The sequence below is a fragment of the Atractosteus spatula genome, unplaced genomic scaffold (genome assembly GCF_055471065.1).
Source record: "Atractosteus spatula isolate fAtrSpa1 unplaced genomic scaffold, fAtrSpa1.hap1 Scaffold_24, whole genome shotgun sequence".
Lineage (NCBI taxonomy): Eukaryota > Metazoa > Chordata > Actinopteri > Semionotiformes > Lepisosteidae > Atractosteus > Atractosteus spatula.
The window spans coordinates 171,238-243,326 of NW_028296808.1; the positions used below are offsets into that span (position 1 = coordinate 171,238).

Sequence of the window (72,089 nt, forward strand, 5' to 3'; positions counted from 1 at the left end):
GTTTGCCCATTCCTTCAATTCATGTGCATCCAACACACAGTTCAATGCCAGCAACTACACATAATCTAAAATACAATCCTTATTTCAGTATCTATGTAAACATATAGTCTGTTAACTTCATCATCTTCATCAAAAGTATGCCTAACCCCATTAGGAAGTGTTCTTGTTATAAGTGTATTCCTCAGCTTTCCCCAAATTATCTTCTTCTTGCCAACATCTCTAGTCTTTTATCCTGCAATAACTCAGCCAACACTTAAATCTCCAAAAGCTGCTTGTGTTAATTTCTTTAAATCACAAATATCATGTGTAAATACTGGCCATGTAATACTCTGCATTGCGGAATAATAGTTTATTTTAAAGGGAACTAGAGAAATCAAGAAAGGCTTTTTTTCTAGAATTAATAAATGCACATCCTGTTCACTGGGGAAATTAAATCCACACTGAGCAATCTTCAATATGTTCAGAATATGACAGCAAGAATCCTATCAGGGATGCATTACACCTGTTTTCAAGTCCTTGCACTGGTTACCTATCAGATTTCGAGTCAACTTCAAAATCCTTATCCTCCTTATATACTGTCCTACAACTGTTATTATTGATCACCGAATTATTGTACTTGACATGACTTCATTCAGCCTTTCCTGAACATCTATGACAGGCAGAGAGAGTGCTGTTTCTGGTGCGATCTTTTGCAGCTGACATTTCACTGTTTTAAACAAACAAGAAATTAGATTGCTCATAAATCAGTTATTCTATATAAACACAGCGTAATTGCCCTCCTAAAATCCTCTTTTTCTTGTTCGTATTAGAGACCTTGATCGAAACTGATTTTAGATATCAGAAAGGATTTATTTTCTCTGTATTTCCTACATTGCTTTGTCGAGATTTTAACTTTATATCTAACTTTATATCTAGGCTCAGATTTCAACTATAAATCGTACAGTAATTAATAGCAGTAAATACTGATGTTTTGCGCCCTCTTACCACAAAAATATATGTTTTGTAGTTGGGATTAACTTTATTTTGTATGCGTAGCTACTCCGATTCGGACACCGAACAGTTAAAGATGGCGGCAAATCAGACACCCAGAGAGGGGGGGGGGTGGGGGGCGTCTTCTCGCCTCCATAACTAAAATGCCAAATAGGAGTGGCTTAAGCGACATACACAGTCGTGTAACTGACAGTTTGAGGTAGCCTATCGTGTAAATTTCGTTTTGTTGCTGATAGGTTAAGCTTTCGAAACTCTGCCCCAAAGTCATGTGACTGATTTTTCGCCCTGTTTCATTGGTTAAACGCAATGATCACAAGCACCACCGTGGTAACTGGGATGTGTAGTTTTTAATTCCGTTTGAATTATAACTGTACGTACTGTCTTCATATTTGGCCAGGGCTTTAAAGAGAAGGCGCGCCAAAAAAATTCGGTGCCGTCGTCTCCGCTTTAAAGGTACCCCCGTGCTGGAAGAATTTGACCTCGGAACGTTTGCCCAGCGTAGTTATAGTGGACATAAAAACAAGAGTTCGCTGGCATTATATCCTAGAAGACACAGACCGGCACCAGACCGGTAAATGCTTGATGAACTAGGGATTGGACAGTTTCCAAGTGCTTGTACAATCGATGGAAATGTTCAAATAAATGTGCAAAAGAAATAAACAAAATAATCATTTATTTCTTTATCATATTGGCTAGCTAATGTCCTCTCTTTGCTAGTTAGTGGCTGTGTTTCTGCGTTGGGTAGCAACGGGTGACTGTTCTCAGGCGGAAGATGTAAACAGCTTAATTTTCGTCTTAAATAATTTTTAAAAATTAAAATTCATTCTATACAGCAATCACATATTTGGGTACCGTTTCATAAAACTTTCATGCTTAAAATGTTTAGGGAGAATTGGAAGACTGGTGTGTATTTTTTCTTTAAACTATTGTAGTGGCAATGCTTGTTAATAAGACAGAATTAAGCGTTGGTATGCTCCTAAAGGAGGCCCCATCTCACCCTCCATCTCTGTGGTGCAGCCACAGAGAAAGAATTCATGCAAGCTGATTTAAGATGTTTTTCTTTTGATAAGAAGCAAGCTCCCAGACGGGGATGCAATTAGCTAAGCCTGGCTATCATGATCAATGGTCATCCACTGGCGCCTATCTGTCTAGGGAGTGCCGAATGGACATCTGGACTGCATTTCTAAGTGTCAAGAGTAAGTGACTTATATCTCACCTTGACCAACCAATCAGGGACTGGCAGGGCGTGGTAATACCACGTGGGTCTCCAATGCCCGCCAAACTCTCAACCAATCAGCACACATCTGGGTCTTGATCAAAAAGGGAGCGCAAGCTCAGTTCTGGGCTCTCCTTGGCCATTTTCACGCATCCTCAGAGACAATCACGTGACAACTGCTGTTGTCTGCAAAAGGACTTGGACTTTGTTCTAAGCGCGAGGCCGAGGATCCCGTACGTATTCAGAATTCTACCAACGTGAATGCTCCGCTTGATCAACGGCAGCCTACAGTTGGACCCTCGTCGACAACCTGAATAGCTTATTCAGAAGCAGCGCTGGACCGGGAACGAACCAGCTTCTTCCCAGGCAAAAGAGTGACTTGTGAGGACTCGCGGTCACACTCTGTGCATAGAGACTTTCTACTAGCCAGCCGGACTGCTGGTAGATCCCCTCGGAGCAACGACTGCCCTGCGCGCCGCAGTCAGATTCCTCCGCCCGTCCTACTCCGAGCTGCACCTCGACTGGTTGGCCGGTAGCCAGAGGACGCCGACACAACGCCCATTGGACAACCGCTGCAACAGAGCCTGTCAGCTGGTTTGGTGTTCGTGCCGGGAAATTCCAAATCCAAACAGTGGATAAGTAAACCCCATGTTCTACATTGCGTCTCGAGAATTTAATTGTACCTCAACACAAGTTGTTATCAATTTAATTCATGAGTAATGTATTTACTTCCGAGTTTAGAGTAACAGTGGGTAATAACACTGATTAGCGATTTGGTAACCGAACGATATATATTGACATATATTCTCTGTTGTGTATCTCTTTGTGTTTGCATCTCTTCGAGATTATATACCTTGTATATTGATAACCCTCACAGTAAGGTCTGCCGCTCGTATCCAGGCAGACTAGTATATGTTTGGTGCACAGTTTATATTAATAAATGTATCTCGTGTATTGAACCCGTGTGTGTGCGTTGTTAGTTGTTCTGACGATTGATTTTCTAAAAGCCCCAACGAACAACCTCGTGATTACTGCTACAATTGATAATTGTCTCAGTAAACCCATCAAACCACTACATTTAATGGCGTCCCTGGGTGGGCGAGTTTAGAATGAAATGAGAATCAATCGCACAGAATAACTGATATTGCTGTGAGTTCAAGTTCAGCACAGCACCGCGGCTTCTATACGCGGATACCGGGTGTGCTGATAACTGCGTAAAGAAATCCCCCTGTTTTCTAGCGTTTAGTGTAACGTGTACTGATTGGAAATCCATCTGCTCGGGTGTTTAGATTCCATACTGTATTTTGGTAAAAGAAAAAAAAGTAATACTCTTAAAGTTTCTCTGACGTAATGACAATGGCTGCTAAAATGTCTGAAGTGGAGTCGCTTATAAGTACTATTTCTAGCGACGACAATCCTGGTTACTGGAGCGGTATCGAAAAGTTGAACTTTGATGATATTGAGAAGCTGCAAGTAGATTTAGTAGCTAAGGTAGCGAACCAGCTTAACACAGGAGGGTCCGTGAACGCAGTTCAGGTCCTATCGAGTTTCGCCTTAAATCTAGCTAAACAGCTGGAACTGTCTTTGTCCGAGCTGACAAAGTTTCAAAAGCTTCAGGGAAAGCTAGAAAGATATAAGGCGGAGCGAGTTGAGTTGTTGGATATAATCAGAGAAAAGAGAGTGAAAAATGAGGAAAGTGAAGACAGACTCAGGGAAGTTTTAGGTAAATTAGATGACCTGTCTGCTAGAGAAACTGCGGCTGAGGTAGCTAGGAGAGACCTGGAAGCGAGCTTGAAAGAAAAAGAAAAAGAAATTGAGCGTTTAAATGAGCTCAGCCAGGAAAGGCAAAAGGAGTTAGATGCTGCCGTACTGGAAGCAAAACAGGCTAGATCCCACTTGCATGCCAGCCCACCTAGCAGCCCGGAGCGCTCACCCAGCGCGCCGGGAGGAGGTTTCTCCCGGCCAGGGTCTGTGGGAGATCGCCGAGTCCTGCGCGAGACGCAAGGGCGATGCAATTCAGGCATAGACCCCCTGCTCCTGATCACGGCCGTCCCCCTGCCCGCGGAGAAACCGTAAAAATTAACGTCCACTCCCTGAGGCAGTTAGCCAAAGATGTAGAAAGGTTTGACCCGTCAGTGTCAGGGAATAATGTGGAAACCTACATCGATGAGCTGAGACATACTTTGCAGTTTATGCCCGGAGCGTCCGAACAGGAAAAGGCTATGTTAGTAAGGAAAACTACTAGCCGAGCGGTCCACGAGTGGATGTCTAGACAAGGACCGGAGGTCTGTAATAGCTTTGAGGAGCTGTGTCAGGCAATGATCGGAGAATTTTCGGCTTTTATCGATCCCATAGCTGCCGTGGCCGCTGCGCACCATATTAAGCACGAAAAAGCTGAAGCCCCTCGCGACTATTATGAGAGGCTTAGGCGCACTTATTTTGCAGGGCGGAATGAAGAGGGTTGCGAAGAGAACGTGAATTTCAAAGGTTTATTCATTGCTAATCTGCATCCCTCAATCAGGAAAATGATTGTGATGCACACTGATGCAAAAGCGATGAAAATGGCTGACATTAGAATGTTGGCTCAAAAAGCCTGGGGAGCTGAAGTCTCTGCTTCCTCAGAGCGAAAACCTGCTAAAACGGCCGTGTTCGCCACTAAAGCCAGCAGGGTTGACGACTCGCCTCAGCTCGAGGGAGCTGAGGTTCCTGAGCCCGCTAAGCCCCGGCGCAAAATAGGCAGGCAGGACCGCACTAAGCGTCAGAGCCGCCGTGAGCGCTACGGGGAAGGCAAGGGCACAGGCAGAGCCTATCAGAAGGCTGGACGAAGGGAGTCGACTGCAACCCGCCTGGCCAGGCTTGAACAAGCCCTGCTTGAGAGATCAGGACAGGGTAAACCTTCCGCACTGAATGCCGGAAGCGTGAATGAGCTTAGTGGGACCACGCCCCTTCTCACTGGAGGAGGCGGGGATCCATCCCAAACCCCTCCCTCAGTCTATCTGATTGGGTGGGAGGGTTCCTGCCTGGAAGAAGGCTGTGACTCTGAGTTGGGCGCTGACCCCGCCCCTGAAGTCAAAGAAAAGGCAGGCTTCCAACAATTCTTAGGGAATCTCAGCCAGAAAGGCAAAGCAAGGCGTATTTATATCAAGGTTTCTCTTGAAAACGTCTTAGATAGAGAAGCACTGGTTGACACTGGGGCTGAAATTAGTTTGATGTCAGCCGATCTACTCAGCGAGCTCAAACGAGTAGCGAAAGGAAAAGGCATCAGACTTAAGGTAGAACCGTGTAAGATAGATATTTCCAGCTATACCCAGGATCATGCCAGGATCACACACCGAGTGTGGGTGGCACTTAGGTTCGGGCCAATGAACGTGGTGCATCCTGTTGACATCTCTAGGTTTAAAACAGAGCCACTACTCATTGGCCAAGACCTGCTTGACAGGCTGGAGCCTCTGGTGGACTGCCAGCGTGGAAAATTGTGGGCTCAGGTCAAGCACCCTAAGCCTGTCGTACAGCAAAAAGGGGGGTTCAGTGGTTATGCTGTGATCACACAGTGCCCACTGAACACCATAGCTGAGTTGGAGGATTCTCCTGGTTCCTCTGGACGAGAAATAAATGTCTCTTCTTGCTTTCCAAAACTACAGGGAAGTCCTGCCCAGGCCAGCACTCCCACGGTCTCCCAACTACAGGAGCAGTGCTCCGAGCAGCTGCTTGACCCGCCAGGTAAAGCACACCCCTTTTTCATCCCTGAAGAAGAGTGGATCTCCCTGTCCGGTAATGAATGGGAGTCCTTTCTGTGCGCCCTGGTACCTCAGGGGGACAAGGACTACCACCCCATGGTGGTGGGAGGGGTCCAGGTGGCAGAAGTGCAGGTTGATGATGTAATTCTCAGCCTCAGCTCTGAGAAGTCCATAATCAGTGAAGGTCTGTTCGAGGACCTGTCGCGAAGCCGTCAGGTGACCCTGGTGACGCAATCACAGGGTCTGTGGTGGGCACCCCCACCTCATAGGTCCATTTGGAGCAAAGGAAGCTGTGCAGCTTCCATCTCCATCGGAAAAAGGAAGTTTGCTCACTACTTCCAGGTAGCACCTCAGCTGACCCATTCGGTCTGTATTGGTGCAGACCTGTTGGTTCGACTGGGCGCCCAGCTGGACACAGTAAACAGTGTGCTGTGGACACGGGTGAACCCAGATGCCCACTCTCTAAGCGGCGACCCCGAGAACATTCGGTCAGGTCAGACGATTCCTCAGGCCTGCCAGGTAGTAAACGAATCGGACCTGATCGTTCCTGCGTCAACAGCAGGGTTTCCGGTACGCCTTGTCCTAAAGAAGGGACAGAGGATGGATGCTGAGATGGTTTTCTTCCAACCATCAGCTCAGTTTATCAGACTGAACCTAGCAGTCTGTGGTACCCCCAGACTGGAAAGGAATGGCCGAGCCACCTGCCTGTTGGTGCAAAACATAGCAAAACAAGATGTCAAAATCCCTGCTCGCACTGACATGGGACTGGTAATTGACAATGGGTTCTATGATTTCGAACTGGCCATCCCAGTACTGGGGCAGCTCCCTGGTCCCTTGGCCAGGGAGGGGGGGACCGAGCAGGTGTACTACACCTACCCCCGGCGGATGATTGCAATTATGCCAATAGAGGGATTCTGCAACCAGGAGGTGTGCAGAGTGGACCTTAGCGATAAGGATGAGATGGTTGTGTATACAGTACACGCAGGGGTTCCGACGGACCACTCAGCCGAGAGTGCGACCCGGGATACCGCCATGCCGTCAAAAGCGGGGTTCCTAGAGCAGGTACAGGATCAGGTTGGTAAGGCAGATGCCCTGGAAACGGAAAGCCAGCGTCAGCAGCTGCATCAGATCTTCCAGGATTTCCAGGAAGTGTTTGCACGGGACGCCTATGACTGCGGGGTGACGGATTTGCACACAGTGCGCATTCCTACGGCCCCTGGCGCCCGCCCAACCTATGTCAGGCAGTATCGCATTCCCCTCACGGCATACGAGTACATAAAGCAGACGTTGGATGCTCTACTAGAGCGTCAGATCATAAGGGAGTGTAACTCCACTTATAACTCCCCACTGTGGCCGGTGCTGAAACCCAATGGTAAGTGGCGTCTGACCATTAACTACCGGCAGTTGAATAAACAGGTTCCTTTGTCACGATGGCCAATGATCTACCTAGATCGGGAGTTAGCCAAGGTGACAACAGCAAAATATTTCACCACAGTGGATGTGGCCAATGGGTTCTGGACCCTTAAGGTAGAACCGACAGACCAGTACAAACTGGCCTTTTCCTTTGGAAACAGGCAGTTCACCTGGAATCGATGCCCCTTTGGGTATTCCAACTCCCCAGCGGAGTTCAACATATTTCTGCACAAAGCCATGAGTGATGCAGCCGCCAGGGGCAACCTGGTCTATGTGGACGATATTCTGATGCGGAGTCAGACCTGGGAAGAACACATGGCCGAGATCAGGCATGTGTTGACCCAGCTCTCCCGTGCAGGGGCCAAACTGTCTCTGGCTAAGGGACAGTGGTGTAGGACCCAAGTGGAGTACGTGGGACTATTGGTTGGAGCCCAAGGCATACAGCCACAGTCCAGCAGAGTCCAAGCTATCCAGAATATGAAGTCGCCCACTAACCTGTCTGAACTGCGCAGCTTTCTGGGAGTATGTAATTATTCCCGGCAGTTCATTGAGGATTACGCTGAAATAGCAAGGCCCCTCCACAAGCTGCTGCAGAAAGACGTGCCCTTTGAGTGGGGACCTTCCTCAGAACAGGCTGTGATGGAGCTGAAGCGCAGACTCGGTAGTGCGCCGTGCTTGGCCTACCCTGACAAAAATAAGGTCTTCTACCTTGAAGCAGGGTTCTCAGAGCACTGCCTTGGGGCTGCTCTGAGTCAGGAATATGACCAAGAGCGAAGGGTGGTGGCGTATGCCAGTCGAGCCCTGAACCCAGTGGAGCAAAAGTTCTTGGACTGCGAGAAGGCCCTGTTGTCTACGGTCTGGTCGGTAGAACACTTCCGTAGTTATGTAGGGGGACAAAAGATCATCATCGAAACCTGCCACCAACCTGTGACATTCCTGCATAGCCAGAGACTGAAAGCGGGCAGGGTGTCAAATAGCAGGATTGTGGCATGGATGATGGCCCTACAAGGCTATGAGATAGAGGTACGTTATGCACAGAGCAAGAAAATGTACCTGGGACAGGGCCTGGCTTTGGGCCAAGTGTGTCACGGCTGTGACACTGACATGGAAGCTCCAGAAACAATTCCCGCTGCTGAGCTACCGAACAATCACCGGTACTACGATGAAAACGTGGGCCAGGGCTTACCCATGGCCTATGTTGACGGTTGCTCTTTTCGCCACAAACAGCAGGTGCTAGCAGGGGTAGGAGTAGTCTGGCAAGACAATACTCCCTGTGGGCCGACCCGCTATAAGCTAGGACCAAAGACTAGTCAGTATGCGGAAGTAGCTGGGGTGCTGATCACCCTCCAGCAGGCCCTGACAAATGGCCTTAAACAATTTGTCATCTGTAGTGACTCGAACTACGCCCGACATAGCTTCGTGTCCCATCTTCCGTATTGGAAGGGTAACGGCATGAAAAATGCCCGGGGCAAGGAAGTAAAGAACAAAGAGTTGTTCCTGGCCAGTGACAAGCTCACGACCGAGGCTGGAATGATGGTTTACTGGAGGAAGGTGAAGGGACACTCCCAGGTGAAGAGACCCGACAAAGACGGGAATGATGAGGCTGACCGGCTGGCTAAATCTGGCGCCTTAGAGGGTGAACCCTGGCAGTTCCAGCAGGAATGGCTACTCCCAGAAACCGTGGCTGAGGTCAAGGCGGTCACCCGAAGCAGGGCTAGACAGGATGTCGGAGCTGACCCTCAATCTGTAGTGCTTGGGTCACAGGGTTTTAACACCGATCTTGCGGAAATGCAGAAACAGGACCCAGCAATTGGGCTAATGTATCAGCATATCGCTGACCCAGTGCGTCAACCTCTTTCGGAGCAGGTGCTGAGCCAGTCTCCAGAGCTGAAGGAGCTGGCAGAGGTGAAAGACAACCTAAAAATTATAAAGGGGTTGTTGGTTTGTGTACCAGTTGCACAAGGTGTCCCAAAGTGGGTAGTTCCCCGCTGCCATCGGGGGGTCATGATCCAACACGCTCATGACGAGCCCTGTGGGGGTCACCGGGGAATCAAGGCCACGTACGACACTATCCAGCAGGTGGCATTCTGGCCTCACATGGGCCAAGACATCGCCGCGTATGTAAAGGGGTGTCTGACGTGTAGCCAGTTCCAACCATCACGGCCCTTGCACCGTGCACCACTCCAGAAAAAGGGCATGACATTCCCCTGGTCCAATCTACAAATGGATTGGGTGGGGCCGCTGGTGAGGTCATCCAGAGGGAACAAATATTTCCTCACGGTTACGTGTGCATTCACAAAATGGATTGAGTGCCTCCCAGCACCCAACGACACGGCAGAGACAACTGCAGTGCTGTTGGTGAACCATGTGTTCAGTCGATGGGGACTCCCCCTGACCGTGGACTCGGATCGGGGAACCCATTTCACAGCTACAGTAATGGCAACCCTGTGGAATATGCTTGGGGTCAAGGCCCAGTTGCATATCTCCTACCACCCTCAATCCTCGGGCCAGGCAGAAAGGGCAAACCGAACGGTGGTTAGTATGCTCAAAAAGTTTGTCTCCACCAGCAGTAGGGACTGGGACATTAAGCTGCCCCTGGTTCTGATGGCCATCCGAGCCACGCCCCATTGCTCTACGGGGGTCCCACCTTTTGAGATGATGACAGGTCGGAAGATGACTCTTCCCCTACACTGTCTTTATGGGGTGGAGGACCTGAGCACGACGGGGGCTGCTACGGCCCATCAGTATGTGTCAGCGAGCACATCTGCAGGCAACCTTTGCTTTTGCCCAGAACAATCTGGGAAGGAGTGCAGAGGGTAGGAAAGCATACTATGACCGAAAGGCAGTTAACCAGGAACTCCAAGTAGGAGACAAGGTCCTGTACTTCCAATTTGCCAAACCCACAGGGGTGGCCCGGAAATTCTTACCCAGTTGGACAGGACCCCACGAGATTGTCGATAAGGTATCACCGGTAGCTTATCGAATTCGGATTGAAAAAGGAAGGCAATCTCTGGTCTATAAGTGGGTGCATCGCAACCACCTCCGGTTGTATCGCCCACCTCAAATGGCGCCGGAGGACACAGAATAGGGTTAAAAGTCTAAACCCGATCAAGAGGGGGGTGCCCCTTTGTAGCTGCAGGTAGTTAGGTACTGTAGTGTAGGTCCTCCTAGGAAAATATATTCAAAATTATAGTGGAACTGTACCATGTGCCTCATCTGTGTTCCAGAATGGGAATCCTAAAACTGCCACGGCTGGTCCTGACAGTGCTGTGGATCGCTTCGACACAGCCCCTTGAAGTTGTGGAACCCGGTCCTCCTACCGGCATAGTCCTGCAGGACGCTCCCGGATTGTTGTTAACAAATTGCAGAACATATACTCAGCGAGTGTATGTGCGGCTGGACCCAAGTGATGTGTTTCGGAAGCACATCAACATGAACAGTAGGGTGTCCCATCATGGCAGGCAGTGGGCTAAGGATGCTGTATGGCATGCCCAGCTAGACACTATACACATGCTCCGCCAGCTGAGGAAGGCAACAGTCAGCCAGGAGGAGATGACAGGCCTCAGCCGCCCCAAAAGGTTCTTGGGGGGTCTGATTGCTGCGGCCTCCACCGTGGGCTCGCTATTTTCAGCTGGTCTGTTTGCTGCTTACACTGTCACCCTGACCACCCTGAGAAGGCAGGTGTCTGGGTTACTTAAGGAAATGCCAGAAATTCAGGACAGGCTGTATCAACAGCAGCAGCGGCTGGAAAGCCTAGGGAAAACCTTACAGGGCACAATATTAGCAGTAAACCTTCATGCAGCAGTGTTAAATAACACCCTCCACACCGTGGGCAGGATTGTCGACGTGTTACAGTGGGATTATGCTTACGTGCAACAGGTCAGGATGCTGATGCAGGATTTGCTTAGGGAGCTTAGTGCCACGATAACTAGCTTAGCCATGGGACAGATTCCAACTTACTTGGTTCCACTGTCCTTAGTAGAAGAAGTACTTAGGACAACCACTTCTGAGATGGTGCAGCCATTACAGGTACATTTTGCATACAGTCTAGGCAGTGCCATTCCTATACATGTCAATCCCGAAGCCAAGGAAATAGGTTTCCTGTTGAACCTTCCCATCGTGAGTGGCAAGGATATCTATAGACTCAAGTCTATATCGAACGTTGGCTTCTGGAGGGGGGACATGCATGTGAAGTTGACCACCCCACCGCTCGTAGCTTACCAGGAGGATGATCCAAATTTGTATCTTGTTCCAAACCTGGAACTGTGTATATCAACCAAGGATATCCACTGGGTATGCCCAAGTAAGCCATTCCTTAGGGACACAACTCAGAGGTTGTGTGGTATCAGAAAGGGGGCTGCCACTGAAAAGTGTAAAGCCACAGTGACGAGCAAAAGTGAGGTTAACGAACCCCAGGTTGAGCAGGTGGGAAAGAAATGGCTGGTCAGCACACCACAGTTAACGGTTACAATAACATATGACAGGCATGATACAGCTACCGAAGTGCAGCTACCCAACCAAACAGTTTTTCTACAAGTTCCTGAAGGAGCGATAGTGCATCTCAACGATTTAGCACTGTATCACCTGGAGTCAGAACTATACGAAACGGAACTCGAGATTGTGGACGCTTTCAGAGGACACGGCATTGACTTGGATGAGAGAATCCAAGAGACAGTAAGTCTTGAGGGTGTACAGGTAGTCGAATTTGTTCTTAACGACACAAACTTAAAAACTACACTGGTAGGTCCCAAGCACAGTCGTTGTGGATCCTCTGGGGCGCTAGGAACAATAAACGTGGTCATCTTGACACTGCTGCTGGGTAGCTGGATCATGGCTGGGGTAATGTGTTGGATGCTGTTCTCTTGTATCAAAGCCTTGCGGGGTAGTTTGAATGAGACAAAGGGAGCAATGGTTTATCACCGAAATCAGGTAACCACTCCCAAACGTCTGCCTGCTGCAGAGCTATCCGATACTGATAGTGAACTGCCGGAAGTTTAAGGTCTAGAGCTAATGATGATGCCCAATGCCTCATTCCTAGGTACCTTATAACTGAGAGCAGGTATACGCAACGTTCTTTCCAACACTATTTCCTGTACAAATTCTCGAGAGGTAATGTGAATATTGGGTGGTAGAATCCACCGTGGTACAACAAACATCACTTAACTCTGTTTTTGTTTTGAAGGCAACAACGCCTCAGGACCTCGTGACCTTCAAAAAGGGGGGATATGTAGCGGCAATGCTTGTTAATAAGACAGAATTAAGCGTTGGTATGCTCCTAAAGGAGGCCCCATCTCACCCTCCATCTCTGTGGTGCAGCCACAGAGAAAGAATTCATGCAAGCTGATTTAAGATGTTTTTCTTTTGATAAGAAGCAAGCTCCCAGACGGGGATGCAATTAGCTAAGCCTGGCTATCATGATCAATGGTCATCCACTGGCGCCTATCTGTCTAGGGAGTGCCGAATGGACATCTGGACTGCATTTCTAAGTGTCAAGAGTAAGTGACTTATATCTCACCTTGACCAACCAATCAGGGACTGGCAGGGCGTGGTAATACCACGTGGGTCTCCAATGCCCGCCAAACTCTCAACCAATCAGCACACATCTGGGTCTTGATCAAAAAGGGAGCGCAAGCTCAGTTCTGGGCTCTCCTTGGCCATTTTCGCGCATCCTCAGAGACAATCACGTGACAACTGCTGTTGTCTGCAAAAGGACTTGGACTTTGTTCTAAGCGCGAGGCCGAGGATCCCGTACGTATTCAGAATTCTACCAACGTGAATGCTCCGCTTGATCAACGGCAGCCTACAGTTGGACCCTCGTCGACAACCTGAATAGCTTATTCAGAAGCAGCGCTGGACCGGGAACGAACCAGCTTCTTCCCAGGCAAAAGAGTGACTTGTGAGGACTCGCGGTCACACTCTGTGCATAGAGACTTTCTACTAGCCAGCCGGACTGCTGGTAGATCCCCTCGGAGCAACGACTGCCCTGCGCGCCGCAGTCAGATTCCTCCGCCCGTCCTACTCCGAGCTGCACCTCGACTGGTTGGCCGGTAGCCAGAGGACGCCGACACAACGCCCATTGGACAACCGCTGCAACAGAGCCTGTCAGCTGGTTTGGTGTTCGTGCCGGGAAATTCCAAATCCAAACAGTGGATAAGTAAACCCCATGTTCTACATTGCGTCTCGAGAATTTAATTGTACCTCAACACAAGTTGTTATCAATTTAATTCATGAGTAATGTATTTACTTCCGAGTTTAGAGTAACAGTGGGTAATAACACTGATTAGCGATTTGGTAACCGAACGATATATATTGACATATATTCTCTGTTGTGTATCTCTTTGTGTTTGCATCTCTTCGAGATTATATACCTTGTATATTGATAACCCTCACAGTAAGGTCTGCCGCTCGTATCCAGGCAGACTAGTATATGTTTGGTGCACAGTTTATATTAATAAATGTATCTCGTGTATTGAACCCGTGTGTGTGCGTTGTTAGTTGTTCTGACGATTGATTTTCTAAAAGCCCCAACGAACAACCTCGTGATTACTGCTACAATTGATAATTGTCTCAGTAAACCCATCAAACCACTACACTATCAAGACCAGCCATACACAGTACAGTTTATGTACATACAGTAATGTTTTTGTTCCTAAATTAATATCGTTTATGACCTTCAGATGCGTTATGCTCCTCTTCTTTTTATGCTCAGCTACTAAAATTTCCCTTTAGTGGTAAAATTCCATATAAATATTCAAAACTAAGCGGATTGAAATGTGCACAGTAAAGACATTAGATGATTAAATCTTTTCACTACCAACCAATGCACCACGAGTGCCCCTGTCGGTCATTTTGGCCAGCCAATCACTTACCGCGGTGCCCTACGGTGCCCTGCGGGTTGGTTACTGTACCACGGGTTTTTACCGCTCATTTTGAATGGCTGCATCTGTAGGTTGTCTCTCGCAGTGTTCAGGAATTGCATTCCGAAACTGAGTCAGATCAAAAGTTGTAAGAAAAGCACCTATGGTGTCGGTTCTAACAGCTTTATTGATTCGATGTTAAAGGCCGGAAATGGGGCACAAGACACGCGACCGCAAAAAGCGTCGCCATCTGCTTCCAGCTGCAAAATGCCGTTTGCGGACGCTGAAGCATTTGAACTTGAACTTTATTGCCATATGTAACCGGTACTGGTACAATGGAATTCTTACTTACAGAAGGTCTCTCGATTGTAAAACAAGTGTAAAAAACAAGACAAAGTGCAAACAGTGCATCAAGACAATGTACAAACAAACAATAGACAATGTGCAAGTAAACATGTAGACATTTCTTTCCAAGGCAGCGGGTACAAGCGATCTCGCGTTTTAAAACCACCAGGAAAAGCAAAAAGGCACTTTTCCTTGCTTGCGCCGGCACACAACGACGTGAGGAGGACACCGTAGTCGGCAGGATTCGAACTTGCGCGGGGAGACCCCAATGGATTTCTAGTCCATTGCCTTAACCACTCGGACACGACTACAGCGAGTGCCGCCATTGCTGCGTTCTTGCTACAATCTCACATGGATCGCGAGGCGCCGGCGGAAACCTTTTTCAAAGTCGTTCTCCATTAAAAAAAAAACCTTTCCAAAATACAAGCCTTGCAGACAGACACACCTCAGAGGACTTAAGGGTTGCTTCATGTGGGAATGATAAAGTCTCCCCGTCCGGACAGGAAAATGGCACTTTGTTAGACACAAAAAAACAATCAACAACAGACAAATGTCTACAAGCATTTTAGAAGCCGCTCTTGAAATAGCTCTTACATTCGTGTTAGACGCAGGAATCGCCTTTTTATTGACGCTCTTACAAACGCCATGGAAAGCAAAACAAAGCAAAGCAGAGCAGAACAAAACGAACAAAATAAAACCCTCATGTCCTGCACTTGAATATAATGCCGTTACGTGCCGAAGCGGTATTGGACGTCATCCTAGCACTGCAACCCGGGGCGTACGGTATATGGGAACGAGCACACGTCACGAATCGTCTCTAATCACTCCCTGCACTGTAAGGCGCCTTGAAGCGTGCACCCTCAACATTCATCTTTGCGCATCTGTGAAAGGTAAACTCTTGAGCAAACTCTGAACCAGACGCTCAAACTCCAGCTAGCATTAGGGGTAGCATTCCCACGCTACTTGAACACTTTGTTTACGCTCAGTGCTGGATTTTGGGAACTTTAGGACGAGTGGGACTTTTCTCCTATCTGTCAATTCGTTTTGTTTTGGAGACTCTTGGCTGTCTGTGTTGTATAGTGCAGCGTGAAGAAAACGTTTTCGAAAACTGTGCCGGCTCAAAAGTTGTAAGAAATCCTCTCCAGCTCTTTTAAGTCTCTTCAGTTTTGTCATTTAAAGTGAAACTAGATGTATAACTGGAGCCTCACTTATGCAAATGGTGAGGCTCCAGTTCGACATCTAGTTTTACTTTATATGACAGAAGTACGTCAGACTGCGCCGGACTGGGGGATCACTTCCGGTTATTTTTACCATCTTAAACATTTGAAATCCTCCCCTAGGCAATTGTGACACTTCATCTTGGCTCCCCCTAGGACACTCTTCAATCTTCCATCACTTCTCTCTTCTCCCGCAACACTCTCGTCTTTCGGTAGTATGTGGCGTCTTTGCATTACCACCAATCTCACCACAGCAAGAAAGCAACAGGTTTTGGCAAGAGAGGAGGAGACTGCCTGGCCCGAACAGGGATCGAACCAGTGACTTTGGCGTTACTAGCACCACGCTCAAGCCAACTGAGCTAACAGGTCTTGTTCCCACTGTCCTCTCTGTGCTGCAAAAAATGGAATTCAGGGAAGTTTCTTTTGTCCTTCTTTGAATAGAAAGCCCTGCAATTCAGTGTACGGGCTTTCTCGTGCTGTTTAATGGTTCTTCAAAAATTCAAATTCAAATCCTACACTGGCCTGAAGTGCCCCCCCCATTTCACAGCATTTTTCAGCTGATTTCAAATGTACCTAAAGGAGAAGCATTATTGAAGACCATCAATTACCAAGAGCTTTTGTCAAAGGTTTTGGTGGTCACTTTTAATGACCACAGAGAGCTATGACCTCGGTTTTACATCTCATCCAAAAGACAGCGCCTTTTTACCACACAGCGTCTCCGTCACTATACTGGGGCATTGGGACCCGCACAGACCTCAGGGTGAGCGTCCCACCGCTGGCTCCATTAACACCGCTTCCAGCTGTAAGCTTTGCTTTTCCCTGTAGGTCATCCTCATCCGGGTACTGACCTGGCTCACAGCTTCTAAGCTTCAGTGGGTTTTCAGTTGCGAGCTGAAAGGGGATGCAAATGATGGAGCCGCTCGCTGCAAAAGCCACTGCATTGGCCAGGAATCAAACCCGGGCCTCCCGCGTGGCAGGCGAGAATTCTACCACTGAACCACCAATGCACGCTGCAGGGGTCTACAAAAAAGACGCTTTTTTACCACTCTGTGCTGGATGTTGGGTCCCAAGGGAACTTCTGGACGAGTGAGAATTTTCTGCTATCAAAATTTGGTTTCGGAGACTTTTGGCAGCCTACAGATGCAGCCATTCAAAATGCGCGGGCGATACCGCATTATTTTGCGGTACGCTGTACGCAGTCTACCGCAAGCTACCGGTAAATACCGCGAGTTACCGTAAATTCTCCTATAATACGACAAGCAAAATAATAGTATCCGGAATTTCCGCAAGGTGGAGCTAATAAATCTCAACCTCTCATGTTTGAGCTGTGGCCATCAAAGTCTTTAACGAAGATATTACTAATAGTATTAATAATGAATGACCTTGGACAAGCTGTAAGTGTAAACTCAAAGTATTGCCCTGGTCAACATTCTTTTTTTCATTGACCGTCTTTGTAAAAGTAACACCACAGCATTTCGCAATCACGCATTTGTTTCCAATCATGCAAAGTACAGTAATTTTTGAGAATCGATTCACCATGCCTTTCACATGCTCATAAAAGAGATTGATTTAGGAACATAAACATATTACCGTATGAAAACTGTACTGTATACAGTATGTATATGTATATTTAATGTCTTAACTGTGCCCGTTTAAGTATTGAATATTCATATCTGATTTTACCACTGAAGGGAAATCTTAGTAGCTGAGCATAAAAAGAATAGGAGCATACTGCAACGCGTGTGAAGCCATAAACGATATTAATTTTGGAACATAAACATACAGTATATGGCTGGTCTCGGTACTTTAAAGAAAACATACACGAAACATGGTTTCATTATGACCAGAATCGGTCTTGAGATATTTTTAACTTGATTTACAGTATTTGAGAGGTATGTCTTAACACCGATACTACAGTGCTTAAGTACTGCTCACGTATATGTTTCTAGGTTTATATTATGCATTTCATACGGTCAAATTACTTTTGAGCAACTAATAAGAAGCGCGAAACGGTATGCGTTTTAGTTTCGTTTTGTGCTGGGACCCGTGGATTGATTAGAGATATCAAGTACATACAAGTCATTTTTTAAATGTTGTAGTTCGTCTTGAAAAAATGTTACGAGTACATCATCTATCAACAATTACACAGGTTCTGTTTCCATATTGCGGATTTTGGTTACGTAATATTATTTTCTAGATTTCACGTTGTGAATATATGATTTGGGCAAACAGAGCTGCAAAGAAGTACATTATGGGTTGTTGTTGTTTTTTTTGCAGTTTTATCTAGAACAAGCGATGCTTAAACCTTTGTCTGATTCTTGTGAAACTATCCACACGACAGTTACCGTACCTAGGAGTTGACTTCAGTGATGTCACTGATGGGATGTTTCTAAAAATCCATCCTCTGTAAAACGTCTTCTCTAGTTGTCCTGCATATGTATTCGCTAATGAAGCTGTGTGTTCTGAGCCTGGATCTCTACATTTCTGTATGAACCAGCTTAGAGGGCTAAAGACAGCTTGTGTTTAAATTGAGTGTAAGGCAATTTATGCTTCTAAAGTCATGGTCAGCATTTATTATTGTACTGTGCTGTAAACTTGTTCTGTGCCTAGTCACATTATTTTATAGCGTTTTTATAGTGTTATCAAATCCGGTGGCGCTGTGTGTTAGTTTCCTGACTCCCATGTCACATGGTCTGTGATTGAAACCTGTGAAACCGGTTTAATTCGTCACAGCCAGCACTCCGGCAGAGAGGGGGTTGTGCTCGTAAAGTAGAAGCAGGCGAGATTTCCAGCGAAAGACACCTCCCCCCCACCCTCATACGATTCGCATTGTAATTACACATTCTAATTGTATTACACATTGTACACATGCTTAAAAGAGAAGAGAGAAAACGCAAGCCTTCTTCAGGTGTGAGGGTCTTCTGCTCAGAATGAAACGCTAAAATGTAATGTAGGCTCTGAATGGGTTCAATTATGATTTGGGCTTGATTAAGGTCGCTGCCTTTCATCTAAAACCCTACTTGAATCCTTCTAAACTAAAAATCAGTGTTAGTGAGTTCTAAATAAAGAGGTATCCAGGTAACAGTGAAACGGGCGGACAGTCTGGGGAGATCGCCCATTTTCCATGTAAATAGTTCCCTGGTTCCGCACCCCTTGGTGTTTCTCTCGCTCTCTCTCGGGTCACCTGATCATTAGCTCGAAAGATTTCAGTGCTTTGTGTATATTCTAATGGTAGTGGGGGCAGGGTGTGTGGGAACAGGTTTGGTTGAAATTGCATTGGAGATCTATGTTCTTCACACCTGAAACATTTTCTCTGAAAGCATTTTCTTCGCAGTTTAACCGATCTTGTTACAGCATGTTACAGTTTACTATTATTAACCATATTAATTTTAAGTGCTTAATGCCATTTTTTGACCAGGCACGAATATTCTTAAGTCCATATCTTCGCAAGGGAATCAGTGCGAATTGCAATACTAATTAAATTAAAACTACTAACTACTAACTAATACTAATTAAAACAAACCAGAAACGTGTTGTTCTGTCTAATGACATTACAAGTGGAAAGATTACAGATTTTAATCGTCTTTAATTTTGTTACGTTATACATTTTAGAAACGTTTCATCCATACAAACACCACAAAACTATTTTCGATTGTATTTCTGAATAGTATGTTACACTTAGTTCACTGTTTTAAATACATCTAATTAAGAAAGTTAGGTGTTAGCATAAACTATTAGCAATCAATAATATTAAATTTAGCACTGTAATAAGCTGTTGCACTTTCCCCCGCATCTTGTAAAAATATATTTTCATTGTTCAAATATACATTAAGTCTGACTATCATATAATAAGTTAAATACAAAACTAAAGAAAAAATAGGGTTAAATATAATTCAAAATATTTTGCTAACAATGTTAACTGTTTATGAATAATAAAATGTATTAACTAAGGAGTAGGATGGCACAGTTGTTAGTATGTTTTTTGTTTTGTTTCTTTTTCATAAATACAACAGTAGTACCTGATGTCTCAGTGGCTTTCAAAATTAAATCATGCATGCAAACCTGTGAACTAGAAAGATAACTAAGATATTGTCATGGAAATATAACTATCAAGGAAGCCACAAAAGAGAGTTCTCACCTGAGTAAGGTCTTTATTTCAATATTGCAATATTGGGAGCCCTGCTGCCACTTCGCAAAGTGCAACCAGAGACTCAATTTGTTACAAGCAGTACAGGGTTTTTATAAGACGTTGCGCTGTAAAAAAGTTCAGCACTTGGTCCCTTCTAAAACTTCCCCTTTCTCTAAGAGAAAACAGATTACATCATAGAGCGAGAGAAGAAAAACTAGATTTGTTATTCAAAGCTTATCAGTTACTTTCAGCTAATTCTAATGACCCAGACAGCATATATTGTTTTGGTACATTGTCTTCTAAACTAACCTAAACAGTGTACTTTGTTGACGAACTGTTTTCTAAAATTCTGCACGCACTGTAGCACAGCAGTTACATCCTTGAAATATATTATCTAAAAGCACCAATATATTTTTTTCAAAGCTCTCTACATTTTTAAGAATCAATTTACTTATTAGATTTCCACTTCAATATCCATCCATTTATAATGGTGGCGAAGTGGTTAGCATTGCTATCTTGCAGCTGAAGAAAGATGTGAAGACGGGGGTTTGAATTTAATCCTTTCTGTAGGGGGTTTAGACTTCTAAGTCACAAGCTGGGGTTTATGGCAGGAAAGGGGGTTAACTGATAAGGATTGCAGATGCAAGCTAGGAACCCCCCTGGGTGTAATGTTAAACTGACCATTTGCCCAGAACATCGTAAACTGGCCAAATACCATGAACCCCCCTCTTTACCATCAGACCGAGTGACGTCAGAAACGGAGAAGAAAACACTATATAACCCAAAAGTTTGTAACAGTACGTTGAACAATGCTTCGGTTTTGTTGTTTCTTGCGGGAAACAAGACTTCGGCTTTATTGTTCCTTGCATGCAATAAACTCATCTGTTTTACTTCATCTCAGGATCAAGAACCTTATTTCTTCTGTTACAACAAATTTGGCGTAGTCGGCGGATGCTCCAGAAGGCGCAGAACTTCCCATCGGCAGGAGAGACGGTCAGCGCGCACATAACTAAGAGGTAAGGACTCCTCTTTTATTTAAAAGTCCCGACTCTCTCTGACCGATTGGGAAATCTCTGCTCCCTGCGAGAATCGCCCGAGATGACGGAGTAAACGTGAGTTTCTGAATTCCTCTGGCCCGGGGAAGGCACCGGTGTATGTAATGGGTTGGTTGCTGTAAGCCCAGAATTTGGTCTGGCAGGGGTTCCGCGGTATTGTGTACAGGCGTTCGAAGCTGGTGTATGCCTTAATTGCGCGTGGAGTTTTGAACGGGTTTTGGACCCTTACCGTGAAGTTCAGGACTGGTGTGGGTCTTAATTGCACCCGGAGTTCTGAAGGTCAGAACTGGTTTGGGTCTTAATTGCACCCGGAGTTCTGAGGCTCAGAATCGGTGTGGGCCTTAATTGCGCCCGGGGTTCTAGAGCAAGTGGTGCATTAAATGCACGTAGTTCAGGACTGGTGTGGGTCTTAATTGCACCCGGAGTTCTGTGGCTCGGGATCGGTGTGGGCCTTAATTGCGCCCGGGGTTCTGGAGCTGAGTGGTGCATTAAATGCACGTATAATCCAGGATTGGTGTGGGCTTTAATTACGCCCGGGGTCCTGAGATTAGCTACGCCTTGATCGTGCACAGATTGGAGTGGCGTGGTTTCTGGCGTGGCGTGGGTTTTTTTGTTTTAAAGGAAACAGGAGTAGAAGAGATATATGCATGTATGTTTTTGGTGTTTTCCTTGTTTGTGAAATACATATACACACGCACGACACTAACATAAACACACCTCATAATAAAAGAGCAAAGCATTAAGTAGCAGGATTTAAAGGACGTTGAGACCCGAGAATCGCCCTGATTGAGCTCAGTGCGTAAGTCCACCCCGGGGCAAAAGCAGCGATGCTGGCGTTCTGGGGATGGTGAATTACTGATCAAGAAAGGGGGTTTTCGAGGTCTCGTTTCTTACCTGTGAACAGTGCGGTGTAAATCCTCTCTAAAGTCTCTGAGAGGTATTTAGATCCGGAGGTAACAGACGCCCTTGGCTGAATGAGTGCAGGAATGCACAGGTTTTTCAAGTGAAAGCATCCCCCTACTGAATGGCTGTTACCTCACACACGACTTAAAGTAAATCTTTAAGACCGAACATGTGCGCTAACTGATGGTTTGAGAAAGTGGTGGAAGGGTCCGTTTAAATATCGGAAAAGTGTAAGTTGACGGAAAAGAAGGAGAAAAATATGGAAAAAGCTGAGTTTGTCAGAGGGAATTTGGGGCGAAGACGCCTGTAAAGAAAGCATATGAGTATTGATTGGCAAAAGCACAAGCATGTAGCTCCCACCCTGGTGCACGGCCGGCACCAGTAGTGGCAGATACATGACGAAAAAGAAAGAAATTGGGATGTGACTTAAAAGTGTGTTTACGGGGAAAATAAAAACCCGGAAGAAAATATACTTTACTCGCTACGAAAGAGTATAAAAAAAAAAGCTAAAAGAGGCAGTACAGGAGAATGAGAAACTAAAGAAGGAATTAACTTCTGGTCACGCTGCACTGGTTAATGTGCTGCAGCCAGCGACTAAGTTATATCCTGCTCTCCCACAGGGGAACAAACAGGCAGGAAACGAAAATAATTGGGATCAATTCCCTCAGTGGCCATATGGAGAAGGGGGGTCTGATTGGGATAACACTTGGTATGAGTGTGATAAAGACGGATCAGGGTCTCCCCTGTTAGAGGGAGGGCGCCCGCAGATCTGTACTCTCACTCGAAGTGGGAAAGGACTTGATGTAGCAGGGGCTGGCGCCGTTGATGACAGCGCCACTCTAACACTGTCTCGCACCCCGTCGAGGGGGTCTGCAATCGCACCTACCTTCCCTGATTTCCCCCATACGATCAAATCCAAAACCGTAAGATATTGACCGGTGGGCTAAAGTACCGCACCCGAAATTAGAAATGCAGCGAACCTGGAGTGCGCTTCAGGAATTAAAAGGATTCATGTAGAAGTAAAACAAGAATACAGCACATTGTATTACGAAGAGAAAAATATATTCTCGATGTGTATGTGTGTTTTATGAATTTGTGTGCCGGCATGTATGTGTGTAACTGTGAGTTTTGGTATACTAAATGACGGTGTGAGTGTGTTTAGCCAGCGGGACTGGCTAGAGACGTAACTAAAGAGACTTGACGAAAATCAACTTAAGGAGATTGGAAAATATAAGAGCGTCTGAAACGTATAAGTACAGTACAGGTGGACGTAAAAGTAGTTAAACAGTTTTTGTATTATTATAAATTATTATAAATTGTAATTTATACAATTAGTTGCAATAGTGGAAACAATTTGGTTTTATTCGAATGTCTCGAAACCAGACATGCTGAAACGCTGTAGGTTTAGAATCGAGACTGGGGAGAATAACGTCTTGTGAGAAAATCTGTTTACCTAACGATTAGATCCTGTAAATCCCTTGTAGCCTCCCTAAGTCTGTCCCAGTCCAGTGGATAAAAATGTACTGTTAATGGAGTGTTGGTTTCTCTGTTAGGGGATACTGGAGCACTACTGTCCTGCTTGTTTCACTCCTCTGTTCAACAGTGTACTATAGAGCAATGTATAGGGGAAGATGGCAGGAGGCCACAGGAGTATTGGGACAGCAAGTTTTACTTGCCGAGTACCAGATTTTAATGGGTGGTTTTATTCCAGATCTATTGGGTTGGAATATTATGCATTACAAAGAATGACTATGCAGAACAGGGTATCACGTAGCTTCAACTGGCTGTGATCACTCAGTATGTTGATGGTATTCTGAGTGCTTCCCCTGATGAGGAAACCCACAAGTCTGAGTTGCTTCAGCTTTAGAGTGTCTAATAGAAGCAGTTATGATAAGGCCCTTTTGTGTCTAGCATTGTGAAATTTTAACAGGGCCTGGGTGCAATGTTTTTTACAGGGTGAGCACAACTCTTAACAGATCTGCTTAAGGGGGGAGTGCAGTACAAGGACAAGATTGCCTTGGTTCCCGCAGCAAAAGCCGCCTTTAATAATTTGAAACAAGTTCTCTTACAGGTGCTGAGACTGGGGTTTCCTCAGATGGATCAACCATTCCTTTGTATTATTGCAAGTTGCTGACAGAGGCCACCCAAGGAGCCCGCGAGCAGGTCCTGGAGGCGTGGGGACCACCACCTGAAGGAGGGCACAACCTCATCCCAGGAGAGTGGGTGTGGATCAGGAAATTTCCTTCACAGGTTCTCCAGCCCAGGTGGGACGGACCCTACCAGATCCTGTTGACAACCGAGTCTGCGGTTCGAGTGGAAGGAAAAGATCGCTGGATCCACACGCCACACTGCCGACGAGCCTCATCCCCATTTACAGACTCAGAAAGAAATCATTTCTGTTTATAAGAATAATTGTTGCTGTAGGACTATGTTCCGCAGGAATTAATGATCATCTCTCCCACAAAGGAGAACATGGAATTAATTCCTTTTTAGGCCTCTCCTATCTGACAGCTAAGAAAACCAACCAAAGTGCCTGCTGGGTGTGTGCCACATTACCCAAATATGTACAGGGAGGACTTCCTATGGGAGCCATTCCTTGGCGTCTCGAGGAAGTCATAGGCATGATCATTTGGAGGGATAATTTAGGAGATTTTAATATGACAAACTATGGGGGGTTGCCATAACACGACTTTAACCTGCACAACATTACAATATCTACAGGAGCGAGGCTTAGAGCCCACGAGTTTCACAGGCTCTTACGCTCCTAAATATAACAGAAGCCATACACCACCATACCTGACTCTCAATAAGGAACGTGAGGGAAACATATGTTTTCAGCACACTAATTGGTCTGCACTTGGTTGGATGGAGTCGTTGCAACCTTACCATCGCTGCAAATATATCCACCTCTACCTTCCAAATTCCAGGATGGGATCGGCTCACCCCACAATTCAGTATAAGCTTCTTATTTTCAGAGGCATGGGGAGCGCCAAACGGAACATCTTTCATTTGTGGAAAACGAGCCTACCCATGGTTGCCAGCCCAGTGGTCTGGCTCATGTTATTTAGGATATGTGGTTCCTCATATCCGTGTTCAAATCCACAGCCCCTTCGGACCTAACCACAGACCACAAAGAAAATTGGCTGATTGGGAATATTATTTAGGTATAATATTTCCACAAGCCGGCATGAACTTTCTGAGTCGAGAGTTAATTCAAATGGCCTCGACTTTAGAAGAATTAGCAAATTCTACCTCATCTAGTCTGAAGGCTGTTAATGATGAGATGGTAGCCCTCAGAACAGTGGCCATGCAGAACCGACTAGCTTTAGATTATGTACTGGCGGCCCAAGGAGGAACTTGTGCAGTAATTGACACTGAATGCTGCACATATATTCCTGATAATTCTGAGCACGTCTCAGATCTGGCCCAACACATTTACAATGAGGGACAGAAATATCAGGACTATTATACTGAAAATTGGGGAATTGGGTCTTGGGTAAAGTCTGTGTTTGGGGCCTGGGGTGGAACCTTTTTATAGTGTGTATCTGTAGGAGTAGTATTGTTTATATGTATAATTGTAATCATCACATTCACAAAAACATGTATCACATCTTGCTATAACCGTGGAACGTACAATGACATGGCAATACATACCTGTTCGCCAAGAAAGGAAAGATCTGCCCTGACATTGTATGTATAAAAATAGGCTACACTGACGTATGCCATATTTTATAAGGGGGGAATGAAGAAAGATGTGAAGACGGGGGTTTGAATTTAATCCTTTCTGTAGGGGGTTTAGACTTCTAAGTCACAAGCTGGGGTTTATGGCAGGAAAGGGGGTTAACTGATAAGGATTGCAGATGCAAGCTAGGAACCCCCCTGGGTGTAATGTTAAACTGACCATTTGCCCAGAACATCGTAAACTGGCCAAATACCATGAACCCCCCTCTTTACCATCAGACCGAGTGACGTCAGAAACGGAGAAGAAAACACTATATAACCCAAAAGTTTGTAACAGTACGTTGAACAATACTTCGGTTTTGTTGTTTCTTGCGGGAAACAAGACTTCGGCTTTATTGTTCCTTGCATGCAATAAACTCATCTGTTTTACTTCATCTCAGGATCAAGAACCTTATTTCTTCTGTTACAACACAGCACTGGGGTCCTAGGTTCAATTCCTGCCATCCTGTGTGTGAGGGGTTTACATGTTCTCTCTGGGTTAGATGGTTTTTCTCCATATGTGTGATATGACTCCCTCTCGCACTCCAAAACATACTGGTAAGTTAATTGGTTTATGGGAAAACTGGCCCTGGCGTGTGTGTGTTTGTGTCTGTCTGTCCTGTGATGGACTGGCGCTATGTCCAGGGTGTATTCTGCCTTGTGTCCTTTGCTTACTGGGATAGGCTCCAAATCCTCTGTACTGGATAAAGAGATTAGAAATGGATGGAAGTAAAGGCACTGTGTGGATGGAACTATACACAGTGTTAGAAACCCACGATGAAATGGCAGCATCTCACTGAGAATAAAATATTTTATAGTGCTGGCTTAAGGAAACCTTTCCACCTTTCCACCTCTCTTGCACATCAGTATCCATACCTAGTTATTTAAACAAATTGCCTCTAATTATAAACATCTTAATATGCTGGCTCTGTGGATCCGCATCAGCTATGTTTGCCCATTCCTTCAATTCATGTACATCCAACACACAGTTCAATGCCAGCAACTACACATAATCTAAAATACAATCCTTATTTCAGTATCTATGTAAACATATAGTCTGTTAACTTCATCATCTTCATCAAAAGTATGCCTAACCCCATTAGGAAGTGTTCTTGTTATAAGTGTATTCCTCAGCTTTCCCCAAATTATCTTCTTCTTGCCAACATCTCTAGTCTTTTATCCTGCAATAACTCAGCCAACACTTAAATCTCCAAAAGCTGCTTGTGTTAATTTCTTTAAATCACAAATATCATGTGTAAATACTGGGCATGTAATACTCTGCATTGTGGAATAATAGTTTATTTTAAAGGGAACTAGAGAAATCAAGAAAGGCTTTTTTTCTAGAATTAATAAATGCACATCCTGTTCACTGGGGAAATTAAATCCACACTGAGCAATCTTCAATATGTTCAGAATATGACGGCAAGAATCCTATCAGGGATGCATTACACCTGTTTTCAAGTCCTTGCACTGGTTACCTATCAGATTTCGAGTCAACTTCAAAATCCTTATCCTCCTTATATACTGTCCTACAACTGTTATTATTGATCACCGAATTATTGTACTTGACATGACTTCATTCAGCCTTTCCTGAACGTCTATGACAGGCAGAGAGAGTGCTGTTTCTGGTGCGATCTTTTGCAGCTGACATTTCACTGTTTTAAACGAACAAGAAATTAGATTGCTCATAAATCAGTTATTCTATATAAACACAGCGTAATTGCCCTCCGAAAATCCTCTTTTTCTTGTTCGTTTTAGAGACCTCGATCGAAACTGATTTTAGATGTCAGAAAGGATTTATTTTCTCTGTATTTCCTACATTGCTTTGTCGAGATTTTAACTTTATATCTAACTTTATATCTAGGCTCAGATTTCAACTATAAATCGTACAGTAATTAATAGCAGTAAATACTGATGTTTTGCGCCCTCTTACCACAAAAATATATGTTTTGTAGCTAGGATTAACTTTATTTCGTACGCGTAGCTACTCCGATTCAGACACCGAACAGTTAAAGATGGCGGCAAATCAGACACCCAGAGGGGGGAGGGGGGGGGCGTCTTCTCGCCTCCATAACTAAAATGCCAAATAGGAGTGGCTTAAGCGACATACACAGTCGTGTAACTGACAGATTGAGGTAGCCTATCGTGTAAATTTCGCTTTGTTGCTGATAGGTTAAGCTTTCGAAACTCTGCCCCAAAGTCATGTGACTGATTTTTCGCCCTGTTTCGTTGGTTAAACGCAATGATCACAAGCACCACCATGGTAACTGGGATGTGTAGTTTTTAATTCCGTTTGAATTATAACTGTACGTACTGTCTTCATATTTGGCCAGGGCTTTAAAGAGAAGGCGCGCCAAAAAATTTCGGTGCCGTCGTCTCCGCTTTAAAGGTACCCCCGTGCTGGAAGAATTTGACCTCGGAACGTTTGCCCAGCGTAGTTATAGTGGACATAAAAACAAGAGTTCGCTGGCATTATATCCTAGAAGACACAGACCGGCACCAGACCGGTAAATGCTTGATGAACTAGGGATTGGACAGTTTCCAAGTGCTTGTACAATCGATGGAAATGTTCAAATAAATGTGCAAAAGAAATAAAATAATCATTTATTTCTTTATCATATTGGCTAGCTAATGTCCTCTCTTTGCTAGTTAGTGGCTGTGATTCTGCGCTGGGTAGCAACGGGTGACTGTTCTCAGGCGGAAGATGTAAACAGCTTAATTTTCATGTTAAATAATTTTTAAAAATTAAAATTCATTCTATACAGCAATCACATATTTGGGTACTGTTTCATAAAACTTTCATGCTTAAAATGTTTAGGGAGAAATGGAAGACTGGTGTGTATTTTTTCTTTAAACTATCAAGACCAGCCATACACAGTACAGTTTATGTACATACAGTAATGTTTATGTTCCTAAATTAATATCGTTTATGACCTTCAGATGCGTTATGCTCCTCTTCTTTTTATGCTCAGCTACTAAAATTTCCCTTTAGTGGTAAAATTCCATATAAATATTCAAAACTAAGCGGATTGAAATGTTCACAGTAAAGACATTAGTAAAGGTGCACAGTAAAGGCACCACGAGTGCCCCTGTCGGTCATTTTGACCAGCCAATCACTTACCGCGGTGCCCTACGGTGCCCTGCGGGTTGGTTACTGTACTACGGGTTTTTACCGCTCATTTTGAATGGCTGCATCTGTAGGTTGTCTCTCGCAGTGTTCAGGAATTGCATTCCGAAACTGAGTCAGATCAAAAGTTGTAAGAAAAGCACCTATGGTGTCGGTTCTAACAGCTTTATTGATTCGATGTTAAAGGCCGGAAATGGGGCACAAGACACGCGACCGCAAAAAGCGTCGCCATCTGCTTCCAGCTGCAAAATGCCATTTGCGGACGCTGAAGCATTTGAACTTGAACTTTATTGCCATATGTAACCGGTACTGGTACAATGGAATTCTTACTTACAGAAGGTCTCTCGATTGTAAAACAAGTGTAAAAAACAAGACAAAGTGCAAACAGTGCATCAAGACAATGTACAAACAATAGACAATGTGCAAGTAAACATGTAGACATTTCTTTCCAAGGCAGCGGGTACAAGCGATCTCGCGTTTTAAAACCACCAGGAAAAGAAGAAAGGCACTTTTCCGTGCTTGCGCCAGCACACAACGATGTGAGGAGAACACCGTAGTCGGCAGGATTCGAACCTGCGCAGGGAGACCCCAATGGATTTCTAGTCCATCGCCTTAACCACTCGGCCACAACTACAGCGAGCACCGCTGTTGCTGCGTTCTTGCTACAATCTCACATGGATCGCGAGGCGTCGGCGGAAACATTTTTCAAAGTCAGTCTCCATTAAAAAAAAAACCTTTCCAAAATACAAGCCATGCAGACAGACACGCCTCAGAGGACTTAAGGGTGGCTTCATGTGGGAATGATAAAGCCTCCCCGTCCGGACAGGAAAATGGCACTTTGTTAGACACAAAGAAACAATCAACAACAGACAAATGTCCACAAGCATTTAAGAAGCCGCACCATGTTCTTGCTACAATCACACACGGATCGCGAGACGCCGGCGGAAATCTTTTTCAAAGTCGTTCTCCGTTAAAAAAAAAAAACCTTTCCAAAATACAAACCTTGCAGACAGACACGCCTCAGAGGACTTAAGGGTTGCTTCATGTGGGAATGATAAAGTCTCCCCGTCCGGACAGGAAAATGGCACTTTGTTAGACACAAAAAAACAATCAACAACAGACAAATGTCTACAAGCATTTTAGAAGCCGCACTTGAAATAGCTCTTATATTCGTGTTAGACGCAGGAATCGCCTTTTTATTGACGCTCTTACGAACGCCATGGAAAGCAAAACAAAGCAAAGCAGAGCAGAACAAAACGAACAAAATAAAACCCTCACGTCCTGCACTTGAATATAATGCCGTTACGTGCCGAAGCGGTATTGGACGTCATCCTAGCACTGCAACCCGGAGCGTACGGTATATGGGAACGAGCACACGTCACGAATCGTCTCTAATCACTCCCTGCACTGTAAGGCGCCTTGAAGCGTGCACCCTCAACATTCATCTTTGCGCATCTGTGAAAGGTAAACTCTTGAGCAAACTCTGAACCAGACGCTCAAACTCCAGCTAGGATTAGGGGTCGCATTCCCATGCTACTTGAACACTTTGTTCAAACCAGGCTGTCCGGACATGAGTTGGCGCGCTCCAGATTTTCTTTTTCTTTTTTTTCCCTCGTACTCGAGGGTCATTTTCCTGTTCCACATGCAATTTCAACATCTTCCTTGGGAGATGTCAAGCCAGCAAGCCACTGCTGTGCTTCAGTGGCCGGTGTGGAGTTCAGTGGCCCTGTTGTACACGGAAAGCACATTGAGCTCCTTGGACATGAAAAGTTCCAGTTAAAAGCCATTTGTCATCCTTTCTCTTGGTGTCGATGTTGCTATTGTATGTAAAGGTGGCAACTTGCTCAGCGAGCAGGCGGAGCGCACAGCGAATGCAGATGTGTCTGAGTTGTGTGTCCAAGTGGCTGCAAAAGGACAGCGCTCCTGGTGCGCTGTGGCTTAGTTGGTTAAAGCGCCTGCCTAGTAAACAGGAGATCCCGGGTCCGAATCCCAGCGGTTCCTTTTTTTGTTCTGTCTTCTCGAACAGGACTGGTCATTATGGACAACCGCCTACGGCTAGACTTAATTAAATGCAAGTATTCATTTCCTGTCTTGAACGACTTGTTTTTCTTAGAATGCAACTTGCAAAACATGAAATGCAAACCTTGCTAATCAGCGCTCGCGGCTGGAAAACAAAAAAGAAGTCAGCAATGTTTTTTCTTTAACCTTAACCCTGCTAATGGAGGAGTTAAACGACCGAGTCTACGCAGCTTAAACGGTCCGCACGTCGGGTTCTTAGCTGAAAGGGTGGTAAATCAGGCTCACCCAGTCCTTAATCTTTTAAAGAGGATAAAAAATTGAACCTAGTCGCCACATCACATACATCCTGTTCAATGATAAGAAGGTGACATCTGTCCTCGCTCCAGAGTAAATCACACGTTGAGGGCATTTTTTTTCCACTTTACCGTGAGTCGGGCTCGGCTGCACACAGGCGAGAGCAGAGCAATGAGGTCACGGGGACAGGGGAGTCACACGCTGGCGGTTTGAACACGCGGAAGATCACTGAGGGATCTACAGTATATGGACCCTCTGTGCGCCACCCGTCCAAACTCTGGACTCTGAATCCTGCCATCCGAGTTTAGATCTCGGCGGAACCTGAGCCGCAGTTCCTTCTTAAAACGTAATCTGGTGAGCATTTCTAGAATCGTACTTGTATAGATGCAGCCTTTAATGTGTTGCTAGGTTAAAATTGATGACTTCTTGAACTTCAGTAGGCAATTGCCCTCTTGATTTCGGATTTAATTGCTTTACTACAGGGGTGCTTTTATGATGACAGAGTCATGTTCAGGTACTTTGCTGGATGGAGGAAGCTCATTTCGGACTCTGTGATCTGCTCACCTGGAAAGGTCTGCTGTACTACTACAAGAGAGAAGTAGAGTCTGGAAGAAGGGACAATTTTATGATGCTTTGGAAGAAAGTGTTTTTTTTTTCTTTGAAATCGAAATGAATCAGAATATCAGTGCAAAGGACAAACTCTTGGTTTGGTTTAAAGAGATATGGTTTTAAACAGACACAATGTAGAAAACAGGTGTTTCTCACTTTTGGAAAAGAATGGACCGGGGGTAATGTTTTACTAGTTGCAGTGCTGAGCTCACTGGGTTGCAGTCATGCAGTGTGACAACAGGGCCAGTGGCGCAATGGATAACGCGTCTGACTACGGATCAGGAGATTGTAGGTTCGACTCCTGCCTGGCTCGGGTCACTTTTAAACGCATCAGGCTACTCCCTAAGTAGCCTGTGCTACTTACTGTATGTGGGTGTAATCGTACCCAGTACGAGATTTCCTTCATGTAAATGAACTGCACCTGGGCTCAGTACGGTGCTGAGAGCCCAGCGTTGCTGTTCTAATTAGCACGCACTGCATCGGCTATGAACCCGAACATTTCAATTATTCCGATCAGTAAGTCAACACGTAGTCCACATGAAAGGTAGAAATATTCTCTTGTCTGTCTCTTGTTTGTATATAACTGAATGTCCCTGACAATGTACTGTTAGTTTTAATTGAAGAACGGCATTTGTGTTCAAATATAGCAGACAAGTTTACGTAACTGCTCATGCGACACTCAGTTGTAATTAGTCAAGAAATAAAGTCGAACAACAGCTGAGGGTTTGAATGTGAACGTATCAGATTGCAGCGCCTTTTACTTCCATTGACAAATGGAAGATTCGAAGAGAGATCCTTCAGACCGGCAAGCAAACCCACGGCTTTTTCGGTTTTCTATCTAGGCAACGTTGGTGTCTGCAATAGCATAAATGAAAGCACGATGCAATTTCTGTGGCTACATTTGTTGCACTTCATGCACAGTAAGAGTGTTTCTAACACCAAATAAAAACTCAACAATTAGCGATCACGCCTTCTCCTCAGTTAACCCACTGAAACCCTCGCTGATAAGAGTTCTTTACTGCGTGCTTTACGAGCACCTATCGTGTCGGTTCTCTGAGCTTTATTGATCCGGTTTTCAAAGGCATAAGTAGAGCACCAGACGTGCGAACGCAAAATGTGTGGTTATCTGAAGAATTGATTTCCATGGCAGCGGGTCCAAGCGATTTAGCGTTTTTATAGTACCAGAAAAGGAGAAGCGGCACTTCGCCTCTGCCACGCAGGCACACTACAACGTGCGGCAGACGCCGTAGACGGCAGGATTTGAACCTGCGCGGGGAGTCCCCACCAGATTTCGAGTCCATCACCTTAACCACTCGGCCACGACTACGGCGAGCTCACCACTGCCGCATTCCTCCTATAATCTAACACGAGTGCGAGGTGGCTGGGGAAACCTTTTCAGAGTCGCTCCCCGTTAAAAAAAAATACCTTTGACAAAATACGTGCCGGCAGACAGACACGCCTCCGAGGGTTTAAGGGTGGCTTCACGTTCAAAGGATAAAGTCTCCCCGTCCTGATGTCAAAATGCAACTTTGGCAGACAGAAAAAACATCAACAAACCACAAATGTGGACAAGGATTTTACAAGCTGCACCACACTGCACTTTGAAAAGCATTTAAATTAGTGTTAGACGCAGGAATTGCCTTTGGTTTACGCGCTTACGAAAGCCCTCAGCTCCTGCAGTTGAATATAATGCCGTTACGTGTCGAAGCAGTAACGTACGTCATCCTACCACTGCAGCACGGGGAATATAGGGAAACGAGCACACACTACGAATCGTCTCAATCACTCCCTAGAGTTGTAAGGCGCATTGAAGGGTGCACCGCCATCATTAATCGTTGCGCCTCTGTGAAAGGAAAGCTCTTGAGCAGTCTTTGAAACAGCTCGGATGAAACACTTGATTGCTTCCATGTGCATCTGGAGTTAATTTCTTATTTTCACTTCACGCCGCCCAAAGCATTTCTAAAACAGGAGATTCGCGTTTGGGAATGCGCCCTGCCCTACAAATAAAACAGGTCTACGGGTCTGAAACCTGCTCCACAGAAAACAGTTTTGTTGCGCTTTTGATCAAAGGGAGATTCGTTGTTCTTACTTTTTGATGACATAACACCCAAAGGGGCTTCTTTGGAGTTGGATTCCAACCAGCATCCTAAAGTTTATTGGCGGTATCCTTTACAGTTCTCTGTTCGGTCGACAAGGGACTGAAGTGGGCAGCTTTCCTCACACATACAGTGCAATGTACTGTAGTGTTCCCGTTCACTGAATTCGCAGTTCTGCATCAGACCTCTAACTCGTTTCCTTAGTCTTGGTCAGCTTGAATTTAAGCCACGAACCATCCTTCTACTGTATAAACGTCTAGAGGAATCACAAACTATTTGAGAGGCCATCATCCCAGGGGGAACTGACAAAGTCTATCTCTAAACACCTAGCGCAGTCTCTCGAGAGACTGTCAAAAAACGCTTTCGCCGTTTGTGTTGCAAGTAAGTGAAAACGCGGTCTCAACCCAGAGCCACTTGGCAGCAGCAGCACATAAATACTGTTTCTGTCACTGCACTACTGATACCGACGTTAGCCTACTATACCATGTTCAGCCACCGCTGGAAAACATACTGCTCTAGTACCGAGGGCCGACTTTGAACAGGCACACGCGTCAGACATGGAGAGCGACGAGAATGGGATTCGAACCCATGCGTGCAGAGCACAATGGATTAGCAGTCCATCGCCTTAACCACTCGGCCACCTCGCCAAGGAAACCAGGCTGTCCGGACATGAGTTGGCGCGCTCCAGATTTTCTTTTTCTTTTTTTTCCCTCGTACTCGAGGGTCATTTTCCTGTTCCACATGCAATTTCAACATCTTCCTTGGGAGATGTCAAGCCAGCAAGCCACTGCTGTGCTTCAGTGGCCGGTGTGGAGTTCAGTGGCCCTGTTGTACACGGAAAGCACATTGAGCTCCTTGGACATGAAAAGTTCCAGTTAAAAGCCATTTGTCATCCTTTCTCTTGGTGTCGATGTTGCTATTGTATGTAAAGGTGGCAACTTGCTCAGCGAGCAGGCGGAGCGCACAGCGAATGCAGATGTGTCTGAGTTGTGTGTCCAAGTGGCTGCAAAAGGACAGCGCTCCTGGTGCGCTGTGGCTTAGTTGGTTAAAGCGCCTGCCTAGTAAACAGGAGATCCCGGGTCCGAATCCCAGCGGTTCCTTTTTTTGTTCTGTCTTCTCGAACAGGACTGGTCATTATGGACAACCGCCTACGGCTAGACTTAATTAAATGCAAGTATTCATTTCCTGTCTTGAACGACTTGTTTTTCTTAGAATGCAACTTGCAAAACATGAAATGCAAACCTTGCTAATCAGCGCTCGCGGCTGGAAAACAAAAAAGAAGTCAGCAATGTTTTTTCTTTAACCTTAACCCTGCTAATGGAGAAGAGTTAAACGACCGAGTCTACGTAGCTTAAACGGTCCGCACGTCGGGTTCTTAGCTGAAAGGGTGGTAAATCAGGCTCACCCAGTCCTTAATCTTTTAAAGAGGATAAAAAATTGAACCTAGTCGCCACATCACATACATCCTGTTCAATGATAAGAAGGTGACATCTGTCCTCGCTCCAGAGTAAATCACACGTTGAGGGCATTTTTTTTCCACTTTACCGTGAGTCGGGCTCGGTTGCACACAGGCGAGAGCAGAGCAATGAGGTCACGGGGACAGGGGAGTCACACGCTGGCGGTTTGAACACGCGGAAGATCACTGAGGGATCTACAGTATATGGACCCTCTGTGCGCCACCCGTCCAAACTCTGGACTCTGAATCCTGCCATCCGAGTTTAGATCTCGGCGGAACCTGAGCCGCAGTTCCTTCTTAAAACGTAATCTGGTGAGCATTTCTAGAATCGTACTTGTATAGATGCAGCCTTTAATGTGTTGCTAGGTTAAAATTGATGACTTCTTGAACTTCAGTAGGCAATTGCCCTCTTGATTTCGGATTTAATTGCTTTACTACAGGGGTGCTTTTATGATGACAGAGTCATGTTCAGGTACTTTGCTGGATGGAGGAAGCTCATTTCGGACTCTGTGATCTGCTCACCTGGAAAGGTCTGCTGTACTACTACAAGAGAGAAGTAGAGTCTGGAAGAAGGGACAATTTTATGATGCTTTGGAAGAAAGTGTTTTTTTTTTCTTTGAAATCGAAATGAATCAGAATATCAGTGCAAAGGACAAACTCTTGGTTTGGTTTAAAGAGATATGGTTTTAAACAGACACAATGTAGAAAACAGGTGTTTCTCACTTTTGGAAAAGAATGGACCGGGGGTAATGTTTTACTAGTTGCAGTGCTGAGCTCACTGGGTTGCAGTCGTGCAGTGTGACACCAGGGCCAGTGGCGCAATGGATAACGCGTCTGACTACGGATCAGGAGATTGTAGGTTCGACTCCTGCCTGGCTCGGGTCACTTTTAAACGCATCAGGCTACTCCCTAAGTAGCCTGTGCTACTTACTGTATGTGGGTGTAATCGTACCCAGTACGAGATTTCCTTCATGTAAATGAACTGCACCTGGGCTCAGTACGGTGCTGAGAGCCCAGCGTTGCTGTTCTAATTAGCACGCACTGCATCGGCTATGAACCCGAACATTTCAATTATTCCGATCAGTAAGTCAACACGTAGTCCACATGAAAGGTAGAAATATTCTCCTGTCTGTCTCTTGTTTGTATATAACTGAATGTCCCTGACAATGTACTGTTAGTTTTAATTGAAGAACGGCATTTGTGTTCAAATATAGCAGACAAGTTTACGTAACTGCTCATGCGACACTCAGTTGTAATTAGTCAAGAAATAAAGTCGAACAACAGCTGAGGGTTTGAATGTGAACGTATCAGATTGCAGCGCCTTTTACTTCCATTGACAAATGATAGAGATTCGAAGAGAGATCCTTCAGACTGGCAAGCAAACCCACGGCTTTTTCGGTTTTCTATCTAGGCAACGTTGGTGTCTGCAATAGCATAAATGAAAGCACGATGCAATTTCTGTGGCTACATTTGTTGCACTTCATGCACAGTAAGAGTGTTTCTAACACCAAATAAAAACTCAACAATTAGCGATCACGCCTTCTCCTCAGTTAACCCACTGAAACCCTCGCTGATAAGAATTCTTTACTGCGTGCTTTACGAGCACCTATCTTGTCGGTTCTTTGAGCTTTATTGATCCGATTTTCAAAGGCATAAGTAGAGCACCAGACGTGCGAACGCAAAATGTGTGGTTATCTGAAGAATTGATTTCCATGGCAGCGGGTCCAAGCGATTTAGCGTTTTTATAGTACCAGAAAAGGAGAAGCGGCACTTCGCCTCTGCCACGCAGGCACACTACAACGTGCGGCAGCCACCGTAGACGACAGGATTTGAACCTGCGCGGGGAGTCCCCACCAGATTTCGAGTCCATCGCCTTAAACACTCGGCCACGACTACGGCGAGCTCGCCACTGCCGCATTCCTCCTATAATCTAACACGAGTGCGAGGTGGCTGGGGAAACCTTTTCAGAGTCGCTCCCCGTTAAAAAAAAATACCTTTGACAAAATACGTGCCGGCAGACAGACACGCCTCCGAGGGTTTAAGGGTGGCTTCACGTTCAAAGGATAAAGTCTCCCCGTCCTGATGTCAAAATGCAACTTTGGCAGACAGAAAAAACATCAACAAACCACAAATGTGGACAAGGATTTTACAAGCTGCACCACACTGCACTTTGAAAAGCATTTAAATTAGTGTTAGACGCAGGAATTGCCTTTGGTTTACGCGCTTACGAAAGCCCTCAGCTCCTGCAGTTGAATATAATGCCGTTACGTGTCGAAGCAGTAACGTACGTCATCCTACCACTGCAGCACGGGGAATATAGGGAAACGAGCACACACTACGAATCGTCTCAATCACTCCCTAGAGTTGTAAGGCGCATTGAAGGGTGCACCGCCATCATTAATCGTTGCGCCTCTGTGAAAGGAAAGCTCTTGAGCAGTCTTTGAAACAGCTCGGATGAAACACTTGATTGCTTCCATGTGCATCTGGAGTTAATTTCTTATTTTCACTTCACGCCGCCCAAAGCATTTCTAAAACAGGAGATTCGCGTTTGGGAATGCGCCCTGCCCTAAAAATAAAACAGGTCTACGGGTCTGAAACCTGCTCCACAGAAAACAGTTTTGTTGCGCTTTTGATCAAAGGGAGATTCGTTGTTCTTACTTTTTGATGACATAACATCCAAAGGGGCTTCTTTGGAGCTGAATTCCAACCAGCATCCTAAAGTTTCTTGGTGGTATCCTTTACAGTCCTCTGTTCGGTCGACAAGGGACTGAAGTGGGCAGCTTTCCTCACACATGCAGTGCAATGTACTGTAGTGTTCCCGTTCACTGAATTCGCAGTTCTGCATCAGACCTCTAACTCGTTTCCTAAGTCTTGGTCAGCTTGAATTTAAGCCACGAACCATGCTTCTACTGTATAAACGTCTAGAGGAATCACAAACTATTTGAGAGGCCATGATTCCAGGGGGAACTGACAAAGTCTATCTCTAAACACCTAGCGCAGTCTCTCGAGAGACTGTCAAAAATCTCTTTCTCCATTTGCGTTGCAAGTAAATGGAAACACAGTCTCAACCCAGAGTCACTTGGCAGTAGCGGCACTTAACCACTGTTATTGTCACTGCTTGATACCAACGTTAGCCTACTATACCATGTTCAGCCACCGCTGGAAAACGTACTGCTCTAGTACCACACGTGTCAGACATGGAGAGCGACAAGTGTGTGATTTGAACCCATGCATGCAGAGCACAATGTATTAGTAGTCCATCGCCTTAACCACTCAGCCACGACTACAGCAAACGCTGCTATTGCTGCATTCTTGCTACAATCTCACATGGATCGCGAGACGCCGGCGTAAATCTTTTTCAAAATCGTCTCCGTTAAAAAAAAAAACCTTTCCAAAATACAAACCTTGCAGACAGACACGCCTCTGAGGAATTAAGGGTTGCTTCATGTAGAAATGATAAAGTCTCCCCGTCCGGACAGGAAAATGGCACTTTGTTAGACACAAAAAAACAATCAACAACAGACAAATGTCTACAAGCATTTTAGAAGCCGCACTTGAAATAGCTCTTACATTCGTGTTAGACGCAGGAATCGCCTTTTTATTGACGCTCTTACAAACGCCATGGAAAGCAAAACAAAGCAAAGCAGAGCAGAACAAAACGAACAAAATAAAACCCTCATGTCCTGCACTTGAATATAATGCCGTTACGTGCCGAAGCGGTATTGGACGTCATCCTAGCACTGCAACCCGGGGCGTACGGTATATGGGAACGAGCACACGTCACGAATCGTCTCTAATCACTCCCTGCACTGTAAGGCGCCTTGAAGCGTGTACCCTCAACATTCATCTTTGCGCATCTGTGAAAGGTAAACTCTTGAGCAAACTCTGAACCAGACGCTCAAACTCCAGCTAGGATTAGGGGTAGCATTCCCACGCTACTTGAACACTTTGTTTACGCTCAGTGCTGGATTTTAGGAACTTTAGGACGAGTGGGACTTTTCTCCTATCTGTCAATTCGTTTTGTTTTGGAGACTCTTGGCTGTCTGTGTTGTATAGTGCAGCGTGAAGAAAACGTTTTCGAAAACTGTGCCGGCTCAAAAGTTGTAAGAAATCCTCTCCAGCTCTTTTAAGTCTCTTCAGTTTTGTCATTTAAAGTGAAACTAGATGTATAACTGGTGCCTCACTTATGCAAATATTGCAAATTTACATAAGTGAGGCTCCAGTTCGACATCTAGTTTCACTTTATATGACAGAAGTACATCAGACTGTGCCGGACTGGGGGATCACTTCCGGTTATTTTTACCATCTTAAACATTTGAAATTCTCCCCTATGCAATTGTGACACTTTATCTTGGCTCCACCTAGGACACTCTTCAATCTTCCATCACTTCTCTCGTCTCCCACAACACTCTCGTCTGTCGGCAGTATGTGGCGTCTTTGAATTACCACCAATCTCACCACAGCAAGAAAGCAACGGGTTTTGGCAAGAGAGGAGGAGACTACCTGGCCCGAACGGGGATCGAACCCGCGTCCTTGGCGTTATTAGCACCACGCTCTAACCAACTGAGCTAACAGGCCTCGTGCCCGCTGTCTTCTCTGTGCTGCAAAAAATGGAATTCAGGGAAGTTTCTTTTGTCCTTCTTTGAATAGAAAGCCCTGCGATTCAGTGTACGGGCTTTCTCGTGCTGTTTAATGGTTCTTGTAACCCAAATCCTACACTGGCCTGAAGTGCCCCCCCATTTCACAGCATTTTTTAGCTGATTTCAAATGTACCTAAAGGAGAAGCATTATTGAAGACCATCAATTACCAAGAGCTTTTGTCAAAGGTTTTGGTGGTCACTTTTAATGACCACAGAGAGCTATGACCTCGGTTTTACATCTCATCCAAAAGACGGCGCCTTTTACCACACAGCGTCTCCGTCACTATACTGGGGCATTGGGACCCGCACAGACCTCAGGGTGAGCACCCCACAGCTGGCTCCATTAACACCGCTTCCAGCTGTAAGCTTTGCTTTTCCCTGTAGGTCACCCTCATCCGGGTACTGACCTGGTTCACACCTTCTAAGCTTTAGTGGGTTTTCAGTTGCGAGTTGAAAGGGGATGCAAGTGATGGAGCCGCTCGCTGCAAAAGCCACTGCATTGGCCGGGAATTGAACCCGGGCCTCCCGCATGGCAGGCGAGAATTCTACCACTGAACCACCAATGCACGCTGCAAGGGGCTCCAAAAAAGACGCTTTTTTACCACTCTGTGCTGGATGTTGGGTCCCAAGGGAACTTCTGGACGAGTGAGAATTTTCTGCTATCAAAATTTGGTTTCGGAGACTTTTGGCAGCCTACAGATGCAGCCATTCAAAATGCGCGGGCGATACCGCATTATTTTGCGGTACCCTGTACGCAGTCTACCGCAAGCTACCGGTAAATACCGCGAGTTACCGTAAATTCTCCTATAATACGACAAGCAAAATAATAGTATCCGGAATTTCCGCAAGGTGGAGCTAATAAAGCTCAACCTCTCATGTTTGAGCTGTGGCCATTAAAGTCTTTAACGAAGATATTACTAATAGTATTAATAATGAATGACCTTGGACAAGCTGTAAGTGTAAACTCAAAGTATTGCCCTGGTCAACATTCTTTTTTTCATTGACCGTCTTTGTAAAAGTAACACCACAGCATTTCGCAATCACGCATTTGTTTCCAATCATGCAAAGTACAGTAATTTTTGAGAATCGATTCACCATGCCTTTCACATGCTCATAAAAGAGATTGATTTAGGAACATAAACATATTACCGTATGAAAACTGTACTGTATACAGTATGTATATGTATATTTAATGTCTTAACTGTGCCCGTTTAAGTATTGAATATTCATATCTGATTTTACCACTGAAGGGAAATCTTAGTAGCTGAGCATAAAAAGAATAGGAGCATACTGCAACGCGTGTGAAGGCCATAAACGATATTAATTTTGGAACATAAACATAGAGTATATGGCTGGTCTCGGTACTTTAAAGAAAACATACACGAAACATGGTTTCATTATGACCAGAATCGGTCTTGAGATATTTTTAACTTGATTTACAGTATTTGAGAGGTATGTCTTAACACCGATACTACAGTGCTTAAGTACTGCTCACGTATATGTTTCTAGGTTTATATTATGCATTTCATACGGTCAAATTACTTTTGAGCAACTAATAAGAAGCGCGAAACGGTATGCGTTTTAGTTTCGTTTTGTGCTGGGACCCGTGGATTGATTAGAGATATCAAGTACATACAAGTCATTTTTTAAATGTAGTTCGTCTTGAAAAAATGTTACGAGTACATCATCTATCAACAATTACACAGGTTCTGTTTCCATATTGCGGATTTTGGTTACGTAATATTATTTTCTAGATTTCACGTTGTGAATATATGATTTGGGCAAACAGAGCCGCAAAGAAGTACATTATGGGTTGTTGTTGTTTTTTTTGCAGTTTTATCTAGAACAAGCGATGCTTAAACCTTTGTCTGATTCTTGTGAAACTATCCACACGACAGTTACAGTACCTAGGAGTTGACTTCAGTGATGTCACTGATGGGATGTTTCTAAAAATCCATCCTCTGTAAAACGTCTTCTCTAGTTGTCCTGCATATGTATTCGCTAATGAAGCTGTGTGTTCTGATCCTGGATCTCTACATTTCTGTATGAACCAGCTTAGAGGGCTAAAGACAGCTTGTGTTTAAATTGAGTGTAAGGCAATTTATGCTTCTAAAGTCATGGTCAGCATTTATTATTGTACTGTGCTGTAAACTTGTTCTGTGCCTAGTCACATTATTTTATAGCGTTTTTATAGTGTTATCAAATCCGGTGGCGCTGTGTGTTAGTTTCCTGACTCCCATGTCACATGGTCTGTGATTGAAACCTGTGAAACCGGTTTAATTCGTCACAGCCAGCACTCCGGCAGAGAGGGGGTTGTACTCGTAAAGTAGAAGCAGGCGAGATTTCCAGCAAAAGACACCTCCCCCCCACCCTCATACGATTCGCATTGTAATTACACATTGTAATTGTATTACACATTGTACACATGCTTAAAAGAGAAGAGAGAAAACACAAGCCTTCTTCAGGTGTGAGGGTCTTCTGCTCAGAATGAAACGCTAAAATGTAATGTAGGCTCTGAATGGGTTCAATTATGATTTGGGCTTGATTAAGGTCGCTGCCTTTCATCTAAAACCCTACTTGAATCCTTCGAAACTAAAAATCAGTGTTTGTGAGTTCTAAATAAAGAGGTATCCAGGTAACAGTGAAACGGGCGGACAGTCTGGGGAGATCGCCCGTTTTCCATGTAAATAGTTCCCTGGTTCCGCACCCCTTGGTGTTTCTCTCGCTCTCTCTCGGGTCACCTGATCATTAGCTCGAAAGATTTCAGTGCTTTGTGTATATTCTAATGGTAGTGGGGGCAGGGTGTGTGCGAACAGGTTTGGTTGAAATTGCATTGGAGATCTATGTTCTTCACACCTGAAACATTTCCTCTGAAAGCATTTTCTTCGCAGTTTAACCGATCTTGTTACAGCATGTTACAGTTTACTATTATTAACCATATTAATTTTAAGTACTTAATGCCATTTTTTGACCAGGCACGAATATTCTTAAGTCCATATCTTCGCAAGGGAATCAGTGCGAATTGCAATACTAATTAAATTAAAACTACTAACTACTAACTAATACTAATTAAAACAAACCAGAAACGTGTTGTTCTGTCTAATGACATTACAAGTGGAAAGATTACAGATTTTAATCGTCTTTAATTTTGTTACGTTATACATTTTAGAAACGTTTCATCCATACAAACACCACAAAACTATTTTCGATTGTATTTCTGAATAGTATGTTACACTTAGTTCACTGTTTTAAATACATCTAATTAAGAAAGTTAGGTGTTAGCATAAACTATTAGCAATCAATAATATTAAATTTAGCACTGTAATAAGCTGTTGCACTTTCCCCCGCATCTTGTAAAAATATATTTTCATTGTTCAAATATACATTAAGTCTGACTATCATATAATAAGTTAAATACAAAACTAAAGAAAAAATAGGGTTAAATATAATTCAAAATATTTTGCTAACAATGTTAACTGTTTATGAATAATAAAATGTATTAACTAAGGAGTAGGATGGCACAGTTGTTAGTATGTTTTTTGTTTTGTTTCTTTTTCATAAATACAACAGTAGTACCTGATGTCTCAGTGGCTTTCAAAATTAAATTATGCATGCAAACCTGTGAACCAGAAAGATAACTAAGATACCCATCCATTTATAATGGTGGCGAAGTGGTTAGCATTGCTATCTTGCAGCACTGGGGTTTTAGGTTCAATTTCTGCCATCCTGTGTGTGTGGGGTTTACATGTTCTCTCTGGGTTACATGGTTTTTCTCCATATGTGTGATATGACTCCCTCTCGCACTCCGAAACATACTGGTAAGTTAATTGGTTTATGGGAAAACTGGCCCTGGTGTGTGTGTGTTTGTGTCTGTCTGTCCTGTGATGGACTGGCGCTATGTCCAGGGTGTATTCTGCCTTGTGTCCGTTGCTTACTGGGATAGGCTCCAAATCCTCTGTACTGGATAAAGAGATTAGAAATGGATGGAAGTAAAGGCACTGTGTGGATGGAACTATACACAGTGTTAGAAACCCACGATGAAATGGCAGCATCTCACTGAGAATAAAATATTTTATAGTGCTGGCTTAAGGAAACAGCCTTTCCACCTCTCTTGCACATCAGTATCCATACCTAGTTATTTAAACAAATTGCCTCTAATTATAAACATCTTAATATGCTGGCTCTGTGGATCCGCATCAGCTATGTTTGCCCATTCCTTCAATTCATGTGCATCCAACACACAGTTCAATGCCAGCAACTACACATAATCTAAAATACAATCCTTATTTCAGTATCTATGTAAACATATAGTCTGTTAACTTCATCATCTTCATCAAAAGTATGCCTAACCCCATTAGGAAGTGTTCTTGTTATAAGTGTATTCCTCAGCTTTCCCCAAATTATCTTCTTCTTGCCAACATCTCTAGTCTTTTATCCTGCAATAACTCAGCCAACACTTAAATCTCCAAAAGCTGCTTGTGTTAATTTCTTTAAATCACAAATATCATGTGTAAATACTGGCCATGTAATACTCTGCATTGCGGAATAATAGTTTATTTTAAAGGGAACTAGAGAAATCAAGAAAAGCTTTTTTTCTAGAATTAATAAATGCACATCCTGTTCACTGGGGAAATTAAATCCACACTGAGCAATCTTCAATATGTTCAGAATATGACAGCAAGAATCCTATCAGGGATGCATTACACCTGTTTTCAAGTCCTTGCACTGGTTACCTATCAGATTTCGAGTCAACTTCAAAATCCTTATCCTCCTTATACAGATGCAGCCATTCAAAGTGCGCGTTACAGACACGTACCGCAGGTGGCGTCGCTCAGTGTGACGCAAGATGACGCGTGGCACCGCAGTACGTGATTGGTTGACCAACAGGGGCACTCGTGGTCCGTTGGTCTGTCGTAGAAAGACTTACAGTACAGTAAACGTCTTTGCTGTGCCCGTTGTAGATATTGAATTTTACCACTGAAGGGAAATCTTAGTAGCTGAGCATAAAAAGAATAGGAGCATACTGTAACGCGTGTGAAGGCCATAAATGATATTAATTTTGGAACATAAACATACAGTATATAGCTGGTCTTGGTACTTTAAAGAAAAAAATACACACCAGTATTCCATTTCTCCCTAACGATTTTAAGCATCGAAGTATTTAACTAGCATGTGAAATAGCGTGTGAAAAAGTGGTAGTTTTAAGCTTTTCTGCTAATATAATATGGAATCGCGTATCTAAAGAATTTAATAACGGTATTCGTGTGCTGCGACAGGGCTGTGTAGGGCTGTTTCGCCTGCCTGTTCATGTGTGCTGTCTTGTAGCCGACTGGTCTAGGTGCGTGACTACCAGCTGGCAGGTTGTGTGTTCGAATCCAGCTGGTGCTAGACTCTTCTTTTAACAAACATTTCTTCGAAAAAATAGAATAGCGATATTATGGACAATCAATTGACTTTTATATTTCAAAATATCGCAACATGATCGATATTTGCGATATTTTGAACATATCTTCCCTCCTGACAGTGGCTCCTGCTTCTATTGTGTGTGTGTGTGCAACAGAGTAAATTTTTATAGAGAAATGGAGGCTGGACAGTATGCGTTACAATATAAACATTTATATTGATTTAAATCGTGTTCTGATTTAAATCGCAAACGCGTGTTTAATTATATGTGTTTTTTAATCATAATCAGGCTAATGCAACATAAATTGATACAGTATCTTTGTCTTCTAAGTATCTTAATAAACTTTCAGCATAGCTTTCTACCCGTCAAGATTTATATTTCTTGGGATTTTGGGATCAAATGTGGAAGGATTAGATTATAATCGTTTTTATTTGTCAAATACGTGATTGTATTTCTGAATGTTATGTGACACCTACAGCAGTTCACTGCTTTAAATACATCGAATTAAGAAAGTTATGTGTAGCACTTTAGAACTTTTTTCTGAACCAGGGAAAATCTGATCATGTTTCTCTATAACAATAATAAAAAACTTTATTTTACATATCGCCTTTAAAAGTGGCATCTCAAAGCAATACAGTAGATCGAAAAACAGTTAAAAGGGACCAAATTAAATACCAGACAATCGCAAACGCGTTTTCAATAAAATTATTTTATTCATTCAGCAGTTTGTGAGAGGGACATCCAGCAGGGAGAGACACACACACCGGTTTTCATTGACAAAATTGTTTTTTTTCAATTCCTCTTGTCTAACAGGAATGTTTTGTTTGTGGACAGACTGTTAGACAAGAGGAAAAGACCGCCTCCTCCTACGAAGCATTAATCGCGTATCTAAGGAAAATTGCAGTATACCTTTGTTCATGCACATCATTATACAGTACAGTATCTCAATTTGTATTTCGATTAAAAAAAATCGTTTGCCCAGCCACTACAGTTGTTATTGTTTTTATCCTGTAAAGCGTTTCCTTTTTCTGCGTTTTCCATTTCCTTTTTCTGATCACTCGCTTTCTGGATACACATCTCACCTGTCCTGTTCTTTGTTTTCCTGGTTTGCTGATTATGCCTGCTGCGGTCCACTCCTACCCTCACACCTAAAGAATACTATTTTAAATTTCTTGGCGCAGTTCATTAACCCTTGTATGTGCTGTCCGCGCCGAAAATGCAATTAAAAAAAAGTCAAAAAACGCGCTCAAAATACAATTTATAGCTTAATAAGATACACTCCACAGGCAAATTTAATTGTGTGTTAGTTTCCTGACTCCCATTATTTAAACTGCGACACTGATCATTCATCTCTAAATAAACTTTATTTTATATAGCGTTTTATGCGAATAGGTAATTAGATTGCTCATAAACCTAATCGCTTTTTCTACATAAACACAGCGTGATTGCTCTCTGAAAATGCTTTTCCTTTATTTTTAAAGTAGGCTCAGATTTCAACTATAGATCGTATTATTATAAACTTTCTTGGAAAAATGTATTTTATGTAAACCATGTTTGCTATTAATTCATTTAGGGCTAAAATACGTTCATTGTCTTCCAATCGAGTCGAGTTGACATTGGAAGCCTGCCACACCCGGACTGTTAAACCAACGCATTAGCACGTCAAAGCCCGTATTGGTATTGAGCCAGTATTGTCTTTAGTATTCCCCCCCTCTCCCCTCAATTCAATTCAATTCAAGGTGTTATATTTGCATGACAGATGGGTACAAGCAGTGTTGGGTATGTATATTGTAATGCTTTCGGCAGACAGGCACTGTGTAAGAGCCGGCGCACCAGAGGAGCGCACTGAGGGAGCGTCTGCATTTATAACTTAGTTTTTAAAATTAGTCAAGCAATATGAAGCATCTCCTTTTACGTTTAAGTCCCTTAAATACATTGAGCCAGCCACTACTGTTGTTATTGTAGTGGTTTGTCATCACTTAAGATTGCTTTTGATACCATCCTTACACAAAGCAGAAGGGAGATCTTAGTGCCTAAGCATAAAAAGAATAGGAGCATACTGCAACGCGTGTGAAGTCCATAAACGATATTAATTTTGGAACTTAAACATACAGTATATGGCTGGTCTCGGTACTTTAAAGAAAACATACACACCAGTATTCCATTTCTCCCTAAACATTTTAAGCATCGAAGTCTTTAACTAACGCGATACCGGAGTCAACAAGCATACTTTTAGAATTTGATTAAAAGGGAATATAATATGGAATCGCATATCTCAAGAAATTAATAACGATATAATTATATTCATGTTGCAAAAGAACTGCAACGGACATAAAAACTCCCTTGCCTTTAACAGAGCGTTCCATAATTTCTAACTACGAAAATGCCAGGTGAAAGGATTTGTAAACATATTTTGTTAAAGCGAGTCAGTTTTTTCCGCAACACATAAAAGACATTTTTCCAAGAAAGTTTAGCCTTTGTCACTAATGAAACCACTAAATAAAGACATAAATCTAGAAATCTTAAGATTTGTTTTATTTAATGTTGGTAGCAGGATGAACTGTCAGAGTGTATATTTTGTCGCAGAGTTGCTGCAAGATGTTAACAGTGAAAAAGGTATTTAGAAATGAGTTATTTCAAGATGAAAATTTTCAGAATAATTGCAAATCTAGCAGGATAGAGAAAGCACAGAAAACTGGCAGTTAGATTGATCAGACTAGTATGAAAAGTCATTTAGCAAAGGGAATGAGAAGAGTGACAAACTAGTATACTTTAGATCTTTTTAAATCTGATCATGTTTCCCTATAACAATAATAAAAAACTTTATTTGATATATCACCATTAAAGGTGGCATCTCAAAGCAATACAGTAGATGTAAAAACAGATAAAAGGACCACAGATTACAAAGTAAATGCATATAAGAAAGACAAGCAGTTAGAGGTGCTACCAAAATTAGAAAATGAAGCAGATACAGACACTAAGTCTTCTGAAAAGAAAGGTTCTGAGGTTAGATTTAAACTGGCCCTGGTGTGTGTGTGTTTGTGTCTGTCTGTCCTGTGATGGACTGGCGCTATGTCCAGGGTGTATTCTGCCTTGTGTCCATCGCTTACTGGGATAGGCTCCAAATCCTCTGTACTGGATAAAGAGATTAGAAATGGATGGAAGTAAAGGCACTGTGTGGATGGAACTATACACAGTGTTAGAAACCCACTATGAAATGGCAGCATCTCACTGAGAATAAAACATTTTATAGGGCTGGCTTAAGGAAACAGCCTTTCCACCTCTCTTGCACATCAGTATCCATACCTAGTTATTTAAACAAATTGCCTCTAATTATAAACATCTTAATATGCTGGCTCTGTGGATCCGCATCAGCTATGTTTGCCCATTCCTTCAATTCATGTGCATCCAACACACAGTTCAAAGCTAGCAACTACACAAAATCTAAAATATGAGCTCTACTTGCCACTTACAATACCAACAGTACCAGCTAACTTTAGTAGTGACATTTTCATGGATCTTTTTAACAATAAAATTTACAACATCAGACTTCAGACACAATTAAACAGGGCTCAAAAAAGTCTGGTACAAACATTTTCAGCATGGAATAAACCTTTACTTTAATGGTATAAACCTTAAATGGATTCATATTCTCAATAAGATTTGGTGCTCAGTAACATGACTTAGAAACTGACAGAAGACATACGTATCATGCTTATCCTTCTATTTTTCATAATTGTAAACTCCTTAAGGCAGTTACATTTTCTCTGTTCTGACCTGGAGTTACAGAGAAATTTAAATTCTAATAAGAGATTTGTAATGAGGAAAGTCATACCAATCACTCATACCAGGATTTGCAATCACAATACAAATACTTTCTTTCTGTATGTGTTTATTTTGCAGTTTGAGTCTATGGCATTCCTTTGGGGGTCTATACTCCAAGGCATGACTTTTTTATGGGAACATGACATTTTTTTAAAGTCTTTTAATGCAAGCTTCATATAAACCCTTAGCAGTGGTTACTGTCTGGAGCAGGTACTTGAATGGCACAGATTCATTGAAATGATTCAATTTCTTTTGAAAATATTTGGGATAATACATATTCCAGAAATCACAGCCGTTGAATTATCCAGAAATTAATTTCTCTCAGGGTGTATTTAACCCCTCATGGATGGCATTGTATGAAATGAGTTTGAAGTTCCCCATTTGCCTCTATTATGAGATGCTGTGGACACTATTTTATACATTTTAGGAGTGTCCATAGGAAGGTATGTTCTAGAAAGAGTGAACTTCTGTTTTGCCATTATTTTTAATAGGGGCGTTACATGTTTACACTTGGTGCTCCTACTAGAGGAGAGGATATGATTAATCTAGGCTTATCACAGAAACTGAAACACATCTGGTTGGTGAGTCTACTGTGGGTAAAATGTTACTGGTACCGCATGTTGTAAAGCTCGGTATTTTCTCTCTTGGCCTGACTTTTTTTAATGTCTGAGTGTTAGAATCCATGTTGTTGCTGGTAAGGGAATGGTAGGTGCTGTGATTGACACAGTCAAAGCCTTGTACAGAGATACCATTGTAGCTGTTTGACAGTATTTTAGATGCCCTTAGTTAAAAGCATGGGAGGAAGTACTGCCAAGGGAAGGGGGGGGAGCAAGGATTTTTTCTTTGATTTTGTGAGGTTATTTTTTGTTATATTGTGTTTCAGAAAGCAAGAAAATAAGATTTACTGTATGATAAAAAGAGAAAGAGCTGGAGTAGATCCTCAGATCAGTTTGCTACCAGCAATCAAACAAAAAAATGGAAAGAATTGTCTCCTCCTGATTGGAACCTTTCTTACTGTCTTATTATAATTTATCAGGCTATCTTTTAATTTCCACTGAGAGAAGGAAGTCACTTGTCATGCAGCTATTTTATTCTTCATTGCACAATATGCTCTAAGTTAGCAAATGAAACATGAAATAAATCAAGAATACGATTAACATGAATGTATAAACATCCAAACTATACTTTATCACATTTAATTATTGGGTTAGCTTTTTATTGAGCCAAAATGTTATAAATGTGTGAACGTCTGTAAAATGGAAATATTTATATTTTTCTCTTTTCTGTTACCTGCCTGACAGCATTTTGTATCCCATTCAGTATATTACTGGAAAATATTAGACCCAACCTAAAGAATTCATGGGGGTAGTGGGACACAGTACTGCAAAGAGTCTCCTAAAGGGACAGAGCTATTAGTACTTATGTGTTTGAGTCTGGAGAATATAGTAAACTCTAAACATTAAGGGAATGCATGGAATCGGAAAATATAAATTGCATAGTACACAAGACTTAACTGGTTTTATTCTAGGAAAGCAGACAAGACTGAGTCATGGGACTCAGAGGATCCAAGGCTAGACTGAGTATAATAGGCTTCGGGCTTCTATTGTGACATCTACTGTAAATTACAAAAATGTTAAAAGTAAACAAAATAAAGTAACTAGAATGTGGTCTGAAATCACCCCTTTAGACACCCCTTTTACTTCACTGGAGTCAGATATGAAAGGCAATAGTCTCCCGTTCTGTCTGCTGTGTGTTGCAGCAGAGGGACTCCCTGCAGCTGAAAGGGGCAGAGTAACTTGCATGCCCTCTAGTACAGTTTACACATGCACGACTTTAAAAGCTAGCAAGACAGGTTTCGATTCACATTAGCTGGCGAGCCTTGTTAAAAAACGAATGATAATGTAACATGCCACTGTTCATGAACAAAGTTATACTGAGATTTCCTAAGATACGTGATTAAAAAATAAATAAATAAAAATTTGAATCTCCTGCGGAACACATTCCATAAGAATCAGCGGTTTTACAGTATATATCGCCTTTAAAGGTGGCTTCTCAAAACGCTTTACGGGATAAAAACAACCAGAACAGCAGCAACAACAATATTGTATTTCGTTGCATTTTGAAAACCAAGTAATAACTTAACTATACAGTACGTGCAAACGTTTCGTATGTTGCTGTCGTGAATGCCTGCGTACCCATAAGTATTTTATTTGCCTTGAGTCTGTCTACAGTATCTCTGTCCCACTACCCCCCTCTCTCCCTCAATTCAATTCAATTCAAGGTGTTTTATTTGCATGACAGATGGGTACAATTCTTGTTGGGAATGTATACTTTGATATTTACACCCGGCGCGGCACCGAGGGAGCGTCTGCATTTATAACTTGGTTTTTAAAATTAGCCAAGCAATATGAAGCATCTCCTTTAACTTTTAAGTCCCTTAAATACATTGAGCACAGCTTTCTCACCATCCTTACACAAAGCAGAAACTGTCCGATGACTCACAGTACAAGTGGAAAGATTACAGATTTTAATCGTCTTTAATTTTGTCTTTAATTTTGCCTGTGGAGTGTATCTTATTAAGCTATAAATTGTATTTTGAGCGCGTTTTTTGACTTTTTTTTAATTGCATTTTCGGCGCGGACAGCACATACAAGGGTTAATGAACTGCGCCAAGAAATTTAAAATAGTATTCTTTAGGTGTGAGGGTAGGAGTGGCCCGCAGCAGGCATAATCAGCAAACCAGGAAAACAAAGAACAGGACAGGTGAGATGTGTATCCAGAAAGCGAGTGATCAGAAAAAGGAAATGGAAAACGCAGAAAAAGGAAACGCTTTACAGGATAAAAACAATAACAACAGTAGTGGCTGGGCAAACGATTTTTTTTAATCGAAATACAAATTGAGATACTGTACTGTATAATGATGTGCATGAACAAAGGTATACTGCAATTTTCCTTAGATACGCGATTAATGCTTCGTAGGAGGAGGCGGTCTTTTCCTCTTGTCTAACAGTCTGTCCACAAACAAAACATTCCTGTTAGACAAGAGGAATTGAAAAAAAACAATTTTGTCAATGAAAACCGGTGTGTGTGTCTCTCCCTGCTGGATGTCCCTCTCACAAACTGCTGAATGAATAAAATAATTTTATTGAAAACGCGTTTGCGATTGTCTGGTATTTAATTTGGTCCCTTTTAACTGTTTTTCGATCTACTGTATTGCTTTGAGATGCCACTTTTAAAGGCGATATGTAAAATAAAGTTTTTTATTATTGTTATAGAGAAACATGATCAGATTTTCCCTGGTTCAGAAAAAAGTTCTAAAGTGCTACACATAACTTTCTTAATTCGATGTATTTAAAGCAGTGAACTACTGTAGGTGTCACATAACATTCAGAAATACAATCACGTATTTGACAAATAAAAACGATTATAATCTAATCCTTCCACATTTGATCCCAAAATCCCAAGAAATATAAATCTTGATGGGTAGAAAGCTATGCTGAAAGTTTATTAAGATACTTAGAAGACAAAGATACTGTATCAATTTATGTTGCATTTGCCTGATTATGATTAAAAAACACATATAATTAAACACGCGTTTGCGATTTAAATCAGAACACGATTTAAATCAATATAAATGTTTATATTGTAACACATACTGTCCAGCCTCCATTTCTCTATAAAAATTTACTCTGTTGCACACACACACACAATAGAAGCAGGAACCACTGTCAGAAGGGAAGATATGTTCAAAATATCGCAAATATCGATCATGTTGCGATATTTTGAAATATAAAAGTCAATTGATTGTCCATAATATCGCTATTCTATTTTTTCGAAGAAATGTTTGTTAAAAGAAAAGTCTAGCACCAGCTGGATTCAAACACACAACCTGCCAGCTGGTAGTCACGCACCTAGACCAGTCGGCTACAAGATAGCACGCATGAACAGGCAGGCGAAACAGCCCTACACAGCCCTGTCGCAGCACACGAATACCGTTATTAAATTCTTTAGATACGCGATTCCATATTATATTAGCAGAAAAGCTTAAAACTACCACTTTTTCACACGCTATTTCACATGCTAGTTAAATACTTCGATGCTTAAAATCGTTAGGGAGAAATGGAATACTGGTGTGTATTTTTCCTTTAAAGTGCCGATTCCTGGAATCTGACTGGCTGACACCCCTCTGAAGTGGTTCCATAAAATCTGGTATACGGAAAAGAAAGCATTGATAAATACAAGTGTCTTTTAATACACTCTTTGCTGTGCTCTTGAGGATCCTTGTGATATTTTAAGCTCTAGTTGAATGATAGGTGTCGCATTTTAAATCATTTTCGTAGTTAGAAATTATGAAACGCCCTGTTAAAAGCAAGGAAGTTTTTATGCCCGTTGAAGTAAAACAAAATGCCTGACAAAGTATGGCTTGGACAGATTCCAAGTGCTTGTACAAATGTGCTAAAGAAATTATACTTTGAGTATACAGCTTGTCCAAAGTCATCCATTATTAATACTATTAGTAATATCTTCAGTAAAGGCTTTGATGCATAAATATTTCTGATAAAGGTAGGTTGTGTACTTTTGTCCAACTGAGCAATCTTGCTTTCATAAAATATACCAACATTTTAATGACTGATGATTAACATGCTGTAATACACAGTTCAAAATTAAAGGCTCATATGCTGTACATGAGAGGTTAAGCTCCCCCTGGCGGTTTTACAAGGCGACGCCGGATAGTTAACCACGTGACACCACGTTAACTGCGTCATACTGCGTGATACTGCGACACGCCCACCGGGGTATGCCGCGAAATACCTCACTCATTTTGAATGGCTGCATCTGTATACTGTCCTACAACTGTTATTATTGATCACCGAATTATTGTACTTGACATGACTTCATTCAGCCTTTCCTGAACGTCTATGACAGGCAGAGAGAGTGCTGTTTCTGGTGCGATCTTTTGCAGCTGACATTTCACTGTTTTAAACGAACAAGAAATTAGATTGCTCATAAATCAGTTATTCTATATAAACACAGCGTAATTGCCCTCCGAAAATCCTCTTTTTCTTGTTCGTTTTAGAGACCTTGATCGAAACTGATTTTAGATGTCAGAAAGGATTTATTTTCTCTGTATTTCCTACATTGCTTTGTCGAGATTTTAACTTTATATCTAACTTTATATCTAGGCTCAGATTTCAACTATAAATCGTACAGTAATTAATAGCAGTAAATACTGATGTTTTGCGCCCTCTTACCACAAAAATATATGTTTTGTAGTTGGGATTAACTTTATTTCGTACGCGTAGCTACTCCGATTCGGACACCGAACAGTTAAAGATGGCGGCAAATCAGACACCCAGAGAGGGGGCGTCTTCTCGCCTCCATAACTAAAATGCCAAATAGGAGTGGCTTAAGCGACATACACAGTCGTGTAACTGACAGTTTGAGGTAGCCTATCGTGTAAATTTCGCTTTGTTGCTGATAGGTTAAGCTTTCGAAACTCTGCCCCAAAGTCATGTGACTGATTTTTCGCCCTGTTTCGTTGGTTAAACGCAATGATCACAAGCACCACCATGGTAACTGGGATGTGTAGTTTTTAATTCCGTTTGAATTATAACTGTACGTACTGTCTTCATATTTGGCCAGGGCTTTAAAGAGAAGGCGCGCCAAAAAATTTCGGTGCCGTCGTCTCCGCTTTAAAGGTACCCCTGTGCTGGAAGAATTTGACCTCGGAACGTTTGCCCAGCGTAGTTATAGTGGACATAAAAACAAGAGTTCGCTGGCATTATATCCTAGAAGACACAGACCGGCACCAGACCGGTAAATGCTTGATGAACTAGGGATTGGACAGTTTCCAAGTGCTTGTACAATCGATGGAAATGTTCAAATAAATGTGCAAAAGAAATAAACAAAATAATCATTTATTTCTTTATCATATTAGCTAGCTAATATCCTCTCTTTGCTAGTTAGTGGCTGTGTTTCTGCGTTGGGTAGCAACGGGTGACTGTTCTCAGGCGGAAGATGTAAACAGCTTAATTTTCGTGTTAAATAATTTTTAAAAATTAAAATTCATTCTATACAGCAATCACATATTTGGGTACCGTTTCATACAACTTTCATGCTTAAAATGTTTAGGGAGAAATGGAAGACTGGTGTGTATTTTTTCTTTAAACTATCAAGACCAGCCATACACAGTACAGTTAATGTACATACAGTAATGTTTATGTTCCTAAATTAATATCGTTTATGACCTTCAGATGCGTTATGCTCCTCTTCTTTTTATGCTCAGCTACTAAAATTTCCCTTTAGTGGTAAAATTCCATATAAATATTCAAAACTAAGCAGATTGAAATGTGCACAGTAAAGACATTAGATGATTAAATCTTTTCACTACCAACCAATGCACCACGAGTGCCCCTGTCGGTCATTTTGGCCAGCCAATCACTTACCGCGGTGCCCTACGGTGCCCTGCGGGTTGGTTACTGTACCACGGGTTTTTACCGCTCATTTTGAATGGCTGCATCTGTAGGTTGTCTCTCGCAGTGTTCAGGAATTGCATTCCGAAACTGAGTCAGATCAAAAGTTGTAAGAAAAGCACCTATGGTGTCGGTTCGAACAGCTTTATTGATTCGATGTTAAAGGCCGGAAATGGGGCACAAGACACGCGACCGCAAAAAGCGTCGCCATCTGCTTCCAGCTGCAAAATGCCGTTTGCGGACGCTGAAGCATTTGAACTTGAACTTTATTGCCATATGTAACCGGTACTGGTACAATGGAATTCTTACTTACAGAAGGTCTCTCGATTGTAAAACAAGTGTAAAAAACAAGACAAAGTGCAAACAGTGCATCAAGACAATGTACAAACAAACAATAGACAATGTGCAAGTAAACATGTAGACATTTCTTTCCAAGGCAGCGGGTACAAGCGATCTCGCGTTTTAAAACCACCAGGAAAAGCAGAAAGGCACTTTTCCTTGCTTGCGCCGGCACACAACGACGTGAGGAGAACACCGTAGTCGGTAGGATTCGAACCTGCGCAGGGAGACCCCAATGGATTTCTAGTCCATCGTCTTAACCACTCGGCCACGACTACAGTGAGCACCGCTGTTGCTGCGTTCTTGCTACAATCTCACATGGATCGCGAGGCGCTGGCGGAAACCTTTTTCAAAGTCGTTCTCCATTAAAAAAAAAACCTTTCCAAAATACAAGCCTTGCAGACAGACACGCCTCAGAGGACTTAAGGGTGGCTTCATGTGGGAATGATAAAGTCTCCCCGTCCGGACAGGAAAATGGCACTTTGTTAGACACAAAGAAACAATCAACAACAGACAAATGTCCACAAGCATTTAAGAAGCCGCACCATGTTCTTGCTACAATCTCACACGGATCGCGAGACGACGGCGGAAATCTTTTTCAAAGTCGTTCTCCGTTAAAAAAAAAAACCTTTCCAAAATACAAACCTTGCAGACAGACACGCCTCCGAGGAATTAAGGGTTGCTTCATGTGGGAATGATAAAGTCTCCCCGTCCGGACAGGAAAATGGCACTTTGTTAGACACAAAAAAACAATCAACAACAGACAAATGTCCACAAGCATTTTAGAAGCCGCACTTGAAATAGCTCTTACATTCGTGTTAGATGCAGGAATCGCCTTTTTATTGACGCTCTTACGAACGCCATGGAAAGCAAAACAAAGCAAAGCAGAGCAGAACAAAACGAACAAAATAAAACCCTCACGTCCTGCACTTGAATTTAATGCCGTTACGTGCCGAAGCGGTATTGGACGTCATCCTAGCACTGCAACCCGGGGCGTACGGTATATGGGAACGAGCACACGTCACGAATTGTCTCTAATAACTCCCTGCACTGTAAGGCGCCTTGAAGCGTGCACCCTCAACATTCATCTTTGCGCATCTGTGAAAGGTAAACTCTTGAGCAAACTCTGAACCAGACACTCAAACTCCAGCTAGCATTAGGGGTAGCATTCCCACGCTACTTGAACACTTTGTTTACGCTCAGTGCTGGATTTTGGGAACTTTAGGACGAGTGGGACTTTTCTCCTATCTGTCAATTCGTTTTGTTTTGGAGACTCTTGGCTGTCTGTGTTGTATAGTGCAGCGTGAAGAAAACGTTTTCGAAAACTGTGCCGGCTCAAAAGTTGTAAGAAATCCTCTCCAGCTCTTTTAAGTCTCTTCAGTTTTGTCATTTAAAGTGAAACTAGATGTATAACTGGAGCCTCACTTATGCAAATGGTGAGGCTCCAGTTCGACATCTAGTTTTACTTTATATGACAGAAGTACGTCAGACTGCGCCGGACTGGGGGATCACTTCCGGTTATTTTTACCATCTTAAACATTTGAAATCCTCCCCTATGCAATTGTGACACTTCATCTTGGCTCCACCTAGGACACTCTTCAATCTTCCATCACTTCTCTCTTCTCCCGCAACACTCTCGTCTGTCGGCAGTATGTGGCGTCTTTGCATTACCACCAATCTCACCACAGCAAGAAAGCAACGGGTTTTGGCAAGAGAGGAGGAGACTGAGAGGTATGTCTTAACACCGATACTACAGTGCTTAAGTACTGCTCACGTATTTGTTTCTAGGTTTATATTATGCATTTCATACGGTCAAATTACTTTTGAGCAACTAATAAGAAGCGCGAAACGGTATGCGTTTTAGTTTCGTTTTGTGCTGGGACCCGTGGATTGATTAGAGATATCAAGTACATACAAGTCATTTTTTAAATGTTGTAGTTCGTCTTGAAAAAATGTTACGAGTACATCATCTATCAACAATTACACAGGTTCTGTTTCCATATTGCGGATTTTGGTTACGTAATATTATTTTCTAGATTTCACGTTGTGAATATATGATTTGGGCAAACAGAGCCGCAAAGAAGTACATTATGGGTTGTTGTTGTTTTTTTTGCAGTTTTATCTAGAACAAGCGATGCTTAAACCTTTGTCTGATTCTTGTGAAACTATCCACACGACAGTTACAGTACCTAGGAGTTGACTTCAATGATGTCACTGATGGGATGTTTCTAAAAATCCATCCTCTGTAAAACGTCTTCTCTAGTTGTCCTGCATATGTATTCGCTAATGAAGCTGTGTGTTCTGAGCCTGGATCTCTACATTTCTGTATGAACCAGCTTAGAGGGCTAAAGACAGCTTGTGTTTAAATTGAGTGTAAGGCAATTTATGCTTCTAAAGTCATGGTCAGCATTTATTATTGTACTGTGCTGTAAACTTGTTCTGTGCCTAGTCACATTATTTTATAGCGTTTTTATAGTGTTATCAAATCCGGTGGCGCTGTTTGTTAGTTTCCTGACTCCCATGTCACATGGTCTGTGATTGAAACCTGTGAAACCGGTTTAATTCGTCACAGCCAGCACTCCGGCAGAGAGGGGGTTGTACTCGTAAAGTAGAAGCAGGCGAGATTTCCAGCGAAAGACACCTCCCCCCCACCCTCATACGATTCGCATTGTAATTACACATTGTAATTGTATTACACATTGTACACATGCTTAAAAGAGAAGAGAGAAAACACAAGCCTTCTTCAGGTGTGAGGGTCTTCTGCTCAGAATGAAACGCTAAAATGTAATGTAGGCTCTGAATGGGTTCAATTATGATTTGGGCTTGATTAAGGTCGCTGCCTTTCATCTAAAACCCTACTTGAATCCTTCGAAACTAAAAATCAGCATTAGTGAGTTCTAAATAAAGAGGTATCCAGGTAACAGTGAAACGGGCGACAGTCTGGGGAGATCGCCCGTTTTCCATGTAAATAGTTCCCTGGTTCCGCACCCCTTGGTGTTTCTCTCGCTCTCTCTCGGGTCACCTGATCATTAGCTCGAAAGATTTCAGTGCTTTGTGTATATTCTAATGGTAGTGGGGGCAGGGTGTGTGGAAACAGGTTTGGTTGAAATTGCATTGGAGATCTATGTTCTTCACACCTGAAACATTTTCTCTGAAAGCATTTTCTTCGCAGTTTAACCGATCTTGTTACAGCATGTTACAGTTTACTATTATTAACCATATTAATTTTAAGTGCTTAATGCCATTTTTTGACCAGGCACGAATATTCTTAAGTCCATATCTTCGCAAGGGAATCAGTGCGAATTGTAATACTAATTAAATTAAAACTACTAACTACTAACTAATACTAATTAAAACAAACCAGAAACGTGTTGTTCTGTCTAATGACATTACAAGTGGAAAGATTACAGATTTTAATCGTCTTTAATTTTGTTACGTTATACATTTTAGAAACGTTTCATCCATACAAACACCACAAAACTATTTTCGATTGTATTTCTGAATAGTACAGATGCAGCCATTCAAAATGCGTGAGGTATTTCGCGGCATACCCCGGTGGGCGTGTCACAGTATCACGCGGTATGACGCAGTTAACGTGGTGTCACGTGGTTAACTATCCGGCGTCGCCTTGTAAAACCGCCAGGGGGAGCTTAACCTCTCATGTACAGCATTTGAGCCTTTAATTTTGAACTGTGTATTACAGCATGTTAATCATCAGTCATTAAAATGTTGGTATATTTTATGAAAGCAAGATTGCTCAGTTGGACAAAAGTACACAACCTACCTTTATCAGAAATATCAAAGCCTTTACTGAAGATATTACTAATAGTATTAATAATGGATGACTTTGGACAAGCTGTATACTCAAAGTATAATTTCTTTAGCACATTTGTACAAGCACTTGGAATCTGTCCAAGCCATACTTTGTCAGGCATTTTGTTTTACTTCAACGGGCATAAAAACTTCCTTGCTTTTAACAGGGCGTTTCATAATTTCTAGCTACGAAAATGATTTAAAATGCGACACCTATCATTCAACTAGAGCTTAAAATATCACAAGGAAAAATACACACCGGTATTTCATTTCTCCCTAAACATTGTAAGCTTCGAAGTCTTTAACTAACGTGATACCGGAGTCAACAAGCATACTTTTAGAATTTGATTAAAAGGGAATATAATATGGAATCGCGTATCTCAAGAATTTAATAACGGTATGATTACATCCGTGTACTGCGGCAGGGCTGTGTAGGGCTGTTTCGCCTGCCTGATCATGCGAGCTCTCTTGTAGCCTACTGGTCTAGGTGCGTGACTACCAACTGGCAGGTTGTGTGTTCAAATCCAGCTGGTGCTGGACTTTTATTTTAACAAACATTTCTTCGAAAAAATAGGTAAGCGATATTATGGACAATCAGTTGACTTTTATATTTCAAAATATCGCAACATGATCGATATTTGCGATATTTTGAACATATCTTCCCTTCTGACAGCGGTTCCTGCTTCTATTGTGTGTGTGTGTGTGCAACAGTAAATTTTTATAGAGAAATGGAGGCTGGACAGTATGCGTTACAATATAAACATTTATATTGATTTTAATCGTGTTCTGATTTAAATCGCAAACGCGTGTTTAATTATGTGTTTTTAATCATAATCAGGCTAATGCATTTCTACATTTTCTGTATGAACCAGCTTAGAGGTTCATACAGAAAGACAGCTTGTGTTTAAATTGAGTGTAAGGTAATTTATGCTTCTAAAGTCATGGTCAGTATTATTGTACTGTGCTGTACTGTGTCACATTATTTTATAGCGTTTTTATTGCGTTATTAAATCCGGTGGCGCTGTGTTAGTTTCCTGACTCACATTATTTAAACTACCACACTGATCATTCATCTCTAAATAAACTTTATTTTATATAGCGTTTTAAGCGATTAGGTAATTAGATTGCTCATAAACCTAATCGCTTTTTCTACATAAACACAGTGTGATTGCTCTCTGAAAATGCTTTTCCTTTATTTTTAAAGTAGGCTCAGATCGTATTATTATAAACTTTCTTGGAAAAATGTATTTTATGTAAACCATGTTTGCTATTAATTCATTTAGGGCTAAAATACAGATGCAGCCATTCAAAGTGCGCGTCACAGACACGTACCGCAGGTGACGTCGCTCAGTATGACGCAAGATGATGCGTGGCACCGCAGTAAGTGATTGGTTGATCAACAGGGGCACTCGTGGTTCGTTGGTCTGTCGTAGAAAGACTTACAGTACAGTAAACGTCTTTGCTGTGCCCGTTGTAGATATTGAATTGTACCACTGAAGGGAAATCTTAGTAGCTGAGCATAAAAAGAATAGGAGCATACTGTAACGCGTGTGAAGGCCATAAACGATATTAATTTTGGAACATAAACATACAGTATATAGCTGGTCTTGGTACTTTAAAGAAAAAAATACACACCAGTATTCCATTTCTCCCTAAACATTTTAAGCTTTGAAGTCTTTAACTAACGTGATACCGGAGTCAACAAGCATACTTTTAGAATTTGATTAAAAGGGAATATAATATGGAATCGCGTATCTAAGGAATTTAATAATGGTATTCGTGTGCTGCGACAGGGCTGTGTAGGGCTGTTTCGCCTGCCTGTTCATGCGAGCTGTGTTGTAGCCGACTGGTCTAGGTGCGTGCCTCGCAACTGGTAGGTTGTGTGTTCGAATCCAGCTGGTGCTAGACTCTTCTTTTAACAAACATTTCTTCGAAAAAATAGAATAGCGATATTATGGACAATCAATTGACTTTTATATTTCAAAATATCGCAACATGATCGATATTTGCGATATTTTGAACATATCTTCCCTTCTGACAGCGGTTCCTCCTTCTATTGTGTGTGTGTGTGCAACAGAGTAAATTTTTATAGAGAAATGGAGGCTGGACAGTATGCGTTACAATATAAACATTTATATTGATTTAAATCGTGTTCTGATTTAAATCGCAAACGCGTGTTTAATTATGTGTTTTTTAATCATAATCAGGCTAAAGCATTTCTACATTTTCTGTATGAACCAGCTTAGAGGTTCATACAGAAAGACAGCTTGTGTTTAAATTGAGTGTAAGGTAATTTATGCTTCTAAAGTCATGGTCAGCATTTATTATCGTACTGTGCTGTAAACTTTTTCTGTGCCTAGTCACATTATTTTATAGCGTTTTTATTGCGTTATTAAATCTGGTGGCGCTGTGTGTTACAGTAGTTTCGTGACTCCCATGTCACATGGTCTGTGATTGAATCCCATAGAACTATGACTTTATTTTTTAACAAACATTTCTTTGAAAAAAATGAAACGTTTCCCTTGGTCAGAGATTAAATAAAACCTCACTCGCACCAAACAAATTTATATTTCTAAATATCACAAAATACGTTCATTGTCTTCCAATCGAGTCGAGTTGACATTGGAAGCCTGCCACACCCGGACTCTTAAACCAACGCATTAGCACGTCAAAGCCCATCGAGGGTATTGAGCCAGTATTGGCTTTAGTATTCCCCCCCTCTCCCCTCAGTTCAATTCAATTCAAGGTGTTTTATTTGCATGACAGATGGGTACAAGCAGTGTTGGGTATGTATATTGTAACGCTTACGGCAGACAGGCACTGTGTAAGAGCTGGCGCACCAGAGCAGCGCACCGAGGGAGCGTCTGCATTTCTAACTTAGTTTTTAAAATTAGTCAAGCAATATGAAGCATCCCCTTTTACTTTGTGCCTGAGCATAAAAAGAATAGGAGCATACTGCAACGCGTGTGAAGTCCATAAACGATATTAATTTTGGAACTTAAACATACAGTATATGGCTGGTATCGGTACTTTAAAGAAAACATACACACCAGTATTCCATTTCTCCCTAAACATTTTAAGCATCGAAGTCTTTAACTACCACGATACCGGAGTCAACAAGCATACTTTTAGAATTTGATTAAAAGGGAATATAATATGGAATCGCGTATCTCAAGAAATTAATAACGATATAATTATATTCATGTTGCAAAAGAACTGCAACGGACATAAAAACTCCCTTGCTTTTAATAGAGCGTTCCATAATTTCTAACTACGAAAATGCCAGGTGAAAGGATTTGTAAACATATTTTGTTAAAGCAAGTCAGTTTTTTCCGCAACACATAAAAGACATTTTTCCAAGAAAGTTTAGCCTTTGTCACTAATGAAACCACTAAATAAAGACATAAATATAGAAATCTTAAGATTTGTTTTATTTAATGTTGGTAGCAGGATGAACTGTCAGAGTGTATATTTTGTCGCAGAGTTGCTGCAAGATGTTAACAGTGAAAAAGGTATTTAGAAATGAGTTATTTCAAGATGAAAATTTTCAGAATAATTGCAAATCTAGCAGGATAGAGAAAGCACAGAAAACTGGCAGTTAGATTGATCAGATTAGTATGAAAAGTCATTTAGCAAAGGGAATTAGAAGAGTGACAAACTAGTATACTTTAGATCTTTTTTTTCTGAACCAGGGACAATCTGATCATGTTTCCCTATAACAATAATAAAAAACTTTATTTGATATATCACCATTAAAGGTGGCATCTCAAAGCAATACAGTAGATGTAAAAACAGATAAAAGGACCACAGATTACAAAGTAAATGCATATAAGAAAGACCAGCAGGTAGAGGTGCTACCAAAATTAGAAAATGAAGCAGATACAGACACTAAGTCTTCTGAAAAGAAAGGTTCTGAGGTTAGATTTAAACTGGCCCTGGTGTGTGTGTGTTTGTGTCTGTCCTGTGATGGACTGGCGCTATGTCCAGGGTGTATTCTGCCTTGTGTCCGTCGCTTCATTCAAGTGCATCCAACACACAGTTCAACGCTAGCAACTACACAAAATCTAAAATATGAGCTCTACTTGCCACTTACAGTACCAACAGTACCAGCTAACTTTAGTAGTGACATTTTCATGGATCTTTTTAACAATAAAATTTACAACATCAGACTTCAGACACAATTAAACAGGCCTCAAAAAAGTCTGGTACAAACATTTTCAGCATGGAATAAACCGTTACTTTAATGGTATAAACCTTAAATGGATTCATATTCTCAATAAGATTTGGTGCTCAGTAACATGACTTAGAAAATGACAGAAGACATACGTATCATGCTTATCCTTCTATTTTTCATAATCGTAAACTCCTTAAGGCAGTTACATTTTCTCTGTTCTGACCTGGAGTTACAGAGAAATTTAAATTCTAATAAGAGATTTGTAATGAGGAAAGTCATACCAATCACTCATACAGTACCAGGATTTGCAATTACAATACAAATACTTTCTTTCTGTATGTGTTTATTTTGCAGTTTGAGTCTATGGCATTCCTTTGGGGGTCTATACTCCAAGGCATGACTTTTTTATGTATAAACATCAGTATTTACTGCTATTAATTACTGTACGATTTATAGTTGAAATCTGAGCCTAGATATAAAGTTAAAATCTCGACAAAGCAATGTAGGAAATACAGAGAAAATAAATCCTTTCTGACATCTAAAATCAGTTTCGATCAAGGTCTCTAAAACGAACAAGAAAAAGAAGATTTTCGGAGGGCAATTACGCTGTGTTTATATAGAATAAGTGATTTATGAGCAATCTAATTTCTTGTTCGTTTAAAACAGTGAAATGTCAGCTGTAAAAGATCGCACCAGAAACAGCACTCTCTCTGCCTGTCATAGACGTTCAGGAAAGGCTGAATGAAGTCATGTCAAGTACAATAATTCGGAGATCAATAATACCAGTTGTAGGACAGTACATAAGGAGGATAAGGATTTTGAAGTTGACTCGAAATCTGATAGGTAACCAGTGCAAGGACTTGATAACAGGTGTAATGCATCCCTGATAGGATTCTTGCTGTCATATTGTGAACATATTGAAGATTGCTCAGTGTGGATTTAATTTCCCCAGTGAACAGGATGTGCATTTATTAATTCTAGAAAAAAAGCCTTTCTTGATTTCTCTAGTTCTTAGTTTCTCTAGTTCCCTTTAAAATAAACTATTATTCCACAATGCAGAGTATTACATGGCCAGTATTTACACATGATATTTGTGATTTAAAGAAATTAACACAAGCAGCTTTTGGAGATTTAAGTGTTGGCTGAGTTATTGCAGGATAAAAGACTAGAGATGTTGGCAAGAAGAAGATAGTTTGGGGAAAGCTGAGGAATACACTTATAACAAGAACACTTCCTAATGGGGTTAGGCATACTTTTGATGAAGATGATGAAGTTAACAGACTATATGTTTACATAGATACTGAAATAAGGATTGTATTTTAGATTATGTGTAGTTGCTGGCATTTAACTGTGTGTTGGATGCACATGAATTGAAGGAATGGGCAAACATAGCTGATGCGGATCCACAGAGCCAGCATATTAAGATGTTTATAATTAGAGGCAATTTGTTTAAATAACTAGGTATGGATACTGATGTGCAAGAGAGGTGGAAAGGCTGTTTCCTTAAGCCAACAGTATAAAATATTTTATTCTCAGTGAGATGCTGCCATTTCATAGTGGGTTTCTAACACTGTGTATAGTTCCATCCACACAGTGCCTTTACTTCCATTTCTAATCTCTTTATCCAGTACAGAGGATTTGGAGCCTATCCCAGTAAGCAACGGACACAAGGCAGAATACACCCTGGACATAGCGCCAGTCCATCACAGGACAGACAGACACAAACACACACAGACCAGGGCCAGGTTTCCCATAAACTAATTAACTTACCAGTATGTTTTGGAGTGCGAGAGGGAGTCATATCACACATATGGAGAAAAACCATGTAACCCAGAGAGAACATGTAAACCCCACACACACAGGATGGCAGGAATTGAACCTAGGACCCCAGTGCTGCAAGATAGCAATGCTAACCACTTTGCCACCATTATAAATGGATGGATATCTTAGTTATCTTTCTAGTTCACAGGTTTGCATGCATAATTTAATTTTGAAAGCCACTGAGACATCAGGTACTACTGTTGTATTTATGAAAAAGAAACAAAACAAAAAACATACTAACAACTGTGCCATCCTACTCCTTAGCTAATACATTTTATTATTCATAAACAGTTAACATTGTTAGCAAAATATTTTGAATTATATTTAACCCTATTTTTTCTTTAGTTTTGTATTTAACTTATTATATGATAGTCAGACTTAATGTATATTTGAACAATGAAAATATATTTTTACAAGATTTTACATTAAGCACTTAAAATTAATATGGTTAATAATAGTAAACTGTAACATGCTGTAACAAGATCGGTTAAACAGCGAAGAAAATGCTTTCAGAGAAAATGTTTCAGGTGTGAAGAACATAGATCTCCAATGCAATTTCAACCAAACCTGTTTCCACACACCCTGCCCCCACTACCATTAGAATATACACAAAGCACTGAAATCTTTCGAGCTAATGATCAGGTGACCCGAGAGAGAGCGAGAGAAACACCAAGGGGTGCGGAACCAGGGAACTATTTACATGGAAAACGGGCGATCTCCCCAGACTGTCCGCCCGTTTCACTGTTACCTGGATACCTCTTTATTTAGAACTCACTAACACTGATTTTTAGTTTAGAAGGATTCAGGTAGGGTTTTAGATGAAAGGCAGCGACCTTAATCAAGCCCAAATCACAATTGAACCCATTCAGAGCCTACATTACATTTTAGCGTTTCATTCTGAGCAGAAGACCCTCACACCTGAAGAAGGGGGAGGTGTTTTTCGCTGGAAATCTCGCCTGCTTCTACTTTACAACCGGAGTGCTGGCTGTGACGAATTAAACCGGTATTACAGGTTTCAATCACAGACCATGTGACATGGGAGTCAGGAAACTAACACCGCGCCACCGGATTTGATAACGCTATAAAAACGCTACAAAATAATGTGACTTGGCACAGAACAAGTTTACAGCACAGTACAAAAATGGTGACCATGACTTTAGAAGCATAAATTGCCTTACACTCAATTTAAACACAAGCTGTCTTTAGCCCTCTAAGCTGGTTCATACACAAATGTAGAGATCCAGGCTCAGAACACACAGCTTCATTAGCGAATACATATGCAGGACAACTAGAGAAGACGTTTTACAGAGGATGGATTTTTAGAAACATCCCATCAGTGACATCACTGAAGTCAACTCCTAGGTACTGTAACTGTCGTGTGGATAGTTTCACAAGAATCAGACAAAGGTTTAAGCATCGCTTGTTCTAGATAAAACTGCAAAAAAAAAACAACCACCCATAATGTACTTCTTTGCGGCTCTGTTTGCCCAAATCATATATTCACAACGTGAAATCTAGAACATAATATTACGTAACCAAAATCCGCAATATGGAAACAGAACCTGTGTAATTGTTGATAGATGATGTACTCGTAACATTTTTTCAAGACGAACTACAACATTTAAAAAATGACTTGTATGTACTTGATATCTCTAATCAATCCACGGGTCCCAGCACGAAACGAAACTAAAACGCATACCGTTTCGCGCTTCTTATTAGTTGCTCAAAAGTAATTTGACCGTATGAAATGCATAATATAAACCTAGAAACATATACGTGAGTAGTACTTAAGCACTGTAGTATCTGTGTTAAGACATCAGGATGTCTTCTATCTTCTTCAGGATGAATAAAGTGGGCCTATTTATCTATCAATCATATTTAAATAACTAGTGTTCTGTACCGTGGTACCCCTAAAAGTACCACACTTGTACCATACAACAGTAGTACCTGATGTCTCAGTGGCTTTCAAAATTAAATTATGCAATAAATAACCACATGTAAGACTCTGATGCTTAAAATGTTTAGGGAGAAAGTGGAATACTGGTGTGTATTTTTTCTTTAAACTACCAATACCAGCCATATACAGTCTGTAACGTAGGGATTTCTATACGTCTTTATTTAGTGTTTACATTAGTGACAAAGGCTAAACGTTTAGCTTCAGTAACGTGTACATATCTCCCCTTTTTATAAAACGACATGGTTGAAAACTGTTCCAGAGCCACTGTTGTTTCATCAGTGAAAAGTACATCATGAAATGCCTCTCCCTGTTCAATCCACTGGAAAAAAGAAAAGGAGCATAAAGCTTCTGATGGTCATAAACGATATTCATTTAGGAGCAGCATCAGAGGTATGTTTTTAACTGCACTGCATTGGAGAGAATACCATAGTGTGTTTTTTTTTACTCCCTGGCGGAAACTGGCTTCCAGAAGAATCAGTATGGCTCAGAGATTAAATAAAACTTCACTCGCACCAAACAAATGTATATTTCTAAATATCACAACATGATCGAATTTAAGTCATTTTAATAACAATGAATAGTCACCTATGCGTTACAATATAAACATTTATATTGATTTAAATCGCGTTTAAATCACCTTTATTTAAAACCCATAAATAAAGCTGATACTGTTTAGACTTCCAATTATTTAAAACTGTATTAAAGCAGCACGATACACAATGCAACGTAAATCGCTATCTTTGTCTTCTGTGTAATAATGTTCACCTCTCTGTCCAGCAAATTTACAGGTTAAAAACAATACTGTTAGGCTGGGAAAACGATTTTTTTTAAGAAATACAAAATGAGATATAATGATATGTTCCGGCTTAGACATTAACGAAGAGCATAACGCGTGTACTGCATACACTGCAAGTACAACCCCCCTCTCTGCAGGAGTGCTGGCTGCGACGAATTGAACCGGTCTCACGGGTATTTTCAAAGTAGGAGGCGAGATTTCCAGCGAAAGACACTCCCCCCCCCCTCAAAAACCCAGTAAGTACAGTACTTACTAGTTAAAGGCTAGGCTCCCGACTACGGCGAAAGGAACCCTTCTTTCATTAGAATACAATGAACATATTTTAGCCCTGAATGAATAAATAGCAAACATGGTTTACATAAAAGACATTTTTCCAAGAAAGTTTAGCCTTTGTCACTAATGAAACCACTAAATAAAGACATAAATATAAAAATCTTAAGATTTTTAAAATGCATGACTTTGCTAAAATTTATTTGAAAATAAAAACAATTACAACCGCCAGGGGAGAGAGAGAACAGGGGAGGGATGTTGGTTTTGCATAAGGGGCGGGGCTATGGAAATTAGGTCTGTTTGGGAATGTGTAGTTACATGTTCTGGCTGTTTGTGAATTATCGTTGTTGAGTATGGAGTGTTGAGGTATTGATTTTGTGTAATGCTTTATGTTGAAAATTGAGGTGGATTTTGTTTATGATAAACAGGATAAACTGGGATGGGAGGAAGGTTTGGTTTTGCATAAGGGGCGGGATTATGATAATTGGAGGACTTTGCGAGAGTAAAATGGTTTGATATATTTGATTTTGTATTGTGGTTGTTATCTATGTTTTTGGTTGGTATTATGTTTATATGGTTGTTTTTGTTGGTTGGTTGTTATTATGGTTATTAATAATACGATCTATAGTTGAAATCTGAGCCTAAATAAAAAGAAAAAGCAAGTGATTAGGTTTATGAGCAATCTAATTACTTATTCGTTTAAAACGCTATATAAAATAAAGTTTATTATTAATTTGCTGCACAGAGCGGTGAATATTATTATGCATAAGACAAAGATAACGATCCTGATCAGTTTAGAAATCTGTGTACGCTGTAAGGTTTTTACTTCTTAAACTTTTAAAATACACGTTTTGAATAGAAAGAAATCCTCTTCCTGTTACAGTATGTATAGCAAACTAGCACGTCTTTTTTCTCCAATCAGAGGGGTGTCAGATGGTGTCAGCCAATCACCATTCTGCGTTGGGTAGCAACGGGTGACTGTTCTCAGGCGGAAGATGTAAACAGCTTAATGTTCGTGTTAAATAATTTTTTAAAATTCAATTAAACGGGCACAGTTAAGACATTAAATATACATATACATACTGTATACAGTACAGTTTGCATACGGTAATATGTTACGCGATTAAAAAATAAATAAATAAAACTGGAAGGTTCAGCACCAGCTGGATTCGAGCACACAACCTGCCCGTTGGTAGGCACGCACCTAGACCAGTCGGCTACAGTCAGCTCGCATGAGCAGGCAGGCGAAACAGCCCTACACAGCCCTGCCGCAGTACACGGATATAATCATACCGTTATTAAATTCTTGAGATACGCGATTCCATATTATATTCCCTTTTAATCAAATTCTAAAAGTATGCTTGTTGACTCCGGTATCACGTTAGTTAAAGACTTCGAAGCTTACAATGTTTAGGGAGAAATGGAATACCGGTGTGTATTTTTCCTTGTGATATTTTAAGCTCTAGTTGAATGATAGGTGTCGCATTTTAAATCATTTTCGTAGTTAGAAATTATGAAACGCCCTGTTAAAAGCAAGGAAGTTTTTATGCCCGTTGAAGTAAAACAAAATGCCTGACAAAGTATGGCTTGGACAGATTCCAAGTGCTTGTACAAATGTGCTAAAGAAATTATACTTTGAGTATACAGCTTGTCCAAAGTCATCCATTATTAATACTATTAGTAATATCTTCGGTAAAGGCTTTGATGCATAAATATTTCTGATAAAGGTAGGTTGTGTACTTTTGTCCAACTGAGCAATCTTGCTTTCATAAAATATACCAACATTTTAATGACTGAAGATTAACATGCTGTAATACACTGTTCAAAATTAAAGGCTCAAATGCTGTACATGAGAGGTTAAGCTCCCCCTGGCGGTTTTACAAGGTGACGCCGGATAGTTTCCGGCAGAGCGTCAAATGACGCGCGATTAACCACGTCACACTGCGTGACACTGCGTGAGGCCGCGACACGCCCACCGGGGTATGCCGCAAAATAACGCACGCATTTTGAATGGCTGCATCTGTATAAACATCCAAACTATACTTTATCACATTTAATTACTGGGTTAGCTTTTTATGGAGCCAAAATGTTATAAATGTGTGAACGTCTGTAAAATGGAAATATTTATATTTTTCTCTTTTCTGTTACCTGCCTGACAGCATTTTGTATCCCATTCTGTATATTACTGGAAAATATTAGACCCAACCTAAAGAATTCATGGGGGTAGTGGGACACAGTACTGCAAAGAGTCTCCTAAAGGGACAGAGCTATTAGTACTTATGTGTTTGAGTCTGGAGAATATAGTAAACTCTAAACATTAAGGGAATGCATGGAATCGGAAAATATAAATTGCATAGTACACAAGACTTAACTGGTTTTATTCTAGGAAAGCAGACAAGACTGAGTCATGGGACTCAGAGGATCCAAGGCTAGACTGAGTATAATAGGCTTCGGGCTTCTATTGTGACATCTACTGTAAATTACAGAAATGTTAAAAGTAAACAAAATAAAGTAACTAAAACGTGGTCTGAAATCACCCCTTTAGACACCCCTTTTACTTCACTGGTGTCAGATATGAAAGGCAATAGTCTCCCGTTCTGTCTGCTGTGTGTTGCAGCAGAGGGACTCCCTGCAGCTGAAAGGGGCAGAGTAACTTGCATGCCCTCTAGTACAGTTTACACATGCACGACTTTAAAAGCCAGCAAGACAGGTTTCGATTCACATCAGCTGGCGAGCCTTGTTAAAAAAACGAATGATAATGTTCATGAACAGTGGCATGTTACAAAGTTATACTGAGATTTCCTAAGATACGCGATTAAAAAATAAATAAATAAAAATTTGAATCTCCTGCGGAACACATTCCATAAGAATCAGCGGTTTTACAGTATATATCGCCTTTAAAGGTGGCTTCTCAAAACGCTTTACGGGATAAAAACAACCAGAACAGCAGCAACAACAATATTGTATTTCGTTGCACTTTGAAAACCAAGTAATAACTTAACTATACAGTACGTGCAAACGTTTCGTATGTTGCTGTCATGAATGCCTGCGTACCCATAAGTATCTTATTTGCCTTGAGTCTGTCTATAGTATCTCAGTCCCACTACCCCCCTCTCTCCCTCAGTTCAATTCAAGGTGTTTTATTTGCATGACAGATGGGTACAATTCTTGTTGGGAATGTATACTTTGATATTTACACCCGGCGCGGCACCGAGGGAGCGTCTGCATTTATAACTTGGTTTTTAAAATTAGTCAAGCAATATGAAGCATCTCCTTTTACTTTTAAGTCCCTTAAATACATTGAGCACAGCTTTCTCACCATCCTTACACAAAGCAGAAACTGTCCGATGACTCACAGTACAAGTGGAAAGATTACAGATTTTAATCGTCTTTA

General features: G+C 42.0%; 8 non-coding genes across 8 annotated transcripts; 2 read left to right on the top strand and 6 right to left on the bottom strand.

The window, feature by feature from the left end:
* Positions 1-29,261: 29,261 nt before the first annotated feature.
* Positions 29,262-29,343, bottom strand: trnas-aga (transfer RNA serine (anticodon AGA)). The gene has a single exon. It is a non-coding gene; the product is annotated as a tRNA-Ser (tRNA).
* A 2,528-nt stretch (positions 29,344-31,871) lies between these two features.
* trnar-acg (transfer RNA arginine (anticodon ACG)) lies at positions 31,872-31,944 on the top strand. Its single transcript has one exon. It is a non-coding gene; the product is annotated as a tRNA-Arg (tRNA).
* Positions 31,945-32,876: 932 nt separating this feature from the next.
* trnas-cga (transfer RNA serine (anticodon CGA)) lies at positions 32,877-32,958 on the bottom strand. The gene has a single exon. It is a non-coding gene; the product is annotated as a tRNA-Ser (tRNA).
* A 1,334-nt stretch (positions 32,959-34,292) lies between these two features.
* Positions 34,293-34,374, bottom strand: trnas-gcu (transfer RNA serine (anticodon GCU)). The gene has a single exon. It is a non-coding gene; the product is annotated as a tRNA-Ser (tRNA).
* Positions 34,375-35,990: 1,616 nt separating this feature from the next.
* trnar-acg (transfer RNA arginine (anticodon ACG)) lies at positions 35,991-36,063 on the top strand. Its single transcript has one exon. It is a non-coding gene; the product is annotated as a tRNA-Arg (tRNA).
* A 934-nt stretch (positions 36,064-36,997) lies between these two features.
* trnas-cga (transfer RNA serine (anticodon CGA)) lies at positions 36,998-37,079 on the bottom strand. Its single transcript has one exon. It is a non-coding gene; the product is annotated as a tRNA-Ser (tRNA).
* A 2,608-nt stretch (positions 37,080-39,687) lies between these two features.
* On the bottom strand, positions 39,688-39,761 carry trnai-aau (transfer RNA isoleucine (anticodon AAU)). The gene has a single exon. It is a non-coding gene; the product is annotated as a tRNA-Ile (tRNA).
* Positions 39,762-40,318: 557 nt separating this feature from the next.
* On the bottom strand, positions 40,319-40,389 carry trnag-gcc (transfer RNA glycine (anticodon GCC)). Its single transcript has one exon. It is a non-coding gene; the product is annotated as a tRNA-Gly (tRNA).
* Positions 40,390-72,089: the final 31,700 nt, after the last annotated feature.